This window comes from Macaca nemestrina, chromosome 2, assembly GCF_043159975.1.
Source record: "Macaca nemestrina isolate mMacNem1 chromosome 2, mMacNem.hap1, whole genome shotgun sequence".
Classification (NCBI taxonomy): Eukaryota; Metazoa; Chordata; class Mammalia; order Primates; family Cercopithecidae; genus Macaca; species Macaca nemestrina.
In genome coordinates, this window is record NC_092126.1 from 180394409 (window position 1) to 180466497 (window position 72089).

Consider the following 72089-nt stretch of genomic DNA (forward strand, 5'->3'; position numbering starts at 1 on the left):
TCTGCACAGCCAGAAAACAATCAACAGAATTAAGAAACAACCTAAAGAATGGTGGACAGTGTTTACAAACCATGCACCTCAAGGGTTAAATATAAAATATATAAGAAACTCAAACAACTCAATAGCAAGGAACCAGATAGCCCAGTTTAAAAATTGGCCAATGACCTGAATAGACATTTCTCAAGAGAAAACATACAAATGGCCAAAATGTACATTTAAAAATTACTCAACATCACCAACCATCTGAGGAATGCAAATTAAAACCACAATGAGATTACCACCTCATCCTTATTAGAATGACCATTACCAGAAAGATTAAGAGTAAGTGTTGGCCAGAATGTGGGAAAAAATGAATTCCTGCACATTGTTGGTGGGAATGTATAATAATACAGCCATTAGAGAAAACAGTATGGAGGAGATTCCTCAAAAATCCAAAAATAGAACTACCATATGATCCAGCAATTCCACTGCCAGTTATATTCAAAGAAAATGAAATTAGTATGTCAAAGAGATATCTGCACTCCCATGTTTATTGTAACATAATTCACAATAGCCAAGGTATGTAATCAACCTAGGTGTTCATCAGCACATGATGGATATATACATACAATATATGATGTGTATACATATACATCATGTGGTATACACATACAATAAAATATTATTCAGCTTTAAAAACAAAGGAAATCTTGTTATTTATGACGACATGAATAAAGCTGAAGGATATTATGGTAAGTGAAACAAGCCAGGCACAGAGAGTTGAATACTGCATGATTTCATTTGTATGTGGAATCTAAAAAAGTTGAACTCATACAAGTAGAGGGTAAAATGGTGGTCACCAGGGGCTGGGGGTGGGATCAAGTGGGTGAGATGGTGGTCAAAGAATACAAAATTTTAGTGAGGAAGAAGAGGGATAAGTTTTAAAATTTTCTTGTACAACATTGTGACTATAATTAGTAACCATGTGTTGTATTTTTTAAAATGCAGAGTAGGTTTTGTGTTCTCACCACAAAAAAAAATGATATATCAGTTAATTCACATGTCAATTAGCTCAACTTAGCTATTCCATAAATGTATACCTATTTTGAAAACATCATGTTATACACTATAAATACAAGGAATTTTTATTTGACAAATAAATAAATAAATACAATGTCGAAGAGTGATTTCCAGGCTCTGAGGGGAGGGTTAAGAGGGCAGTTCCTACTTAATGCTTATATTGCTTCAGCCATGCAAGGTAACATATCTATAGAAATCTGCTGTAAGACAATCTACATATAGTTAACAGTATTTTACCACATTCATACAATTGGTTAAAAAGGTGGATTTCATATTATAATTTCTTTATGATAATAAAAAAGAAATGATAACATGTGAGGGAAAAAGGAATTCAGTAGAGAATAAGAAACACGTGGCATCAGGAGCACATGAGAGATGGTTTACGTTCTAAAAAAATGGAAAAGAGCATCTTAATCACAGCTGGAAGAAAAATCAGTACACAGAGATTCTGAGCTATAGTTAAAATACACATATTGAGACTCATTTTCACAGCATTACAGGCAGAGTTAACATGTAACCCCTGCACTAAATACACATAGAAATTACCCATAAATGAAATAATTTTTAAAATTTCAAGTATGATTACAAAAAAAAAATTACATTCAAAGATCTCAGAAATCAAAAACATACTAGAAAATTAGGAAATAGAGTTATTGTGGTTTGGGTGGTATGTGGATAAAGAAAGTCTATTTGTCCCCACATAGGTCTTAGAGTAAATCTTTGCTTTTTAATAACACATAAAAAGACAGGAAGTTAAGCCTTTGTATCAGGACAAAATAAAATTCAGAAAAATATATGGAATCCATACCTTCAAGGGATGCATATTCGGGGAAATAGAGGGGGTACATCTACTGCCTCTTGAAAAGAAAAAGAATAAGGCCGGTGTGTGTGTGTGTGTGTGTGTGTGTGTGTGTGTGTGCGTGTGTGTGTTTGGGTTTTTTTTTGGTTGTTTTTTGTTTTTGTTTTGTGAGCTGAGTTGGGAAAAAAGGGCTTCTTCTAATACATACACACACACACACACCCCAAGCACGATTTATAAAAATCTGTTTTAATACTATACATATGTTGTAGGAAACAGAATCCATTGAGTTAATGTTAAAAAAAATGGTACCACCCTAATTATAACATTTCTCCCATAAATTAGGAGGCATAAGTTTCCATAGGCAAATTTATCTTTGTAAAAATGTTCTCTTGTTCCAAATAAGCTCACTACAGAAAATATAAAAAGCATAATGATACAGCAAAACAACACACTAGAGGATAACAAACCCTAAGGAATTAAAATGATAGGACAATGTGAAAAATATTGTAATTATTCTAACATAATTAAAGAACTTAACAAAGAAACCAAAAAATACATCAAGATGCTACAAAAGGTGTAAATAGGATGTGAGAAAACTACATAATACCAAAAATAAAATATATACTCATCGATACTAAGAAATCTACTAAGAGGTGGTCAGACTAGACTCAGCCAAAAAAAAATCATTAGCTATAAGGTACATATTAGAAAAGCAATCATAATGAAGCTTAAAATAATTGAATCAACATCTAAATATTGGATTATCTAATTACAAAATGTCAAAGACAGAAATAATTTTTTCATCATGAGAAAAATCTTAACTACAAATTAAAACAGGTAGGAAACAGAGCATTTCAACAGGAACTACAGGAGATATTTTCAAATTGGGTGAAAAAATAATTGTCAACATAAAACTGTACTCACCTAAAATAACATTCAGGATGTAGGGTAAAATCAGAGTACTTTAAGCAAAAAAATGAAGACTTAAAACTAAAATCACTTGCTGTAGAAAACTACTACATCATGGCACAGAAAAGAAAATTGGATCAGAATTCAATAGGTAAGGAACAAAATTGCTTTGTAATTTGGTAGACATTAAATTATATTTCCTGAGAAAGTTAATTGTAAGTATAATAAAGATTTTATCTGGAGAAGTTTCGAAAGAAGATATAATTAAAATAGTAGAAAATACGATACAAAAGTTGAAATGGAGGTCAAAATTAAGTTATTTTATGACAATTGTGTTGTTCAGAGGGTAAGTAAATACATTTATTACATTTATATATTAACTCTGTTACATAAGTTAAAATTTTATATATTTAAGTGAACCATTAAAATAGAATACATATACCATAGTAAACAGGTAGGGAAAAAATAGAGAAAAATTCATTCAATATAATAAAGACAAAATAGGAGAAACATTTTTAAAACTCTCAAAGCAGGAAAAATATAATGTAATATTATATATTTTAAAATATCAGCAGTTACTGTAAATAAAGTCATAGAAATTTTGATTAATTTCTATAATTAATTTCTTATGATTAATTTCTATAATTAATTTCTATAATAATTGATTAAGTCATAAAAATCAGATTGAAATTTTTAAAGTTTAACAACTATACACTTTTTATCGAAGACACCCCTAAAACATAACGACACAGAACTTTTGAAAGAAAAGCGATAAACATATATTCCTTGCAACTGCTGAGGGAGGAAACTGAGGCCCAAGTGCTACTATAAAGGACCGCTTGGGAATTTGCGGGATTTTTTGTAGAAATTGTCAGAAATGTGGAGGATTAAAATCAAACTATCAGAGGAAAGGCAAAAGAGGTTAAGTACAAGATGTTCCCTTGTTAAGCGACATCTCAAAACTCCATCACACCACATTATCAAAGATTTCCCAGTGTGGTATTAAGGCTCCAAAACTGATTCAAGGAGTTTTCCAAAGTTAATCACCTTGATAGTAGCTGAATCCAAACTACTAAAGGTTACTAAATACAAAATCTGCTCCAAAACTCTATTATTTGCTTGCTAAAAATCATATTTTTGAGAACTATGATGTCAAAGCAGAATATTCCTTGGAATATCACTATTTCCACAAGCAGGAGAAGCAGTGTATTAGAACTACCTTATCTTAGCTAATGGACAGTATCAAAGAGGTCTGCGTCTGCTTTCTAGAAAAATACATATTTAGTGATGCCAAGGGAAAAAGAAGGTGTTATTTCAAATCCTACTTACTCTTTTTAATTTTAAGAATAAAATGTTGATAAAAGCACCAAGCCTATTGGATTTATTAATTTTTATGCAGTTTATTTTGCCTGATCTAGATCTCTTATACTTACAGATTTTGTTCTTGAATTTATGGCTTCATGCCTCTAAGTTTTGAATTTAGTATGCTGTGCCATTGATCTGAATTCCTTAATTAAAAATAACTGACCACTTTAAAGAGTCTGTTTTCCCCAAAAATCTAGTTTTTATGTTCAAATTCATTATCTACAACTTTTTTTAGCTTCAACATTTGTTGAAATTTATTTTTTTGTTTCTAATCTAAAGTCATGCAATATGAAACAAAAAACACTTATGATCTTTTAAACTGTATTAACACTTCTGTGTTATTCATTACTATAACCATACATAAAGCTTGCTGTTACAAAGTTTAAGACATCTGGCTGGGCCCAGTGGTGCACACCTGTAGTCCTAGCACTTTGTGAGGCCAAGGCGGGCAGATAGTTTGAGCCCAGGAGTTGGAGACCAGCCTTGGCAACATGGCAAAATCCTGTCTCTACAAAAATTAGCCTGGCAAGGTGGCTATGCCTGTAGTCGCACCTACTTAGGAGACTGAGATGGGAGATTGGCTTGAGCCTGGGATGTGCAGATTGCAGTGAGCTGAGATCATGTCACCCCAGCCTCAGTGACAGAGGCAGACCCCATCTCTCTCTAAAACAGAAAACACGTTGTTTATTACACAAGGATATGTTTATACTTCTATAAATGTAAAATTTATTTTCAGAAGTATTATTTTACTTTGAATTTTATTCAACATAAATCTAAGTAGTCAAAATGATTAAAAACAGAGACATCAGAGTTCTGTTTGCGGTACAGGAAAGGAAGTTCCTAACAGCTCAAAATTCATAGATAATGGATAAATGGAAATTTAAAAAATACAAAGTAAAGAAATAATATTTTTAAAACTACTTAGAAGAAAAGGTAAGCAGATTTTTTAGGGAATTCAAATCTTGTCAAAACATACCACAGATAAGTTAAAATTTAAAGAAAGGGAGCAGCAGATCTATACTTTGTGCTTTTGCTGGAGAACAGTACTCAGTAGTGGCATGACATAGAATAGTTAATAACTTCAACAAAAAACTCACTATCTTCATGGCCTAGGAAACTGGAGAAATAAACTTATTGCAGGTGGGGCAGAGCTTACTGTTTGAGCGTACCCAAATAAATTGCCTGCTAAAACAAGCACAGCTTTACTCTTTGAAATGAGATAATAAAATTTAGTTTCAAAAACAAAACATTCAAATATTTTAAGATAAAATTCCAATTTACTCAACATATAAAGAATCAGAAAACTATGACTCATTCTCAATATTAAAGATAATTAACAGAGAAGAACCCTGAAATAATCTATACAGAGGTGTCAATACACGAGGACTTTACAACCTTCAATGATGACAAAGAAAATGCACTCATATTGAATGAAAAGATAGAGAATCTCACCAGAAAACTAAACTACACAGTATTTTGTAAAATAAAAATTTTAACTGAAAAATAGTATATAACATTTAAAAAATTGGATGAGCTTTACAGTAGAATGGATATGATAGAGGGAAACAGCCAATAAACTTTTAAGATCAGTCGTGTCCCTTTAATATTTAATACAGAGAAATAAGGTTGAAAAATATACACAGTCTTAGAGCTCTGTGATGAAATATCAAAATGTCTAACATATAGTTATGGAGTCTCAGAATAGATGAAGAGACATAATAGATCAAGACAAATATTTAAGAAAAAGTGAGTGAAATTTCTCCAAACTTAAGGAAAGCCATAAATCTGTAATTCAGGAAGCTCAGTGAACTCCAAAGAGGGTAAATTGAATAAACCACTTCTTGGCACTTCATAGTCAAATTGTTGAAAACCAAATATACAGAAAAAATCCTTAAAGCAGGGAAAAATACTAAAAAAACTATGGAACACAAGACAGTGTAAAAAATTCTTAAACTTTTCAGAAAAAATTTTTTTTTAAAACTGTCAATGTGTAATTCTTATCCAGTAAATTCTTCATCAAAAATCAATGGTGTCATAATTTCACTTACATAAGGTATATAAAACAGTTAAACTCATAGAAACAGAGAGTAGACATTGGTTGTTGTCAGGGATCTGTGGGGAGACCAGAACAGACAGGGACTTGCTGTTCAATGCTTATAAAAGGTTTCAGTTACACCGAATTAGTAAGTTTTAGAGATATGCTATGCAACGGTGTGCTTATAATTAACAATGGCACATAATCATTTGTTAGGAGGTTACATCTCATTGTAAATGTTCTTAGCACAATAAATAAATTAAAAGTGCTTGTGCAGGGCTAGGGAAGAAGGGGCCTTTGGTGGTGATGACTATAGGATGGAGGGTTTATTTTTGGGGTGATGAAAATATTGATTGTGGATGCACAACCTTGTGAATATGTAAAAAGCTACAAATTGTACACTTTAAATGGGTAAATTGTGTGTTATGTAATTTATATCCCAATATAAATGTTTTCTGAAAACTGAATGGAGACATTAAACCCATCCATGTTCAGATAAAACAAAACCAAGAAAATAAATCGCAAGCATATCTGCATAAATTAAAACTTTCATGGACTGAAAAATAATGGGACAGAATCAATATTGAAGTAAATATAAAAAGATTGCTTTTATGTTCTCTTAACTTATTTCAACATATATAGTTTAATGCAAAATATATTGTACACTGATGTCATACAGATGACAAACATAGCATAAAGGAACATAGTAGATGAAATAGATGGATATAAATGGTTGCAAGACTTCCAGTTTTTTTCAAGAATACAATATTAACTCTAACTACTAAGTGGACAGAAGAGCAGAAAAGCAGCAGAACAGCACAGGAGAGAAGAAGAAAAGAGAAGGAGCATCTGAACATTGAAAGGAGTCCTTCTGAGGATGGTCGGAGAGGAGATCGGCCACAGGATGGCCAGACTCCAAGGGGAAGATTATCTTCCCACTCCAGTTCCCCATCCATCCTACTGAGAGGCACCTCCACCACTCAATAAAACACCTACATTCACCACCTGTGATGGTTAATACTGTCAACTTGATTGGATTCAAGGATGCTAAGTATTGTTCCTGGGTGTCTCTGTGAGGGTGTTGCCAAAGGCGATTAACATTTGAGTCAGTGGGCTGGGAAAGGCAGGCTCACCTTAATCTGGTGGGCACAATCAAATCAGCTGCCAGCGAATATAAAGCAGGTGAAAACATATGAAAAGGCGAAACTAGCCTACTCTCCCAGCCTACATATTTCTCTTGTGCTGGATGCTTACTGCTCTCAAATATCAGACTCCAAGTTCTTCAGTTTTGAGACTCAGACTGGGTTTCCTTGCTCCTCAAGCTTGCAGACAGCCTATTGCGGGTCCTTGTTATCATGTAAGTTAAAACTTAATAAACTCCTTTACATATCTATCCTATTAGCTCTGCCCCTTTATGGAACCCTGACTAATACAGATTTTGGTATCAGGAGTGGTTCTAGAGGAACAGAATATTAAAGATAGAGTTATTTCATTGGTTTTGGGGTTTCTGGAGTTGGTTGCTTAACATGATTAGGCCTAAAAACGTTAAGAACTCTACTTCCAATAGTATAGAGAACACCGATAGTCCTTGGCCTGAACTGTTTAGAGAGTTATGCAAAATAAATGCGTCTGCCACTGATTCACCACTCATGAGAGGCAAGGAGTTTCATTACTCTATACATAATACCTTTGACCATACGTGGAGAACCAAGGAACATAATGAGACTGGTTGGTTGCTCCTAAGTACAGGGGACAAAGTGATGAAATAAATGGTGAACTCAGGGATTCTGTCTCCTGGCTTTGCAAGCAGATACTGAGCCTCAAATCTGCTAAGAGTGCCCTGAATGAGAGTTTTATCTCCTGTAGACAAAGAGCAGAAATTGTGGAAAAACAGACACAAGCTTTTATCATTCGAGTGACTGACCTGCAACAAAAGGTGCATGCACAGCCTTGCCAGGTGTCTACTGTTAAAGTGAGGGAATTGATTGGGAAAGAATGGGACCCTGCAATTTGGAACGGGGATGTGTGGGAGGACCCTGATGAAGCTGCGGACACAGAGTTTGTAAACTCTGATGAAACTTTTTTGCCAGAAGAACAGCTTTCCCATCCCCAGTAGTGGCAACATTCCCTCCCTGATCCATGTTGCCACCAGTCTTTTCACCTTTGCCTGAGTAGATAAACCCTATGCTGCCTGAGGCAAAGTGATGGACTCCCCTGAAGCAGTTGTCAGGCAAAATAATGTTGATTCTCCTCAGGAGCCACCCCCAAAACCTCTGTTTGCTTCTAGACCTATAACTAGACTAAAGTCCCAGTGGGCCCCTAGAAATGAGGTTGAGTGTCACCCATGAGGAGGTGTATTACATGTAAAAAGAACTGCTTGATTTCTCTAATTTATATAAAGAGAATTCTAGAGGACAGATGTGAGAATGGGTATTAAAGGTATGAGATAATGGGAGAAAGAGCATAAAGTTAGATCAGGCTGAATGTATTGAGCTGGGCACAATAAGTAGGAACTCTGCATTTAATGTTGTGACTCAGAGAGTCGGGAAAAAAAGATTTGAATAGTTTATTTGCTTGGTTAGCTGAAATATGGATTAAAAGATGGCCCAATGTGAGTGAGCAGGAAACGCCTGATCTCCCTTTGTTTAATGTAAAGGAAGGGATCCAAAGGCTTAGGGAGACTAGGATGGTGGAATGGGTTAGTCACTTTAGTCCTACTCGTCCCAGCTGGCAGAGTTCAGATGATATACCATTGACCAATGTCTTGTGAAATAGATTTGTGAGGGCAGAACCTGCATCTTTGAAGAACCCTGTGATTTCTTTTCTCTATGTGTCAGATCTAACAATAGGAACCACAGTCACTCAACTACAAAATGTAAATATAGTGGGAATAATTGGATCCTGAGTTTTCAGGGGCCAAGTGACAGCACTCCACCATCCAAGTCAAGGTGAGCATAGCTACCATAATGGACAGCAGAGGCAAAGTGACAATCAGAATCATCTGATTCATGTAATGCTCTGACATTGGCTAATTAATCATGATGCTCCTAGAAGTATGATTGATAGGAAGCCTACTGTTTTCCTACATAATTTGTATAAGGAGAAAATTTCTAGGTCAAATGGACAAAAGAATAATTTGAATTACAAAAACAGAGACTCACAGCCCTTCAATCAATTTCCAGACTCAAGTCAGTTTACAGAAACAGAACTACTTGAATGAAGGGAAGGCCAGGTCCCCTTGAGGAACGACCCCACTACATTACCAACAATCTATCCAGTGAATCTTTTTCCCATCCTTCACCAATGAGACCTCCAGCCTTTTACCAGGGTAACTGCATTGAGGAAAGAGAAATGATCAGAGATTTCAGGGACTACTGGACACTGGCTCTGAGCTGATGTTGATTTCAAGGGACTCAAAACATCATTGTGATCCTCCAGTTAAAGTAGGGGCTTATGGAGGTCAAGTAATTGACTAAGTTTTAGCTTGGGTCTGACTTATAGTGGGTCCAGTGGGTCCCAGACTCATCCTGTGGTCATTTCCCCAGTTCCAGAATGCATAATTGGCATAGATAAACTTAGCAGCTGGCAGAACAACCACACTGACTACCTGATGGTCAGGTGAGGGCTATTACTGTGGGAAAGGCCATTAGAGCTTTCTCTATCTAGAAAAATCATAAATCAAAAACAATAACAACAACAACAACAACAACTTTTCATCCTTGGAGGGATTGCGGAGATTAGTACCACCATCAAGGACTTGAAAGATGGAGAAGTAGTGATTCTGACTGTATCCCTGTTCAACTCTCCCATTTGGCCTGTGCAGAAGACAGATGGATCTTGGAGAATAACAATGGGTTATTGTTCGCATAACCAAGTGGTGAGTACAATTGCACCTGCTGTACTAGATGTGATTTCATTCCTTGAGCAAATTAACACATCGCCTGGCACCTGGTATGCAGCCATTGACTTCACAAATGCCTTTTTTTCTATTCCTGTCCATAAGGCCCACCAGAAGCAATTTGCCTTCAGCTGACAAGGCCAGCAGTATGCCCTTACTTTTCTACCTCAGGAGTGTATGAGCTCTCCAGCTTTGTGTCATAATCTTATTTGGAGAGACCTTGATCACTTTTCATTTCTGCAAGATATCACACTGGTCCATTACATTGATTACATTATGCTGATTGGATCCAGTGAACAAGAAGTAGCAAACCCACTGGACTTATCAGTGAGACATTTGCATGCCAGAGGATGGGAAATAAATCTGACTAAAATTCAGGAAGCTTCTACCTCAGTAAAATTTCTAGGGATCCAGTGGGGTGGAGCCTGTTGAGATATTCCCTCTAAGGTGAAGGATAAGTTGTTGCATTTGGGTCCTCCTATAACCAATAAAGAGGAACTATGCCTAGTGGACATATTTGGATTTTGGAGGCAACATGTTCTTCATTTGGGTATGTTACTCCAGCCCATTTATCAAATGACCTGAAAGGTTGCCAGTTTTGAGTGGGGTTCAGAACAGTAGAAGGCTCTGCAACAGCTCCAGGCTGCTGTGCAAGCTGCTCTGCCATTTGGACCATAGGGCCCAGCACATCCAATGGTGCTTGAGGTGTCAGTGGCAGATAGGGATGCTGTATGGAGTCTTTGGCAGGCCCCCATAGGTGAATCATAGAGGAGGCCTCTAGCATTTTGGAGCAAGACCTTGCCATCTTCTGCAGATAACTACTCTCCTTTTGAGAGATGGCTCTTGGCCTGTTACTGGGCTTTGGTGGAAACTGAACGTTTGACTACGGGTCATCAAGTCAACATGCAACCTGAACTGCCTATCATGAACCAGGTACTTTCTGATCCATCTAGCCATAAAGCCAGTCATGCACAGCAGCATTCTATCATCAAATGAAAGTGGTATATACATGATCAGGCTCGAGCAGGTCCTGAAGGCACAGTAATTTAAACGTGGAAGTGGCTCAAATGCCTATGATCTCCACTCCTGTACACATGACTTTTCTCCTCAAGCCTGCATAGATGACCTCATGGGGAGTTCCCAATGATCAGCTGACAAAGGAAGAGAAGACTAGGGCCTGGTTCACAGATGGTTCTGCACGATATGCAGACACCACCTGGAAGTGGACAGCTGCAGCACTACAGCCCCTTTCTAGGACATCTCTGAAGGACAACGCTGAAGGGAAATCTTCCCAGTGGGCAGAACTTTGAGCAATGCACCTGATTGTGCACTTCGCATGGAAGGAGAAATGGCCAGATGTGTGACTATATACTGATTCATGGGCTGTGGCCAATGGTTTGGCTGGATGGTCAGGGACTTGGAAAAGCATGTTTGGAAATGTGGTAACAAAGAAATTTGGGGTAGAGGTATGTGGAGGGACCTCTCTGAGCAGTCAAAAACTATGAAGATATTTGCATCCCATATGATTGCTCATTAATGGGTGATCTCAGCAGAGGAAGATTTTAATAATCAAGTGGCAAAAATACTACAGTGGATTTCAAAGTATAGTACCTGAAGCTTGTAGTCATTTATGATCCTTGTAGTAGGAAGTTTGTGAGGTGCATTCATGTGACTGCTATAAGAATCATGCCACCAGAGAATACTAAAAACACATCTACACAAATAAAATAGACAATCTAGAAGAAATGGATAAGTTCCTAGACATATACATCCTCCCAAGACTAAACCAGGAAGAGGTTGAATCCCTGAATAGACCAACAACATGTTCTGATATTGAGGCAGCAATTAATAGCTTACGAACCAGAAAAAGCCCAGAACCAGATAGATTCACAGCCAAATTCAACCAGAGGTACAGAGAGGAGCTGGTGCCATTCTGTCTGAAACTATTCCAAGCAGTTGAAAAGAAGGGACTCCTCCCTAACTCATTTAATGAGGCCAGCATCATCCTGATAGCAAAACCTGACAGAGACACAACAAAAGAAGGAAACTACAGGCCACTATGCCTGATGAACATTGATGTGAAAATCCTCAATAAAATACTGGCAAACTGAATCCAAAAGCACATCAAAAAGCTTATCCACCATGATCAAACTGGCTTCATCCCTGGGATGCAAGGCTGGTTCAAAATACGCAAATCAATAAATGCAATCCATCACTTAAACAGAACCAAAGACAAAAACCACCTGATCATCTCAATAAATGTAGAAAAGGCCTTTGAGAAAATTCAGCTTTCCTTTGTGTTAAAAAGGCTCAATGAACTAGGTACTGATGGAACATATCTCAAAATAATAAGAGTTATTTATGAAAAACCCACAGCCAATATTATACTGAATGGGCAAAAGCTGGAAGCATTCCCTTTGAAAACTGGCACAAAACAGGGATGCCCTCTCTCACCACTCCTTTTCAACACAGTATTGGAATTTCTGGTCAGGGCAATCAGGCAAGAGAAGGAATTCAAATAGGAAGAGAGGAAGTCAAATTGTCTTTGTTTGCAGATGACATAATTTTATATTTAGAAAACCCTATCATCTCAGCCCAAAAACTCCTTAAACAGATAAGCAACTTCAACAAAATCTCAGGATATAAAATTGATAGGCAAAAATCACAACCATTCCTATACACCAACAATAGACAAGCAGAGAGCCAAATCATGAATGAATTCCCATTTACAATTGCTACAAAGGGAATAAAATATCTAGGAATACAGCTAACAAGGGAAGTGAAGGAGAACCACAAACCACTGCTCAAGGAAATAACAGAGAACACAAACAAATGGACAGACATGTTATCCTCATTGATAGGAAGAATCAGTATCATGAAAATGAACATAGTACCCCAAATAATTTATAGATTCAATGCTATTCCCATTAAAATGTTATTGACATTTTTCATAGAATTAGAAAAAACAATTATTTAAATTTCACATGGAATCAAAGAACACCCTGTAGAGCCAAGACAATTCTAAGCAAAAAGAACAAAGCTGGAGGCATCATGCTACCTGACTTCAAACTGTACTACATTACTACAGTAACTGAAACTGCACAGTACTGGTACCAAAACAGATATATATGCCAATGGAACAGAAGAACAGAAACCTCAGAAATAACACTACATTTCTACAACCATCTGACCTTTGACAAACGGAACAAAATAAGCAATGGGGAAAGGATTCCCTATTTAATAAATTGTGCTGGGCAAACTGGCTAGCAATATGCAGAAAACTGAAACTGGACTCCTTCCTTACACCTGATACAAAAATTAGCTCAAGATATACTAAAAATTTAAATGTAAAACCCCAAATGATTAAAACCGTAAAAGAAAACCAAGGCAATACCATTCAGGACATATGCATGGACAAAGATTTCATTACGAAAATCCCAAAAGCAATTGCAACAAAAGCCAAAATTGACAAATGGGATCTAACTAAACTGAAGAGCTTCTGCCTTCTGCACAGCAATAGCTATCATCAGAGTGAAGAGGCAACCTACAGAATGGGAGAAAATGTTTGCAATCCACCCATCTGACAAAGGTGTAATATCCGGAATCTACAAGGAACTTAAACAAATTTACAAGAAAAAAAACAACCCCATCAAAAGTGGGCGAAAGATATGAACAGACACTCCTCAAAAGAAGACATTTATGTGACCAACAGGCATGTGAAAAAAAACTCAACATCACTGATCGTTAGAGAAATGCAAATCAAAACTACAATGAAATTTCATCTCATGCCAGTCAGAATGGCGATTATTAAAAAAGTCAGGAAACAGTAGATGTTGGCAAGGCTTTGGAGAAATAGGAACGCTTTTACACTGTTGGTAGGAATGTAAATTAGTTCAACCACTGTGGAAGACAGTGTGGGGATTCCTCAAGGATCTAGAACCACAAATACCATTTGACCCAGCAATCCCATTATGGTTATATACCCAAATGAGTATAAATCATTCTGCTATAAAGACAAATGCATACATTTGTTTACTGCAGCACTATTTACAATAGCAAAGACATGGAACCAACCTAAATGCCCATCAATGATAGACTGGATAAAGAAAATGTGCCACATATACACCGTGGAATACTATGCAGCCATATAAAAGAATGAGATCATGTCCTTTCCAGGGACAAGGATGAAGCTGGAAGCCATCATCCTCAGCAAACAAACACAGGAATAGAAAAAACAAACAGCACATGTTCTCACTCATAAGTAGGAGTTGAACAATGAGAACACATGAACACAGGGAGGGGAACAAAACACACCAGGCCGTGTCAGGGGGTGGGGGGCAAAGGGAGGGAGAGCATTAGTACAAATACCTAATGCATGCCAGGTTTACAATCTAAATGATGGGTTGATGGGTGCAGCAAACCATCTTGACACGTGTATACATATGTAACAAACCTGCACGTTCTGCACATGTATTCTGGAACTTAAAGTAAAATTTTAAAAAAATATATGCATTACTAGCAGAATAGAATTAAGGATTGGAACTCCAAATTGGTTTAAAATATGCAAAGTAACTAATGTGCTTCATGTTGTTAACGAAATAAAGTAGATTTAATCTTTAGAAAGTAATCGTTGCAAATAAAGATATTAATGGAAACAAATACAGTATTTTAAAAGATTAACACTCATTTATAATAAAAATTCTCAGCAAACTAATAATAAAAGCAACTTTTTCAATCAAATAAAAAGCATTTAACAAAAACCTAAGTGTAACATCGTATTTAATGGTGAAATACTGATTTTTTAGTTGTTATGTTTGAAAACAAGGCAAGAATTTTTACTCAAATCATATGTATTTGATATTATACCAAAAGACACCGTGAAGCCCCAATATATAGGGCATGGAAAATATACAGAAAACATGAAGCTCTGAACAGAAAAAGCTCCTGCTCTTCTATTTACAAATAGCTTATTTATTTAATATAGAAAATCCTTAGGAATCTACAGGCAAGCAAGAACTAATAAATGAATCAAGAAGGTAATATAAAAAGGATAATTTTGAAAAAAATCAATCGTATTTTTAATATATTAGCAAAAATGTTAGCACATCTTTGAAATCCTTTTACAATAACCTAAAATACATATAGAGAAATAAATTTAACAACAGCCATGAAAGTTTCTAGACTACAAACTCTAAAGTGTTTACAGGAAATAAAGAACTACATAGGTGGAGAGTAAGGCCATGTTCATGAGTTGAAAGTCTCTTGATTGTTAGATTTTATTCTACCTAAATCTGTGTACATTCAAATGATCCCATTGAACATTCCTGCAATTTTTAAAGAAGTTAACAAATTGTTTATAAAATATTTATTTAAATGCAAAGGATCTAGAAGATCCAAAGAGATTTTTAAAAATGAAACACAAATTGGAAGATTTATTCTACCTGACTTTAAAACTTACAGCTACTACAGTAGCTATAAAGCTATTATAATCAAAGGAGTATGGTATTATCAAAAAATAGCAATACAGATTAATAAAACACAAGAGAGAGCCTATAAAAATCATTTTATAGAAAAAATCATTCTATCAGCAACTTAATATCCATATTGTAACCAAGTGGCTTAGCTTTACAATGCATTTCAAAATTTTATTTCTTCTCTCTGGTCTTAGTCTTGTAATACATTTTAACTCTGTTTCCCTTCCTTCCCACCAGGCACTCCCTTGCACTGTGCTCACTTATCTAAATATGCACTTGCTTGTAAATTCCAGGGGCTAATTTTGAAGTAAACTAGGCAGGAAGACCCAGCTGTAGAATTCTCTGCATCTAGCAATTATCAAGGCGGTTAATCTACAACTTGGCCATTGTTGAGATGGCACCAGCCTATGCTTCAGGTGGGCAGAAGTTCAAGTTAGCTATCAGAACAAGACACGCAGTTCCTGCACCCTGCCCCACTCTCACATGCTTCCCATGCCAACCTTTCCTTCTAAAACCTACCTATTTCCTTAAAATTTTGAAATTGTTTTTGGAGGTATGAGCCTAGCCATTCTCAACTGCCAGCATTTGAGTAAAATTGCTCTCCTTTCACTGCACCTCTTTTATCATATTAATATTTTGGCTTTCAAAGAGTGAGCAGCTGGACTTGAGTTTAGTTTCAATATGGAAAACAATTCTCCATTGAAATTATGCTTGAAATAAATTATAATCTTAAATATAAAAGATGAAAGATGAAAGTTAATCACAGCAAACCAAATATATAAAATTTGATGTCCAACTATTGGAAGTCCTTCTTTATTTTTAAACGCAAGCAAAAAAAAACAAAAAAAAAAAAAACAAAAAAAAAAACCACTTATTATAATTGGTAACAAAGAGAATTACAGCAAACTTGAGAGTCAATACCCTACAAATGTTTTCTGCTCTTACTGGAATTAAATGAAAGATTAACAAGTTTAAAATTGCAAAAAATATATACATGCATACATAAATTTTTTAAATTTGAAATTAACTTCTAATTGCTAAAATACTTATAAGAGACGAAAACAAAAATTCTACAAGTCAAAATGTCTAGGATATAGCTACTGCAGTGTTTAAAAGACATTTAAAATGTTAGTCTTATATTAGAAAAGAAAAAAGAAATAAATATTAATCCCTTATACAGTTTAAGAAATTAAAAAAAGAAAAATAGGCTATACCCCAAAAATTTAGAGTAAAAAAATATAATAACAATGTAAGAAGAGGTTCGGTGCAGTGGCTCATGCCTGTAATCCCAGCATTTTGAGAGGCCAAGATGGGCGAACACTGAAGCCTGGGAGTTTGAGACCAGCCTGGGCAACATGGAGGAACCTGTCTCTACTAAAAATACAAGAATTATTTTGGTGTAGTGGTACAGGCCTGTAGTGCTAGCTATTTAGCAGGCTGAGGTGGGAAGATCACTTGAACCTGGGAGATGGAGGTTGCAGTGAGCAGAGATTGCAACACTGTACTTCAGCCTGGGTGACAGAGACCATGTCTCAAAAAAATAAATAAAATAAGATAAAATAAAATAAAATAAATATAAATATAAATACACACACACACACACACACACACACGAAGATAAGAAGAATATACTCTATATGGTTTGGCTGTGTCCCCCACCCAAATATCATCTTGAATTATAGCTCTCATAATTTCCACATGTTGTGGGAGGGACCAGGGGGAGATAATTGAATCAGGGGTTTTCCCCATACTGTTCTTGTGGTAGTGATAAGTCTCACAAGATCTGATGGCTTAAAAGGGGAAACCCCTTTCACTTGGCTCTCTTCTCTCTTGTCTGCCACCACGTAAGACATACCTTTCACCTTCCATCATGATTTGAGGCCTCCCCAGTCATGCAGAATGGTGAGTCCATCAAAACTCTTTTTCTTTATGAATTACTCAGTCTCGGGTATGTATTTATAGCAATGTGAAAACAGACTAATGCAGTGTGTTAGTACTGGTAGATTGGGGCACAGCTGTAACCATACCCAAAAATGGGGAAGAGACTCTGGAACTGGGTAATAGGCAGAGGTTGGAAGAGTTTGGAGGGCTTAGAAGGCAGAAAAATGTGAGAAAGTTTGGAACTTCCTGGAGACTTGTTGAATGACTTTGACCAAAATGCTCATAATTATATGGACATGAAATCAAGACTGAGGTAGTGTTTGATGGATATGAAGAACTTGTTGGGAACTGAAGTATAGGTGACTCTTGCTATGTTTTAGCAAAAAGACTGGTAGTATTTTAACCCACCCTAGAGAACTGTGGAACTTTTGAACTTAAGAAGATAATTTAGAGTATCTGTTGGAATAAATTTCTAAGCAGCAAAGCATTCAAGAGTTGACTTAGGTACTTTTAAAAGCATTCAATTTTAAAAGGAAAACACAGCATAAAAGTTCAGAAACTTTGCAGCCTGATGATGAGATAGAAAAGGAAAACTCATTTTCTAAGGAGAAATTTGGGCCAGCTGCAGAAATTTGCAAAAATAATGAGGAGCCAAATGTTCATCATGAAAACAATGGGGAAAATGTCTCCAGGGCATGTCAGAGATATTTGCAACAGCCCCTCCCATCACAGACCCAGAGGGCTAGGAGGAAAAAATTATTTCATGGCCCAGGTCCAGGGCCTCTCTACTGTGTGCAGCCTAGGGACTTGGTGCTCTGTGTCCCTGCCACTCTAGCCATGGTTAAAAGGGGCCAAGGTGCAACTCAGGTTGTTGCTTCAGAGGGTGCAGGCACAAGCCTTGGCAGCTTCTTAAGTCGTGTTGAGTCTGTGGGTGCACAGAAGTCAAGAATTGAGGTTTGGGAACCTCCACCTAGATTTCAGAGGATGTGTGGAAACACCTCAACGTCCAGGCAAAAGTTTGCTGCAGGGGAAGGCCCTTGTGGAGAACCCCTTGTAGGGCAGTGCAGAAGGGAAATGTGGGGTTGAAGTCCACAGTTCCCACTGGAATGCTGCCTACTGGAGCCATAAGAAGAGGGTGACAGTCCTCCAGATCCCAGAATGGTAGACCTATCAGCAACTTGTACCATGTGCCTGGAAAAGCCACAGACCCTCAAAGCCAGCCCACAAAAGCAGCCAGGAGGGAGGCTGTGCCCTGCAAAGCCACAGGATTGGAGTTGCCCAACACCATGGAAACCCACTTGTTGTGCTGGCATGACGTGGATGTGAGACATGGAGTCAAAGGAGATCATTTCGGAGTTTTAAGATTTGACTGTTCCACTGGATTTCAGACTTACATAGGGCCTTTACACCTTTTACTTTGGCCCATTTTTCCCATTTGGAATAGGTATATTTATCCAATGCCTGTACCCCCAGAGTATCTAGAAATTAACTAACTTGCTTTTGATTTTATAGGCTAACAGGCAGAAGAGATTTACTTTGTCTGTGATGAGACTTGGACTGTGGACTTTTGAGTTAATGCTGAAATGAGTTAAGATTTGGGGACTGTTGGGAAGGCATGATTGATTCTGAAATGTGAGGACATTTGATTTGGGAGGGGCCAGGGGCAGAGTGATATGGTTTGGCTCTGTCCCCACCCAAATTTCATTTTGAATTTTACCTCGGATAATTCTCACATGTTGTGGGAGGGACCTGGTGTGAGGTAATTGAATCATGGGAGCGGTTCCCCCATACTGTTCTCATGATAGTGAATAAGTCTCACGAGATCTGATGGCTTTGCAAGGGGTAACCCCTTTTGCTTGGCTCTCTTCTCTCTTGTCTGCCGCCATGCAAGACATACCTTTTGCCTTCCACCATGATTGTGAGGCTTCTCCAGCCACATGTGACTGTGAGTTCATTAAACCTCTTATTCTTTACAAATTACCCTGTCTCAGTTTTGTCTTTATCAGCAGCATGAAAATGCACCAATACAATATTCATGGGAATATTTGTAGAATAACAATTTTAGCAGCATTTTTAGTACTGAAAAAAACATCTTTGCCTGTGGGAGGTAGAATGGATAAGTAAAATGAACTATAGTCCTTCCAGGGAACATTTTTGAGCAATGAAAATATCCAAGAATGATTATGTGTGTCAAGAGGCATGAGTTTCACAGCTAAGGCTGAATTAAAACAAAAAAAATCCGGAAAGATGTATATACAAAATTAACCATTTTACGTAAAACTGAAAAACATGCAAAACTAAATAATATGTGATTTGAAGGTATACCATTGTGTAATTCAGCAACTTACAAAAAGCAAGCTAGTTATGAAAATAAAAATTCAATTCATTTTTAACTCAGGTGGAAAAAGAAAGAAATTCAATATTTTACAAGATGTAGAATACATACAACCCATACAACTGTTTATCCCTTTAAATTATTCTTTAAACAGTGGGCATAATAGGTTTCATAAAACTCAATAAAACTATTTATTGTAAAGCTACTGGATTGTATTGGAATGGCATTATCTTTTCTCTACAAAATAGTTTTTATATCATTTCTAATGATATAAAAATTGCATGCTGATTGTAAAATAATTGTAACTATGTGAAAGTATAAAAAGAAAGTAAATGCAAATGATCTCAACATCCAGAGAAAATAGCTATAAGGATTGTGGGGATCGTACTTCAATGTCTCTCTACGTGCACATGTGCACATTCCTTGTTACAATGAGATAATCCTTTCAATTATGCTTTGCTTGGTGGACACTTGTTGAGGGCCAGGCACTTGGAAATGCAGCTTCAGTTCCTGCACTTCTTTCACTTAACTTGTCGCTGAGAAAGTCTCTTAGTTTTAACATCTGTAATATTGAATAAATACTTATTTAATGCATATCTCTTTTGAAACAAACACAAGTCTTCTGTTTAAAGGAACAAAAACAGATTTACATATTGGCCTGAAGGTTTAAACACGGGTTCTCTGAAAACACAAGCACCAGGAAATTCTAATACTGGGGACATTGCATGGAAAATACCCTGCCCCTGGGAACATACATTGAAATTCATGAACCATCAACAGGAGCTTATCTTCATTGCCCTATGGGAAGAAAAGGAAGGAAAAGTAATGGAAGGGTAATGAACAAAGCAGAGCTTTTAACAGTAGAAAAAAGATGCACTACATTTTCCTTCCCTCTACTCAATTAAGGGTATATGTATGGGATGTGTGTGTATGCGTGTGTGTCTGAGTAAGAGTAGGATCAATCTAATTTTTTTAAATGAAAACAAATATTTAAACACCTATAATAATAATAATCCCTCGGCAGGAGATAGCCAGAGGTCCCCAGAGAAACCCTACCTTCAAGCATAAAACTGGGAGAAGCTGAAAGACCGGACTGCTGATCCCAGATGAAACGCGCGACCCAGAGGGCAAACTGCCCCTGTTTGCCTGCCCTTTCCTGACTGATTGTTTCTAAATAATGTCCCCATGCACACTGGAGAAATGGGGTGGAGCCACAGGAATTTGCACCTTCTGCAGTGGGGAGGAGCCTGGCTTCTTCAGCTCGTGCGTGGTAGTGTGGTGTTCAATCTGAGCCTGTTAGTAGGACGTCTTTTACAGCTGAGAGTTTTCTTTTAGTAAATTCTGCTCTCCTCACCTTTCAATGAGTATGCATGCCCAATCTTTCCTGATTGTGTGACAAGGAGCTGGTTTTAGCTGAACTAAGGAGCAAAAACTACTGCATCATTAATAGTAACAACATTTGCATTTACACACTGCTTTATAGATTTTAAGTTACTGAAATTTTGCTTTCTCATTTAATCCACACATCAACCACCTGAGATGGCAGAGAATATATCATTCATTCAAAGAATTAAAAATCTGAAGCAAAGAAAGTGTTTTTTGAAAACTTATTCAAGGTTACAAAGCTGCTTTATGTTAAAACAAGAACTAACACCATTACATCAAGTTGACTGATACGTATGTAGTTTATGGTTCACTCCTACTGAGAAACATAGATATTTTCTTTAAAGTAAATCTGCAGGGAAAGCAATATGTTATCTAATGAAATACATTTAAATGCAGGACCATTTAAATTTTACTGATGTGCTTAAAATTAGTTATAAGCTGAATTGAATAGGTATTTCGTTTTAAATATTTGTAAACAGCATATATAAACACATGTGTATGCTTTGCAAATACAGCTTTTGAACGATGACAAGACCTTTAGAGATGCCAATCTAATTACTTTTAAAAGGAGAAATAAAATTTTAGAGAATGTAAGGTATCCAAGTTCATGTCAATTTTCTAGGATATAATGTAACCAACGTGTAATGCAATATAGATTATAAAATAAAATATGTGTATGTTTGTATAAGTTATAAAATATATTGATGAGTTATATTGTAATAAGCTTGATTTAAATTATATATATAATGACTATTTCATAGATAATTATTTTAATTGGTGAATTGCATAGTTGTGGTACATTTTCTCTAGCTTCATTAAAATGTGATCAAAGAATAAAAATTGTATATATGTATGGTGCAAAATGTGAAGTTTTGATATACGTATGCATTGTGAAATCATTACCACAATCTAGCTAAATAACATATCCATCACCTCACATTTATTATTTATTTGCAGTGAGAACATTTAAAATCTACCTCCCTGGCAATTTTCAAGGATACAATGTACTGTCATTAACTATAGTCACCATGGTGTACAATAGATCTGCAGACCTTTTTGTATACTTGAAGCTTTGTAGATTTTGACCAACATTTACCCATTACCCATTCCCACCACATTCCCTGACAACCAACATTCTATTCTCTGCTTCTCTGAGTTTGATGTTCTTAGATTCAGTATATAAGTGAAACTATGATGTATTGTCTTTCTATGCCTGACTTCTTTCACTTAATCTAATGTCCTCCAGCTTTATCCATGTTGTTACAAATGGCAAGACTTTTGTCCTTTTAAGGCTGAATAATATTCTTCTGTGTGTGTGTGTAACTTTTCTTTTTTAATTTTTTTTTTTTTTTTAGACAGGTTCTCACTCTCTGGCCCAGGATGAAGTGCACTGCTGCAAACATGGCTTACTGCAACCTTGATTTCCTGAACTGATTTCCTGAACTCCCTCCTCAGTGCTCCTGAATGGCTAGGACCACAGGTACCTACCTCCATGCCTTTTTAATTTTTTGACTTTTGGAAGAGATGGCGCCTTACTTTGTTGCCAAGGCTCATCTCGAACTCCTGGGCTCAGGCCATCTTCTCACCTTAGCCTCCCAAAGTGCTGGGATTACAAGAATGAATCACCATGTCTGACCACATTTTCTTTGTTCATTCATCTGTAGATAGATACAGGGTGAATTCCATATCTTGGGTATTGTGAATAGTGCTGCAATAAACATGGGGCTTTTATATGTAAACTGTTTTTGTCGTAGTATAACTTATATTCAGAAATGTGTTCATCAGATAAGTGTAAACTTTATACATTTTCTCAAATAGACTGCATTGTATAATAAAATCGCACTTAAAATAAAAGTCAGAAGATTATCAGAACACCAGAAATTCCTTCCTGCTTCTTTAGTGAAGCAACTCCATTCTGAATTCTAACGATACAGAAGGGTTTTACCTCTTTTTGAACATTATATATATATATATATATATGAAATATACATAAACACTTTTTGACTGGACTTTTTCTGCTCGGCATGGGTTTCTGACATTCATCCATGCAGTTGCATGGAGTTACATGTAGTTGAAACATAATTATTTAAAACCATTTTACTGTTGATGAATATTTAGGTTGTTTCTAATTTTTGGCAATTATCAATAATGCTGTAAAAAATCGTACACCTGGCTTGTGATGAACACAGGTACACATTTCTATTTTGTCTAACTCTAGGAATAAGATGGCCTGACCATTGCCCTTGTTTTAGGTCACCTTTAATAGATATTGACAAACGGATATCCACAGTACTATGTGACAGAATCCATTGATCTAAATCCTCGAAAAATGTGATATTTGGTATCATACTGAATCAATAGGCAACCTTGAAAAAGTATCTTTTAAAAAATATTGAGTCTTCCTAATCACAAGCCCTGCATATGCTTTCATTTTTTTGTCTTTGAAATTTTCTCGTATTCCATAACTTTCACTGTAACTGATTTACACAGGTTTTATATGACTTTTTAAAGCCTTAAGTGTATTTTATATTATAAATAGCATAATTTATGAATTTACATTTCTATTTGTTTGTTGTTGATACATAGCAAATACAACTGCCATTATTATGTGAACTTTTTGAAGATAATTATAGATTCAGCTGCATTTGTAAGAATGCAGACAGATTAATGCATTCTTTACTCAGTTTCTCCCAAAGAAAACTCCTTGCAAAACTCTAATACAATATCACAACCAATACATTAGCATTTTTCCAGTAGAGGCATATGAAAGTTACAGTACCACAACAATGCTTCATGTTGCCGTTTAATAGCCACGTGCACGTCCCTTTCTATCTCCATCCCTTACTCTTAACAACAAATAATAATCTGTTCTACATTCGTATAACTTTGTCATTTTAAGAATGTCATATAAATAAAATAATAAAGTATGTAGTCTTTCATTATCGAGTGTTTTATTTAGCTTAGTTTCCTGCTCATTGCACATATTTGCATCCAACTCATTGCACATATTAATAGTTTTTTTGTTTTTCCATTTTATTACTTGAATAGTATTACATAGTAGGGATATACCCCACAGTTTATTTAACTAGTAACCCATAGAAAGGCATTTGAATTATTTCCAGTTTGGCAACACTACAAATAAAACTGCTGGGAACACTGATAGGCAGGATTGTTACACATCTGATTTTTTATTTCTCTGGGATAAATATTCAAGAGTCCAATTGGTAGGTCATATGGTATTTGTATACTTAGTTGTACAAAACTTGTCAAACTATTTCACTTAGTGGCTGTACAATTTTACATTCCCATCAGCAATGTAAGAGCAATCCAGGTTTCCCTGCATCATTGCCATTGTTTGGTTTTGTCACTATTCTTATTTTAACTGTTCTGATACATGCAGAGCGATATCTCATTATGATTTTAATTTGCATTTCTGTAATGGCTAATGATGTTGAACATCTCTTCTTGAATCTATTTGCCATCTCTATAAACTCTTCAGTGAAAATTTAGTTTATGTTTTGCCCATTTTTGAATTGCATTTAATTTCATTTTCAAGTTCTGAGAGTTCTTTACATAATCAAGATACTAGTCATTTATTAAATTTGTGATTTACAAACATTACCAAGTAGTATTTAGCTTTTCTTTTTATCTTATAAACAGGGCCTTTTCCACAGCCCATATTTTTGTCTTGTTTTTATTTTATTTGGAGTGATGGAGAATGGTATTATGATTTTAATTTTGTTTTCCACGTGTTCTTAATTTAGTACATAGAAATGTGATTGATTCTTATATGTGATCTTGTATCCTGTGAAGTTACTAGACTCCCTTATTAGTTCTAGGAGTGGTTTCATTTCTTTATTTGATATTTTTGTATTTTTGGACATTGTTTACATGGAAAATCATATCATCGTCAAATAGGGAGAGTTTTATTTATTTGTATTTTTAATATTCAAATATCTTCTGTTTCTTTTTCTTTCCTTATTGCAATGGCTAGAACTTCTGACATTATGTCAGAAAAAAGTGGTAAGACAATATATCTAGACCATTTTCCTGATGGTAGACATTCTTGATGTACTTGAGAAAGTTTCCCTCTATTCCTAGTTTACTGAACATTTATAATTATGAATGGCTTGAATTTTGGCAAATATTTTTATGCATCAATTAATAGTATTATTTTTTAATTTAAGTATGTTGATATAGTAGATTACATTAATTACCTTTGAATGCTGATAAGACTTCATATCTGGATTAAATCCCATTTCATTTTAGTGTATAATTATTTTCATAAATAATTTAATTTTATTTAATATTTATTGAAGATTTTTGTTTTGTTCTATTTTCGTTAGAGCCTATGGTTTTCTTTTCTTTTATTTTTTGCATTTTGTGGTACAGACTGTGTTTCGGTTTGGTATCAGGGTAATACCAGCTTCATTAACTGAGTTAAGAAGTCCTCTCTCCTGTTCTATAAAATAATTGGTAAGATTGATGTTAATTCATCTTTAAATGTCTAATAGACTTCACTGAAATATTGTGCCTGGAATTTTTTGAGGCAATTTTTAACTATTCCATTTTGATATACAATTTCTTAATGTTTATAGGAATATTCAGATAGCAATTTTTTTTGGTTGAGTTTCGGTAATTAGTATTTTTCAAAGAATTGGTCCAGATTCTAATCAGGAAAATTTATGAACATAAAGTTGTTAATATATATCCTCATTTTATTTTTAATGGCTGCAGGATCTGTAGTAGTATTTCCTGTATCATCCTTGAGGTTGGTGATAATGTCTTTTTTCTTTATGTACTTGTCAGAATTGTTAGAGTTTTGTTAATTTCATTAATTTTCCATAGAATCAGTGTTTTTACTAATTATTTTTAATTTTTTTCTTTCTACTTAATTAACTTCTTTTATCTTTGTTATTTATTTTTTTTTTCTTTTTCCTATCTCTGGGTTTCTTTTACTCTTCTTCCAGTTTCTTAGAGACTTAAATTACTGATTTGAAAGCTTTCCTTTTCCAAAATAAGTATCTAACACTATTCATTTCCCTTGTAGTACCTTTTTAGATGCAGCCCATCACTCTTTATAGGTCGTGTTTTCATTTTCACTTAGTTCTATGAATTTTTAATATTATCTTTGAGATTATTCACTGACACATGCATTATTTCAATATGTGTTATTTAATTTCCAAAAGTTTGTAGATTTCTCCTTTGAATCCATTCTTGTCAGAATACATACTCTGTAATACAGCAATTCTTCTAACTATGTCAAGGTTTGTTTTAAGGTACATGATATTGTTTATTGTTGTATATGTTCTATGGATACTTGAAAAGAATGTGATTCTATGTTGTTGGGCAGAGTAATTTAGTTTGTATTGGTGGATGGCATTGAGTTCTATATTTTTGCTAATTTCTCTTTAGGTGTTCTATCAGTTGTCGATAGGTAGGTGTTAAAGTCTCCAACTCCAATTTTGGATTTATCTATTTCTCTTTTCAGTCCTATCAAGTTTGCTTCTAGTATTTTGAGGCTCTGTTATTTTGTGTGTACACATTCAGGATTGTTATTTCTTCTTGGTGGATTGCTCCTTTTATCTTTATGTAATGGTCCTCTTTATCTCTAGTAATTTTCTTTTCTTTGAAGTGTTATGTAGCCACTCCTGCTTCCTTTCTTTGATTAATGTTTGCATGGTATATATTTTTCCATTCTCTTACCATCAAACTAACTAGTTCAGTGTATTTAAAGTGGGTTTCTTGCAGACAGATTATTGCTGGATATATTCGTTTATCCACTCTGCCAATCTCTGTAAATTGATGCATTTAGACCATTTAAATATAAGATATTTATTGCTATGCTAGTGCTTAAGTCGCCATTTTATTATTTGTTTTATTTATCTTCCTCATCCTCCATCTCTCTCATTTTCCTGTCAGCTTTTCTTAATTCCTGTAGGTTACTTGGACATTTTTAAGGACTCTATCTTGATTTTTTGTATAAAGTTCTTAAATATATTGCCATATGAATTTCCTAGTAGGTCTCTACATATCGATATACACATGTGTAAATTACTACAATCTGTTTTTATCTATGTGTTACTACTTCAACTGAAGTGTAAATATTTTATTTTCTTTTAGGTTCCTTACCTTAATTTCAGTTATTATATTTTTCAGTTCTATAATTTTCACTTACCTTTTTTAATAACATCTATTTATTTGCTGGTATATTTTCTTTTTAGAACATTGTTTTAAGATAATTTTTGATTGCTTGTTAGAGTATTTTTATAATGGTTGTTTTAAAACTCTGGATAATCCCAATATCTGATTTAATTTGATGTTAGCATTTGTTGTCTCTTCTCATTCATGGTGTGATTTTCCTGGTTCTTGCTATGAGGACTGATTTTAAACTGCATCCTGTAATCCTGAATACTACAATTCTGAATCTTATTTAATCATCTATTTTAGGCAGGTAGTTCTGCTGAGGTGCGTTTACAGCTGGCCAAATATGAATGTTCAGTTCCTTTCAAGCCCCAGGTATACCAGAAAGTGGGGAAACAGAAGACTGACTCCTATTGCTGCACTGCGGCAGGTTAGAGACAGTAGCTCAGCTCCCTATTAGTCCGTATGAACACCAAGGGACTGAGGGGTGGAAGCAGAGTACCATGAGCTCTATTTTTCACCACCTGTTTTGCCTCATTGTTTCTGAGTTGGGGTGAAGTCTCAGCTCAACACTAGATCCTTGCTAACACTGCCCAGGCAGGCAAATCTGAGCATGCCTGCTTTGGGCAAGAAATGGAAGATCAGCGCCCTGCTCAGTCTTGCATACTCCACTTTGTTAGGGGTAATAAGAATACCTGCTGCTTCTTCTGGGTGGAAGATAGATGGCAAACTCCCTACACAGTCTGCCAATACTATTTATCCTACCAGGAGAATCAGGGAACAATCTAATCCTGCCAGCATTGGATGGACATCACCTGCCACCTCAGTACTGCCAACACTAACCCAGCAGTTGATTTCTACTGACCAGAATATAGAAGGTTAGCTCTTTGCTTGTCACTAAGGACAAGTCAGGTGGTAGAACCTGAATGCTGCATGCTTTTGCCAACAGAGGAACAGAAGATTAGTTCCTTTTTTCATCCTGCCAAAGCCATTCAGTGGAAGGAGGGTGTGGAGTAAAAGAAACAGTTCTAGCTTCCAGCAGAAGGGGGGAGGAGGTTGAAAGATCAACTCCCTACTCAGTCCCACTGAAGCCATAGGAGGAAGGCGTGTATTTCCCTTTGATGTTAGGCTGGAGGAGGGTGAGTGTTCCCCAAAAGGTCTTCTGCTGTTAGATCATTCCTTTCCCAGTGTTTTGGCTGGGAGGAAACAAGGTTCCTTGAGATTTCTCTCACACTCCACCATGCCTGTTGGCAGATCCAGGTTTGAGGCTTCTGCAGTGTCCTGTTTGGGATATATGGAAGGCAGTAAGAAAACCCAGGGAGCTCATGTCTCAATCATTCTTAGAGTCCAGGATCCCTAGGCTCCTGGGCTTCTTCATTGCATGTTGGTCTGTTGTGTTAATATCAAGGTATTGTTGTTTTTGTATGTTTTTCGAAGTTGTGAGAGGGAGGAGCTAAGAAAAATAAGATTGCTGTATTGGTAGAAATGGGGAATCTGCAATTGATTTTCATATATTAGCTTTCTATACATAGACTTTCATAAACTTATTTACTCAAATCATTTATACATTGTTTTGGGTTTCCTATGTATTTATCCATTACATCTGCAAACAATGACAGGGTTTTTTTTTTCTTCTTCTTACTTAATCCATATTCTTTCTTTTACTTAATTTTTTGGTGTCCATTGCAATAAAAATGACTAAAGGTGTTAGTTATGTTTATCTTTGTTCTCAATATGATAATCTGTGACAGTATTTCACCATCGAATATGATGTTTGCTGTAGTATTTTTAAAGTTTTAAATTTTAATTATTATGGATACATATTAGTTATACAATATGGTTATATTTATCGCATCTATGTGATATCTTGTTACACACTTACAATGTACGATGATCAAATCTAGTGTAAATGGGATATCCATCACTTCAAGCATTGATCAATTCTTTGTGTTAGGAACATTTCAATTCCACTCTTTTAGTTATTTTGAAATATAATAAATTATTACTTACTATAGTTGCCCTATTTTGTCACTCTTATTTTGTGGTTGCTGCAAATCTCTTCCATTACTAATTGGTAAGTGGATAAAGTAATGCTATTTTTTTATATAGTTTTTGTGTTAATGGGGTGAAATACGTTGATTTTCCTTTTAGTTTTTGTCCTTTTAATTTTAAAGTATTATTTATATACAATAAAGTTTACAATTTTATAGGTGAAGTTTGTTGAATTTTGGTGATTATGTATAACTGAGTAATCATCACCACAACCATAGAGCAGTTCCTACACAATAAAATGGTTTTATTCTTCCTTTGAAATGAATCTCTTCCTCAAAGACCCTACCTCAAGCAATCCTGATCTGTTTGTCAGTATAGTTTTGTTGCAGAATTTCACTTTTGGTACCTAGTCTTTTTGTTGGACTTTTTCATTTTGAATGATGTTTTCAATTTACATCCACATGGTTGATTGTATTGTTTTGTTTGTTGCTGAATAAAATCCAGTGGTATGGATATACCACAATGTGGTTACCTACTTACCATTCCATAGACATTTTGGGTTTCTTCTCTTGGGAGCTATAGTAAACATTCTATTATGAATATTAACACAGGAACTTTTTGAATGACAAATGTTTTCATTTTTCTTAGGTAAAGACCTGGAAGTAGAATGGTTGTGTTGTATACTAATGTATTCCACACTCTTTTGTAAGGTGACCGTACCTCAAATCCATGAATCCTTCTTAATAAAATTGATATGGTTTGGATCTGTGTCCCACCAGATCTCATGGTTAAATTGTTATCTCCAATGTTGGAGGTGGAGCCTAGTGGGAGGTGACTGGATTGGGGGGGTATATTCTTCATGGATGGTTTAGCACGGTCCACTTGCTGCTGTTCTCCTGATAGAGTTGTCACAAGATGCCGTTGATTAAAAGCATGTAGCGCTTCCTCACTCTATCTTGCTTCTGCTCCCACCATGGGAGACATCTTGCTACCCCTTCACCTTCTGCCGGAATTTTAAGTTTCTTGAGGCCTCCCCGGAAGCTGAGCAAATGCCAGCATTACACTTCCTGTACGGCCTGAGGAACTGTGAGCCAATTAAATCTATTTTCTTTATGAATCACCGAATTTCAGGTATTTTTTATTGCAATGCAAGAATGAACTAATATGAAAGTATAAGACAGATGTAGTAACTCAATATCTCACCAACACCAGATTGTGTCAGTCTTTTTTTTTTTTACCTTAGCTATCTATTCATGTGTGTGTGTGTATGTGTGTGTGCGCGCACGTGTGTGGAGAGTTTTCATTATACTTTCAATTTGTGTTTCTATGATAACTGCTGATACTGAGAATCCCTCAGCTTATTTACCATTAATTTATCTTCTTTTTTGAGATATTTGTTTAAATATTTTGCTAATTTTTATTGAGTTATATATCTTCTTATTATTAAAGTCCTTTGTATGTTCTAAATATAAGATTTTGGTGTATACATGTTTTACAAAAAATATTCTCTCTGTAACAGCATTATCTTATATTAACTGTCTTATAAATATCAAAGGTTTTTAATTTTGATGAAGCCTGTTTTATCAATTATCTTCAGGTATAGTTTGTGCTTCTAATATCATTCTTGAGAAAATTCATGTTACAAAGAATTTCTTCTTTTTTTTCTAAAAACATAATAGCTTTTTATATTGAGAACCATTGTCAGTTTTAAATTAGTTTATGTGTATGTGTAAAGAGCAGGTTGAGGTTTTTTCTTTTATTCTATATAGAAATCTACTTGTTCCAGCAACATTTATTGAAAAGACTATCTTCTCTCTATTTAATTGCTTTGGCACATCCATGAAAAATCAATTAACCATACATGTGTAGGTCTATTTGAGGACTCTCTATTCTGTTCCACTTGAGTTGCATTTCAATCATTATGCCACTATTACACTGTTGGGATTCATGTAGTTTTAGTTCTTGAGATCAGGCAAGGTAGGAATTCTTTATCAAAATTAATTTAGCTAATCTGAGTCTTTTGTCTTTCTCCATTGATATTAAAATCAATTTATTAATTCATTTAGAAAAGAAAAATAGATAAAAATTAGTAAAGGCAAAGAAGATTCAAACAAAACTCTAAGTCAATCTGCTATTTATAAATCAATACTTCCAAAAACTGCAATTCAAGTTCATATATAATAGTTGTAATATAGGTCATATACTGGTTCATAAAACATGTAATTACTTGAAAACATTTAGATAGTACACAAATTTTAAATATTGAATGTCAATGACAAAGTAATATTTACTAAATCACCAAACATTTGGAAATTAAGCAACATATCATTTCAAAATAACCCATAGGTCAAAAAAAGACATTACAAAGAAAAAGGTGAAGTATTTAAAACTGAATGATAATAAAGAGACAACATTTCAAACTTTGTGGAATACAGTTAAAATTGTGCTAAAAGGGAATTTCCTAGGTTTAAAGTTTACATGAGAGAAAAAAGGGTTTTAAAACAGTTACCAATAATTAAAAATTTAAAAGTTAAAAATTAAAAAAAAAAACTAAAATAAAAATATGCAAGTAGAAAATAACATGGAAATAATAATACAAATGTTAAAAATGGCTACTAATTAACAAGAGAGATTATCAACAATCAAAGTTTGCTTTTTGATAAGGGAACAAATTGGTAATGATTGATAAACCCTAGGAAATTGATCAAGTTTAATCAAGAGAGAAAACACAAATTATCAACATTATAATTAAAGGAGAAAACATCTAACATATATAAAAATGAAAATAAAGAATTTAAAAAGTGAATAACTTTGTGTCAATAAGTCAAAATTCATTTAAAAAACTTACCATAACTTATACAATGTAAATAGCCCTATTTTTGTTAAAGAAATAAAATTTGTAATTAAAATCATATTCACAAAGACAATTTCTGATTCATATGCTACACAGGTTAATTCCATCAAACATTTCAACAAAATTAAACTATTTCAGAAAGTAACAGAACAAGACACACTTCCCAGGCATAGTTTTTTGAGTCCAAAATAACTCTGACCCCCAAAACTCACAAGGACATAAAAAGAAAATAAATTCAAGACCAGTATTTTTCACAAACATAGATAAACAGCAACATTAGCAAAATAGTACAAATCAAATCTAATGACATATATAAAAAAGGCAACATCATCACTAAGTGAAGTTTATCCCAAGTGATAAAGTATTAGTTAGAAATATTTAAAATCACATTTAAAAATGTTTCAAATCTTAACCAGATTAAGAGAATTAAGAAGAAACGTTAATCATCTCAATAGATGTAAGAAAAACATTTGCCCCAAATGCAGCATAATTCATGATAAACTCATAATAATATATATACACAGAGTATTTTAAAATCTGATAAAAATCACCTATAAAGTTCAGCTAATTCAATAGTTAATATCATACTTAATAGTGAAGTAATGAACAGTTTTTTCATAAAAATCCGAGACAAGGCAAAAATGTACACTTTTGCCATATCTACTAAACAGTTCTGTATTTCTTAACTAGTTTATTAAGACAAGGAGGGAAAAATCTAAAATTTGCAAGAAAGAAATTAAAAACTATTGCTATGGTATGAATGTTTCTGTCTCCTCCTACAAATTCATATGTTGAAATCTTAACTTCAAAGATGATGGGATTATGAGTTAGGGATTTATGGGAGGTGGTTATGTCACGAGGGTGGAGCCCTCATGATTAAGGTTATTGACCTTAAAAAAGAGACCCCAGGGAGATAGCTAGCCTCTTCCATTATGTGAGGACACAAATAGAAGGCTTCATCTATGAGAAAGAGGACCCTCACCAGACATTGAATTTGACAGCCCTTTGATTTCGAACTTTCTAGCCTCTAGATCTGAGAGCAATACATTTCTGTTGTTTACAAATTACCTCATCTAAAGTATTTTGTTATAGCAGTCTGAATGGACAAAGACAGCATCTTTATCCACAGATGACATGGTTGAATATGCTGAAAATTACCAAGAATCAACAAATAAATAATTTAGCAAGGTCACTAGATGTAAGTTAATAAATAACAATGAATTGTATTTTACGTTTTCTGCAATAAACAATTGAAAAAAATTTTTAAAATAACATTTACATTTGAATAAAATATATAAAATATTTGGGGATATATTTAATGACATATATGGAAGATCTCTACACTGAAAATTATAAAATCCTTTTTAGAGAATGTCAAATCTATAAAAAATAAAGTACACTAGGCTTATGAATTGGAGGATTTAATTTTGTTGATATCAGTTATTCACAAATTCATTTATAGACTCAATAAAATTTTCATAAGATTTTTTTGGAAGAACTGAAAATCAATTAGAAAATTTGTATAGAAATGTAAAGAACATGAAACAACCAAAATAATTTATAGAAACAAAATACAAGTTACAGCACTTACTATTTAATTTCAAATCTTATATCAAGTTACATGTATTGAGACCATATTGAATTGAGCTAAACATAGACCAATTAAGTAATGGAACAAATCAGTTATTTCAGAAATCAGATCACATATATACAGTCAACTTATTGTTAGTGAAAGAGCTAAGTCAATAATAAGGACCAATATTATTTTCAATAAAGTGTGCTGGGACTAGTGGATGAACATTTAAACATATGAAAATACAAAATTGATTCTTACTTTACATTACAGACAAAAGGTAATCCCTTAAAGTTGGGCCATAATTCTAAAATGTAAACGCTAAAATTATAAATTTTATAGAAAAAAACACAAGGAAAATATCCATGTGAAGTTGGTGTAGGCAAAGATTTTTAGGCAAGATAAAAGTAATAATTCATAAAAGAAAAAAATAAACGACCAAAATTAAAAGCTTCTGTTTATCAAAATATAAGGTAAGAAAGTAATAAGGCAAGCCACACATTGGAAGAAAATATTTACATTATAATAAAACAGAGTACATTGAGAACACTTACAAATCAAAACATAAAATATGAGTTAAGCTTTCCCTCATATCCACACAAAATGGTACAAAATACTTGAACAAGCATGCATTCACAAAAGAAGATATGTGAATTGCCAATAAGAATATGCAGTAATGTTTAACATCGTTAATAATCTAAGAAACGCTAATGTAATTTTAGGGAATTACATACCACTATAGATAGAATGGCTTAATTTTTTAAAAAAACAACAATATCAAATATTAATGACAATTTAGATTAACAGAAATTCATATGTTTCATCCAAGAATATGAAATAATATCACTTTTGAAATTTGCTTGGAAGTTTTCAATAAAACTAAATATATGCCTATTATATGACACAACAATTCTACTCTTAGAAACTCATTCAAGATAAATGAAAACTTATATTCACCAAAAACTTTACAAGGATGTTCTTAACAGTCTTATTCATAATAACCAAAATCTACAAACCACACAAAGATCTATCAACAGCAAAATAGTTAAACAAATTGTGGTATATTCATAAATGGAAAAATAAGCAACAATAAAAGAAATAGACTAATGACATGTACAAAAACAAAGGTAAATCTAAAGAACAATATTTTGAGTAAAAGCCCTCAGATACAAAGACCACATGCCATGTGACCCCTATTTTCATAAAATTCAAGAACAGGTAGAATTTAATCTGTAGGGACAAAAATTTTAACAGTTCTAGTCTCTGTGAAGTAAGGAGACATTGGCTAGCTAGATGCTTAGAGAACTTACTGAGTTGGTGGTAATGTTTATTATTTGATTTGTGTGATGATTACACGGTGATTACATTTGTCAACCATCTTAAAATGATTTGTATGTTTTGCTGTATTTTAATTAGGCCTTAAAAAACAAACATTAAAAGACAATGGGGATACTTCGTGAACAAAAGAAGACTTGGAGTTCCTATCATTTTATTTTATTATCCATCATAGGCTTAGGCTACTTTGGATAATATATAATCGATGATATTATGGGGAAATCATGGGTTAATAAAAGTTAAGTCACTGTTACCTGGCAAACCAGATTTGCTAGAATTTGTATTACCAGGTTGGCACTCTTGCTCTTGTCTAAGGCTGAGAACTTATATTTGCTGGAATCCTTTTTCCTATACGGTTCTAGGTTAGAGTTAGCTGATTAGAAGAACTCATACATGATTTTAAGTCATCTGGGAGGCAGACATCGTTTTCCTCAAATGGTTTTGATGGTCATACATGGCGATGAACAAAGTAGTGTTCCCACGTGAGCCTTACCTTGTTCCTGCTCTCCCTCTGCCTCACGTCCAGCTTGACTTTCTGGCTACTGGCCCTGCTGGCCAACAGCAGTCCCAAACTTACACCAGGTGCTTGACTGAGAGCCTACACAGGCAGTGGTTCCCATGGGTCGTAGTGGCCACGGAGGCAGCAATTTTCATTTAGTAGAATTCACGTAGGTGGTAGTTTCCACAACTCTCTACAAGCTCCACTTTTGCGGCACCACTTGAATATCTAGACTGGAATCGTTTTTCGAGTTTTTCTTCCAGGTGTATTTTATCTGAGCATACTCATATGACGTAGATAATGATTATTTTTCTGATTTGTTGATTCCCACCGCTAGGTATTGACTGTCTCATCTTCTCCCACGTTCAAGTAATTTGTAATTCACATATTAAAGCTCTGTTTTCTTTTAAACTTGTATGACTATTCTTCTGACTGATACTTAGGAGAGAGAGGAGTACATAATACTAACATTATATTCTATGTTTTATGAAAAAACAATAATTGAGGTTTTTGCATTGTTGGAATTTGCCACTTGATAGTGGAATACATTCTTAAATGTGGTTATATTATACATCATTTTAATGGGCATTTCTTGCTTTACGTTTTTTTGTTAATGACTTATTACTTACTGTTTATGTTCATTTTAGACTATGGAAATAATGTTACACAAAAGCATATTCAAGCAATTTTCTCTGTTCAAGTTCAAAATGGTTGATTAAACAGCAGAGTCTGCTTGCAACGTCAACACAGTTGGCCCAGGGACTGCTAACGAACGTACAGTGCGGTGGTGGTTCAAGAAGTTTTGCCTCAGAAGTGATCCAAAAAAAAAGAGGTTTTGCAGAGGAGACGAGATCCTTGAAGATGAGGAGTGTAGTGACCAGCCTGGAAGTTGACAGCAACCAATTGAAAGCAATCATCGAAGCTGGTCCTCTTACAACTACACGAGAAGTTGCGGAATAACTCAACATTTACCATTTTGTGGTCATTCAGCATTTGAAGCAAATTGGAAAAATGAAGAAGCTCACTAAGTGGATGCCTCACGAGGTGAGCAAAAAAAAAAAAAATGTTGTTTTGGCTGGGTATGGTGACTCATTCCTGTAACCCTAGCACTTTGGGAGGCCCAGGAGGGTGGATCCTTTGAGGTCAGGAGTTCCGGATCAGCCTGGCCAACCTGGTGAAACACTATCTCTACTAAAAATACAAGAAAAGTATCTGGGTTTGGTGGTGTAGGCCTGTAATCCTAGCTAGTAGGGGAGGCTCAGGTAGGAGAATTACTTGAAGCTAAGTCATAATAAGGAACAATATTATTTTTAATAAACCAGGAGACAGAGGTTGGAGTGAGCCGAGATTATGCCACTGCACTTCCGCTTGGGCAACAAAGCCAGACTCTGTCTCAAAAAACCAAAAAACAAAACAACAGCAACAAAAAATTGTTGTTTTTAAATGTTGTCTTCTCTTATTCTACCCAACAACAATAAACCATTTCTTGATCAAATTGTGACGTACAATGAAAATTACATTTTGTACAACAACCAGCAATGGCCAGCTCAGTGGTTGGACTGAGAAGAAGCTTCAAAGCACTTCCCAAAGTCAAACTTACACTAAAGAAATGATCATTTTCACTGTTTTGTGGTCTGCTACAGGTCTGATCAACTCCAGCTTCCTAAATCCTGCCAAAACCATTATATCTGAGAAGTATACTCAGCAAACCCATGAGATACACCAAAAACTGCAATGCCTGCAGCTGGCATTGTCCACAGAAAGGTCCCAGCTCTTCTCCATGACAATGCCCAACCACATGATGCACAACCAACACTTCAAATGTTGAACGAATTGGGCTACAAATTTTGCCTCATCTGCCATATTCACCTGACCTCTCACCAATTGACTACGACTTCTTCAACCATCTCAACAACTTTTTGGAGGGAAAACGCTTCCACAGCCAGCAGGATGCAGAAAATGCTTTCCAAGAGTTCGTCAAATCCCGAAGCATGGATTTTTTTGCTACAGGAATAAACAAACTTATTTCATGTTGGCAAAAATGTGTTGTTTATAATCGTTCCCATTTTGACTAATAAGGATGTGTTTGAGCCTAGTTATAATTATTTAAAATTCACAGTCTAAAACTGCAATTACTTTTGCTCCAACCTAATATTATTAGCAAGATGGCTATTTCAATGTAAGTATAAGCTGATAGTAAGGATAATGAGTCATTTTACACATCTCTGAAATAGCTAAGGGGCATTTTAATTAAGTTAACATTAGGTTAACATATCTGTGAATTGTGACACTAGGCAGTCAGTTAATTTTTGTATTTAGACAAATGCCAATATTTGTGTTTCAGATTGATAGTGGGATGGGGTGGAGGCAGCCTATACTCCTGACTATTATTCAAGGATATAGGCTTACACAGGATTTTACACCTTCACTACATGAATCCCAGTTTGTAGTTGACATTGACATATACCTTCAATATTAAAGAAGAAAGAGAATGGAGAAATCTGTAATCTTCTTAACCACATTGGCTTAGAAATTAAACCCATCACTTTTGCTCCCATGTAATTGGTGACAACAATAAGCTCACATACTTTCAATGGTCAGTGATTAGGATGGAGAAGGCTGGAAATATAGCTGACTGCAATAGGTTTCCAGAAAGAATTGTAGTCCATAAAAAGAGGCATACATTTGTTGATAATGGCTATGCATCTATGCCAAATCTGGTTACCAAATACCCGCGGAAAATCTTCCTCCCCTCAGATCAGAATCCCAGCAACACACAGGGAAGATAACGCAAAGTCACACCTGCCTAATGTATTCAGTTCAATGTTCGTATTCTCAATGTAAGGTTTCTGTACTGAATCTGGAAGAGATTCCTTCTATTCCTGTGATCTATGAAAACAGAAAGAAGTACTCCTCCCCTTATAGAGAGTTATGTACTTGGGATTTAAAAAAAAAAAAATTCTATTATGTTCCCTGGGAAAAACTCACTTGTCCATTGTCTTCCCAGAACCCTGGTCCAACTCCAAGAACTTCATCTATATCCTCAATGACTACATCTAACATGGGTGTTTTGAGAATTTGTAGCTTTAACAGCCTGCATCCTACTCTTTCAATTTTGTAAGCCAGAGTACTATTTTAAGGCTCAATCATTCAAATAATTTTTAGATCAACTTTTGGAATTTTTTGACAATGCCAATCCTTCAGAATCACAGTAGGCTTCTGATTAACTTCCTTCCAGAGAAGCCTCTGTGCCATAAACACAGTTCAAATTATTTCCTTGGCATAGTTCTTAAATCTGTTTGATTTCTTTATTTTTTTTGACACTATGTTTTCTTCTCAGAACTCACATTAGGTTCACAGCTGCCCCTGGAAACAGGATGCTGCCATTATCCCTGATTCTCTGCAGCACTGAGTTCTAAATAAGAGCATTACTTAGCCCAAGTCATGTGACCACAGAGTAGCTGCAGAGGAAGATAAGAGAATATCTACCATTTTCAACTTCAGTCATGGCAGTTTTTGCCCTTCACTAAAGCTCCCAAGGTAGGGAATTTCCTAAAGAAAGGGTGCATGTATGCTAAGAAGCCTCAAAAGTGAAGAGTTCCCCTACATTAGTGTATGACATGATTTGAAATTTATGCTTAATAATATTCAATCATAGCCACTCTTTCCACTATCATCTGAGTATCTATTTGAAGTTGATAATTATTTCTCTTTAGCTATTCTACATATGCTTTAATATTTATCCCGGCTCTGGTTTAATTTACAGAGGCACAAACAGCCACATATTTTTCAGGAAGAAATGCAGGCAGAATAAGTTCAAAGACAGTACTTTTATAAAAATCATTGTAATCCATTTTCCATGGGAAATCGTTTGTCCCACTGATGTTTTGATGTGTTCCTACTTAAAGCATTTTCTTTCCTAGCTCCTTTGGAGAGTAAAATACAGAAATTTTAAAATGTCGAATACCTTTTCAGTTTTCATGCCTCTTAGTTGTTTTTCTAAAACCAGTCAATATGCATTTAAAAATAAAACTTGACACAAAGAATTCTGTGGTGGTAATAAGAAAGCTATATATAGGCCAATTAGGTTTGCTTGGTCATCTTTTCTTTGATTTAAGCATCCCAAGGGCAGGTTTATAAACACTTAGAGTATCTTGTTAGTCTTTCTGTAATTGTAACCTGTCTAGTTTTACCTCTAGCCTGTCTATTGCAATATTTGTTGTATTTTTTCAAAGAGGCACATAACTGTTGCCCATGCCAGTTGTTATTGAATATTTAATAACATGCATTTTATCCTCATGTATCTCTTCTTTCCTTTTCTAAGAGAATTCTCCTCAGGACCAGAAATTTATGTCAGTGATATATTTTATTTATAGCACAAAAAATAATTTGGTGTATTTTGACAAATATTAGGTTCATTGATTGTCCCAATTTAAGCTTTGAATATGGTATAAAATAACGGAGCCAAAAAAATTCATGTAGAATGAGATTATGCATATTATCAAAGTATGCTCTCCTTAATAAATGTTTCCACAAATTTGTTATTTATAAGCACAATTTCATGTCTACTTATCTGGTCAAACAGAACAAGAAGATCTGGACTATATAGCTATTAACACCTGAATTAATCATCAGTAATAAGTAACTGCTGTGAGAAAGACTCATTATAGGAAGCAAACAGGTTTTACTTCTTTTAGAAGCAGTACCCCCCAAATCTTTAACTGCACACGGCATCCAAGTATTTACTGAATATCCCATATATAGAAGCCCTGAAAAAGTCATCTGAGCTCTGATGGTAAGGGTCTGTGATCTTATCAAGGACAAAAGTGAAATGGAAAAAAAACCAAAAGGATTTACAGAAAACATTTGCATATTTTCAGAACATTCATTTATACTTCGAAAACTTCAGATATTCAAATTGGAAACATTGAGATACAAAGTGAAGACTCTTGTTAGTTTATCTTGTTTTTCATATAAACAGGTACTTTCCTGTTCACTGCAGAAACAACCTCAACGTTACAAACTCTGTTCTTCCTTCTTTAGCTCTAAAAACATGTTAATATATATGAGAAGTGCGATCCTGGAATGCCTGCAAGACAATGGCATTGAATTTTAAGAACGCCTTACAGAAATATTTCATTACATGACATTGGTGACAGTGTCTGACAACCAAAGTACCGTAAAATGGAATTCAATACTGGCAATTGTAATTTGAGCATTGTAAGAAGAAGTCTGACTTTTCCAGTGTACTTTATCTCCTACTCTTTCGCCTCTTATTCCCACTCTCCAATTCACATCATACAATACATTGTTATTAAGTTAATTCTAATACATTTGATGTATTAATACAATGATCATATAAAAAATTAGAATTACTTCTACATAGTCTACCACTGAAAGACTTTATTTGCTGAGAATTCCACCAATAAAAGTTTTGAAAACACTATAGAATGCATCTAAGAAATTATGTTGTTATGCAAACTGCTTTTAGTTTGTACAAAGAAGGTTTGCATACTTTATAAGGCTGAAAAAATACCAGAAGTTGAAAACAATTTTATATTTCTTAGACATCTAGTATATGATTTTTAAATTAATATTTAAAATTGTATACAAGGAAGTAATTTTCTCAATTGTTTATGAAAGTAAATATACTTCACTTTCTAGTCAGGACAATAGACAGTATTCTTTAAATAGATGGAAATGACTTATAGAAGAAATATTACTGTTAATTGTAGCAGTTAGTATTTTAAAGCTTTTATTTTAGAGAGAAATTTCAACTGTCTGATCTCATCTGTCAATGTTTGATGGTGTCTCTTTAAGAGAGAGCATCCTTTTTACCTGAGCTTTCAAGAAATTAAAATATAAGGAATAAGACTGACGGAAACAATCATCTTTCTTACTAATAAAATGGATACGGGAAAAAGTGGCTACCTCTGACCTAGTAGGCTTACTGATACTGAACAACGCTCCAGCTCAGTCACTAGTGGCAATGGGCCATTCCAGGCCCTCCACTCTGGAGCGACACCACAAAACCGAGAGCACTTGGGAGCACATACCCCATGCAGGCAGGTAACTTCCCAGAAAACGAGGAAAGAGAAAAAACCATGGCGAGGTATGTTCAGTTCCTCATCCCAGTCAAACCAGTAAGATAGGTAACTCCTCCTTCCTGTATGCAAATAATTGATGGAGTTGAATGAAAATAGAACTTTTACATGAGGGGATTTCTATTCATCATGAGAAAACATGAGGAATTGAACTAAAGCATTCCTCAGTATCACCCTACATTAATATTTTACTATAATGTAATAAACATTTTAAATTATTTTTGCAAATAGAATTTTATTAATGCCTAGTAACATCTCTGTGAAAGGTGATTAAAAATTCACTTAACAGTAAGGGAGTAGGAGTCACTCCACACCTGCCTCTTTGGGGTAGTGAAAGAATAGATGGAGCTATTAATCTTATTATTGACTGAAACAATGCCAGTGGAATCTTGTTGCTATTGAGCATTTGAATCATGGCTAATACAGTTAAGGGACTAAACTTTTATTTAACTTAATTTTAATTAATTTAAATTTAACCAAGAGAGTCACATGTAGCTAGTGGCTACCTTATTGCACAATGCAATTCCATATTTTCAAGAATAGCAGAAATTCTTAGCCAGAAAATATGAAGACTAATGCAAAGAGTGATGTAATTAAGATTCATGATCAGAATCTGAAAAGAGGAGGGCTCTGAAACACTTCCCTGACCAACATGTTGTGTTGACCAGGCTTAGAGTCTGGCTGATGAGGCTTGGTTGACAGGTTCTGAGATGCTTTCTTGTACATATTATTAAGAATAGGTTGAGAGAGTTTGAAACATTTAAGAAGAAACGTTTCACAAAAAGTGACTGTATATACGTCAATGTTAGAGAGAAAAATATGGATATTTTAAAGGAAGTGACTGCGAAAGGGAATAAAGCCAGATAAAGAGTTAATTCTGGGACAAGTTTGGAGAAGATAAACTCTTATATGTATTGATAAAACCCACCTGTGAGTACCCACTTGGGCACCTGCGAGTACTCTGAGGCATCCTATTTGGCACGCTCCAGGGTCATATGTTAGAAAAGCCGAGTCTGACTTATAATCGTGTTTTTCACATCCCCTGTACCTGTCCTACCCACATGTAAATAAAAATAACAGATAATGTTGGTCTTCAAGGAAAAGAATGAAAGAGGGAGCCTCAGCAGGGTTTTAGTCTCTGAGATGGGCCATTTGTGAGGCCCTACTTTGGTTTTAAGAAATAGATGTATAGGTATAGGTATAGATATAAATAATACAGATATAGATAACTTCTTAAGACACTTATCTTTTTATTTAACATATCTCTATGAGTTTCTTGCTGGCAGAAAAACATTGCATTGATGAAATAAATTATTACTCTATTATTAATTATTTCTGTTTATAATGTCTATCTTGTAATTCCCCAGATAGTGGAATTCAATTTATCTTGTAAGAGTTAGCTTTGTACATTACTTCTTTTGAAGATTCCCCTAAGCCACAAGACTGCTCTTGTACCCACTTGTTTGTCTAGTTTATAATAGCCCTTAGTATCTACCAGTGATGTATTCCTTTAAACATCTCCCAGTCCACAGATTTGCTGAACATCTACTATAAGCCAGACACTGTGCTAAGCATAGAAGGTATACACAGTGTATATAATGTGATAAGAGCTAGTAGAGATTTGTACTTGCTACTGTGCCACCTTAGAAAAGCAAGTAATTGATCTCATCTAGGAAAATCAGAAAGCTCCGTTGCAAAATTTTACATTTGAGTTAACTAAATACAGAGTAAGAAGGTATCCAAGCAGATGAGGTAACTGGCTGGTCCTTATGTATAACAAGAATTGAAAATAAAGAAATGGAATGGAATAATAAAAGAAATGGAAATGGGAATTGAAAAGAAATAAAGGACTAAATATTCTCCACATCCCATTTTGAGAATTTGGTAATGTGGGCCTGTACGCAAGGTGGAGGTGTGAGAAATAAAGAGGGAAAAGGAAGTCACATAGGTTAGGAAAACATGTGGGAGCCAGTTATGAAAATCTTTAAATGCCTCTTGTCAGACTCTGATTTGTTAATTAAATATACTGTCTCCTCAACAAGACTCTGTTTTCATATTTTCCCAACTCAACAGGTTTTTAAAGCTTATAGTTGAATTCTTTCTAAATGGACCATAGTGTTGGGAGAAAAAAACACAGAATTGATACAATGGGAGCTTCCAGCTTTGCAAGGAATCAAAGGATTTTCTGTAGCACTAGTAACAGCATATATCACTTGAGACTTCTCTTCAAAATTGTCTGTCTAGAGTTAAAAAAGGAGTTTATTATTTGTTTGATTTAAACATTGATCCTTTTTCCAAAGTCAAGCAAAATTTCAAGCATCTGTGAAGTTAGATAAGAAATACATAAGATGAATTAATTTATTTAGATTGGATGCAGAGAATATTAGGCACCAGGACAAAGGGTATTAGGAAGCATTGCAAGATAAATAAAAGGTATTCAGGACAAGACAAAATTGTTATGTACATCAATTTCCTCTAAAAGCTTGCATAAGGGAACTTAAGCTACTGGGAATGAATAAAGTGGGATCCAGAGGGGCATTAATATTTCATGAGTTTTTAGCAATTATTTTCTAGGAAATTGAAAAAAAAAGTTTGGTGGCAAGAGTAGGAAAATGAGAAGTTAGTCTATTCAGAAAAACATAAAAGGATGATATTGCAGGGAACCTTAAATTTGACAGTAAAAATATTTAATTAAAAATAACCTAATACGGTATTCCAATCTATTTCTAATTTCGTTTTCTTACATGGAACATTATTGTGTCTATACAGAGAAAGCATATTTTTAATATATGCACACACACATAAATGTATATGTACATACACACATACATAACTGATACACATATATATTTGTATATGTATGTATATGCAAGTATACATATTAATAGTAAAGACAAAGTTTCATTGCTTATGCCTCTATATTTTGTTCTATCAGAATCAACAGTATTAAAGTTTGCTGTAGGAAAATGTTTGACAATTCAATGTTCACTTCTCTCCTTTCCTCTTCATAAGAGAACTCCAAATGTGCTTAGGGATTCCCTTCATGTAAGGTAACACCAGTTCGAAATTCTAGCCAATCATAAAATTCCATTTTTCTTCATTGGGATTGTTTTGGATATATGAAACCCTGGGGAACATCTGCCAGATGGTAGCTGAGAATGAGTCCCTGACTCTTATAAAATAGACACTAGAGGTGAAAATTCCTTTCCTTTGTCTAATATTGTGCAGGAAACATTTAATTCAGCATTCCTCAATTAATCAAATACTGTACATTTCCAAAAAGGGCCTGTTCTCAAGACTGGCCTTGGTTGTCTTCTGATTACGGAGCTCTGAGTCCTTGGAATGTTCTCCCTGATAAGAGTTTTTTGTATGCCTGAGGCCTTGCGCTGTTCTGTACCAACTTGACAGGATGGTTAGTTAACAGTGAGATTTATGGTGAATACCTGTTTCTGTTCAGGAGGTCTGGAGTCTAGTGTCAGTCATGTTGGTGTGCATGGCCTACAAACATGACCCCCAATAAGATTTCTTGACACAAAGCCACATTGGCAACACTTAGAGTGTATTGTTACTTATTTGAACTGAGAAAATTAAACATATTATGCAGCCCCAAAGAGAGAAAACACCTAGAAGCTTGTACCTGATGTCTGCCAGATTGTGCCCCATGAGCATTTTTCCTTTGCTGGTTTCAATACCATCTTTCCAATGTAATAAACTCCAAGAGTATGACAGCTTTTGAGCTCTCTGAGTCCTTCAAGTGAATTATTGAACCTGTGGGTGGTCTTAGGGATCCCTAACACAGATATGATGTCTGACACAATTGCAGTCCTCTTGAGGGCACCAGATAAATCAGCCTTAAGATAAAACCAGTGCTAACACAAATAACAGTTTAACCAGTTATCACTTTAAAACGTTTGTTTTCCTAAGCCTAGATTGTGAAGACCTGAACACAGATGGAATTGATTTTTTAAGTTCTTTTACATGTACTTGATTTCTCCCTTTTTGTTAAGAGATCCTAGAAGATTAGAACCAATCACAGGTAGTTCAACTGTAAATTTCACAAGAGAATTTTCTGCAAATACCTTTGATTATAATATTATACTTACTCGCTATATTTGATAGTAGTATTTAATCATTAATTCAGTACTATCACAAACATTTCCCCACAACCCCGGAGGGCTTGTTACATAATTAATACCCAGAAGGATTAATTTCCCCATTATTAACATTCAGGGTTGATAGTGAAAATCATTACAAGTACTTCCAAAATATTATATAAGAGCCAAGAAAATAAAAGAACGGTGGCTACCTGTTTAATGCCAGGAGAAAAATAAAATTTCTGAATGTAAGATGAAGTTTGTCTATAATATGTGAATGTAATTATCTTTTTGGGATAACGAGCCATACAGTCTTTAGCAAACATTGGCTGGATCCTCCATTTTAATATTTCAACTTAAAATGATTTCTTTTAATAGGTCAGTAATTCAATTAAATTGATTCAAATAAATCCATAACAAATGGGCCAGATTTTATTTCCACTACCATTCCCAGGAGCAAATTTGCAAGGTTATAGGCATAAAGGTGCATGTTTTACATTTTAGGTATCTAACATTGTTCTATGATAGTAAGGATGTTTAGTTCAATGAAATGATTAATTTTTGCTTTAGAATATCCTCTCCCTTTGTTTCCACTGTCAAGTGGATAATTTTTATTCCAAAACGTATATGAGAAAAACTGATAATTTAGATTTTCTTCACAAGATCAAAGCTGTGCATAAGAAGCCAACTGTAGAAGCATTATGTTCTCTACATTCTCAGAAATAAGCCTGATCTCTCTTCAGAATGGGGCAGTTAATTTAGTAGCTCATTAGTAAATGAAAGTATTTTATGGCACCTCTTTTATTTTCAAGTTTCAGTTATTTATTAATCAGTGTAATATCCAGTAGATTATATCAAAATGATTTCATGCATTTAGAGGAGAAATATTTCCTGGTTAAGTGGAAAACTGTGCAGATGGTTTCTGGAAGACCTTCATTCTAAGGCAGCTTTAGAGTGAAATATTTCGTTTAGAAACCTGGACCTTCTTTCTTCAGTTTGCTGTAATCCACATTCACTGAGTAGAACTTGTATTGATCACTGGGACCCAGTTCATTTCAGGGCTCTGGGTTTTTCTTACTGTCCCAACTAACATCTGGATTGAACAATGCCAGACACAAGAGATACAGTGCTGCACCAGTACCTCTAGCTCCAATAAATACAAAGAGGGACACCAAGCTTGGATGCTTCTTGACCTGACTGATGATCTAGCGGGGTATGTTTGTGACAGAGGCCTCTGATTGGAAAGGACAGAACCAGCTTAACCACCAGGCCCTGGGCTAAGCAGTATGTGCATATGTTTTTAAGTGCCACTTCTCATGAGTAGCAAAGGGCAGAAACTGACAACTCACAAACTAACCCTAGAGTGGCTTTAAAAAAATGGGTGTTTACATAATTCTGAATCTTCTCTTGAAATTATTGGAAAATCTGTCAATATGTCACATTCTTAAAATTGACTGAATCTGAGTAACAGAGGCTTTCCTCCTCTCCCAACAAAGGGCCTGGACTTTCCATCTTGCAAAAGTCCATTTTTTCCTTAGTGTCCCTCTGACACTGACTTGTAGAATCAAATTCCTTTGCACTAACTCACCTCAGTGGCTTATTAAAATTGTCTGAGTCTAATGACTATTCTAATTGACAATCTCTAATTAAAATCAATATACTTTAAACATATTGTAGGAAAATACTTGTTTGATAATGTGAATTAAATTTTAACCTCCATAGAATGAAAGTGAGTTGAGTGTTAATGGCAAGAGATATTGTATGGGATGTCCAGGTAGACTATAGACTTTGTCATTATTTTTAAATCAAATTCAGGGTTGTTACTCAAACTCATTAACCCAAAGCCATCCTTCACCTACCTAGTGTGAGAAAGGAATAACCAGCACCATATAGATAAATAAAATAATTAAATAAATCTGTAAAATGATGATCATGATTACATTATGTGCACATTCCGATTTGTTGACTATTAAGAGAGATATCATGTGATGCTTATGTTGACATTAGAGAAGAAACTTGTTTTTCACAAGTCCTCCATCATCTTGTCATTGAAGCAGAAATGCTCAATGATGATGTGATTCTACTGTATTGTTCGTTAGATACAAACTTTTCTGAGAAAATCTACTTGGGCTCAGATCTTGTTCTAGCCATTGTACATCTGAATGCATTAAAGTGAATTTCTCCAACAGTAACTTTCACTATGCTTGCCACATTAGTAATGTATGACTAAAAAGAGGGACAAAGAGCTAGTAGAAAAGATTTCTCCAGAAAACTTGAACAGAGATTTTATCCTGATGTGCATTTTCATCTTTTTTTAAAATTAGCCTGGAAAGGTAAACACAAAGCTACATCTTAATTTTATTAAGGCATTAGCACCTCCCAACTCAAAAACTAGATCTAACAAGATACTCGGCATCAAATCAAAAACAGCAAACTTAATATCAATTAGAGATGATACTGAGTGCAAAATCAAATAACCCAAAATGTCATGCAATCATTGAGAATTTCATCACTAAAGGCTTTGCCGGCAGACTGATGGCCACGTGTGCAAGTTAATTATATGAAATGCCAAAAGACAAAGCTGTTGGGAAAAACAAGTTTTTGGAAAAATTGAAAAATAAGCTTTCAATATTTTGAAATACACCCACGTCTTGATAAGCAAACTAACCAACTCCACGTTGGGAGATAATTTTCCACCGGTAATTTCTCCATTGTCTTTCTGTGCGATGTTATGTACAGAGTCACTTTTGTTTGGGACTATTTTTTCAGGAATGTCTATATTACAAATGTCCTTGGAAAATGGAGACACTGTGTCCCTGCAGGAAGCAAATATTGGCAGGTCTGCTTACAGCCCAATATAGAAGATTAGCATTAACTATCCTTGGAGTTGCTCAGGTGTGATGCAAACTCACTGAGTGAACAGCTTCCACCTAAAATGCTCCGTCTTGTCTCTATAGAATTTGAGGAGTAAGAAAAACGGATCTGAATGTAAAGCTTAGGCTGCTTGCTGTGCCACAACGAAAAAGTCCTTTTCTCTAAACCAGGCTTTTAATGTCTTCTGCTTTCATCAATGAGATTTGGGACAGCCTTCACTGTTAGTGTTCGATATGGTAATATCTCAGATCCCTCATAATTTTTGACAATGCAGTAGAGCCTAAGGTAATATTTTTATGTTGGTAATTGGATCTAAGTTTCCAAACTTTGTAATTTCTGACTTATAAATGGAAGTTTATTTTAACAGTCACCGAAAGATACAATTCTAGAACCAGTTATTCAATCTTTGTTTTCTGGTAATAAATTCATCTCATGGCCCAGTTCATTGATTAAGCGGTATAACTAAAACTTACAAATATTAATTACAACCCCCCATTGCAGACCCTCTGCACCTCTCTGCTTATAATATAAAATTAGTCAACAAAATAGACATTAACTAAAATAAGAATATTGGGTGTGATTTCTGCTAAGTCAATAAATTTGTGACTTCTGTCATAATCTAGAATACAACACTGATAGTGATTTTTCATTAATGCACATAACAACTTCATGACTGACTTTTAAATTTCCAAAGATGAAATCACCTGTCTGAATTGACCTAGCTGACTCTGTTTCCTGTGCTTTCTTTTCCATGCTTTCTATGCTCCTCTTTTTTTGGGTATTCCAAACCATCTTTAAAATTGTGCTGTTAGGGATAGGGCTGTTTCTATGATACATTCACACCATTACAGTTTATGATACCTATCCACAGACTCCACTGTTTTATTCCTGCTCTTAGTTTTTGATTAAGAATAGCCCAAGTTTTAATTTCTTCTGTATTCTCTACAATTGTGTCAAAATAGCATTGGAAGATAATATCCATGTGAAACAAGTTTCTGAAAATTAATGATATGTAAAGCTCAAAATAACTGTGTGGTGCTGTTTTTCACATAAATACAATTTTTTAAAATATATAACTCTTCTGACATATTCCCTTATAAAACCATGTTAATAGTGAAAATGACCCCAGATCTGTTTGTTCCTCATTCATTAAGAGCAGTGAAATAGCTGACTGAAAGGTGTTATATGATATTTATCTTTTTCTGTTAGGTTATAAGGAAAATAGTTTATATGGCACAAAGACCCACCCAAACTTTATTCATGAGTTTCCCATCCTAACACTAGTAACAGAAGAGTTACCACCTTTCCTGTAAGACTCCTGACAAGCAGTTCATGAAATATAAGATTTCAGAGAGCACCCAAGTCTCTGAAATTATCTATATGAAGACTTAGACATGAAGATGTGAATGAATTTGTCCTTGGTCATAAAGTCTAGCAAAGGGAAGACTGGAATTTGAACTAAAACATCTTGATACAGATGTTCATGTTCATGTACATGGTTCATTGCTCCTCTAATCTACCACCGTTATAAAAATTTTCCACTTTTTCTTGTAAATTTATTGCTAATTTTAAATAAACAATAGAGTTGTAGACTGCCCAGTGTACAGAAAATAGAAAAAAAAATAGTCTAGACATGAGATAAATTCCTGTATTATCAGCTCAAGCATCATCCTGTCTAGGAATGCATCCTCAACAGTATTTAAGTGCTAGGCTGCCCCATCCCTAGCCAATCTCTCTTGGATACGTCCTTTCTGTTCCCTGTAGTTCCCTAGGTTTTTCTCAATCAAAACAGGAATAAATCAGCAATAAGTGTAACTTTCTATTTTAGACCGATAACTCCTTTTGTCTAGTGATTATATTGTATCATTGTATCCTCATTATGGAGAACATTCTGTGCCACACAATTGTATTGATACAGTTGTATTGTATCAATTGCCACACATGTATTGATAATGATATGAATAAGAATTTTCCACATCGTCGGCACAATAATAAATATACTTGGAAAACTGAGGAGTGGTAGATTGGAGGAGGGAGGAGGGACACCAAAACCCCAGAATCTTGGGCAAATTCAGGCATAAAGAAGGAAGGGAGCAGGGCCTATTTCTGTAAGGACAAGCAGTCATCAGATAACCAATGGAAGGTTTTAGAACAGAGAAACAGAAAAAAATCCCGTTAATTTTCAGTTTTGGGACTTGAGATCAAAATCAGCTTGTCACAAAGAGACCCCAGAGCTGGGGAGAGGAGAAAAATAGGCCATAGGTATTAGTCAGAATCTGGCACGTGGAAGGCAAAATGCACGCATGAGAGAACTCTCCCAGAGCTTCTACACGACAACTCTTCATTTACCTGAAGAATATAAAAGCTAGAATAGGAAATCAGCCAAATTTGTGTCCATATATACAGTATCCTTTTTATTTATGTAGTTAGTTTTTTTCTTTTGTGAATTAGATCCACTCAGGCACTTTTTTCTTTCACACATTCTCCTATAGTTTAACTGGCCCCAAATGTTAAACATCTGAAATGTGACTGAATTGGAAGATTGGTTATTTACTAACTCATGTCTAAACTACAGTGAACAAAATTTCTGATAGTTCACGACTAATTGGAATATGTGCCAGCTTTTGCTGTGGCTAAATTTCATCTTTGAACAAGAGACATTATACTGAATTAGAGAAAGTGAATTTAATTGAAAGTGAAAAATTATCTGATTCTTGCTACCTTTGTGTTGTAAACAATGCATTGGCACTTGGAACATACAGGAATTAGGAAAATGTCTCAGTATCTTTGGTCTTACCTACATCGTTGGTATACTAAATTAAAATTAAATGCCTTCAATGATAATCTTGATTAATTTTTCTCCATGTAGATAATGACAGCCAACATGATTAATTCATTATTTTAGTAATGCAAGGAGAGACAAAACTGATAAACATTCATCTAATCTGAATCTTTAGAACTCAAAGCTAGTCTCATGAGTAGGAAGAGGATGCAACTATTTTCTGAGATTATTTTAACATCAATAAGAGATCCATTCACACAGTAGTGTGAATAATTGATAATATTTGTTTTTCAAATTTTAAGCTGTAAAGAGCTATGACTAAACTGAATGTAATAAAATCTTAAGACAATCATAACTGAAAAGACTAATGGAATAAAAATAAACTTGACCAAACACAATTTCAAGTAAGGCTAGACCTGAACATATTGCAGAAAGAGTAACTTAAAGATCTAATCTTTACAGGATATATCGAAACTCTGTTATTTTACACTTTCTGTCTCCAACATAGACAACAGTACCTTCATATATTCTCTCCATAAAGAAAATTCTTCTAACCTTGTTCTAGTCTGCAGGGAAAAATTTGAATTTGGCATGACTGATGAATAGAGTTACCTGGGCAAAATCTTGGGCACACAAATTATGACCCTTGTGACTGATTTAACTGAGTTGGTGTCTCAGTTCTAAAATCTGAATTTCTTCCTTGTTCCCAGAATAAATTTTGCTCTTTAACCTTCTGTTGAATTTCTCCCCCTCAAGGCTTAATGGACTTCTCTGCAGCCTTTTAAAACTATTTTGGAAATGTAAGCCTGTTATACTGCAACATATCACATTCTTACCAAGAAGTGTTGAACAAAATAATAACATTTAAATCTCTATGTTTGAGGGACACCATTAGACATGAGGCAGTAGATGTTGAGATCAGTGTCATATTTAATCTTTGTAGTAATGATGTGACAAAAACAAAGATTATTTTGTTTAACAATTGACCTACTTGACTTTATATACTATTGCAAGTAATTTATATTTTAGTTGCATTCCCTTCTCTATTACCACATTCAATATTCAGGCAATAAATGTAATATACATTATGATGCTGAGGAACAAAATATGAAATTGTGGTGAGGGTCATGTTTCTTTATCCTGCTCCTTTTCATATTGCTCTACTTTTCTTTGGATTATTTTTTATTCTCACTGGAGTCAGTGTGCTTTTGCTGATTACTTATTGGTCTGTGGCATATTGTTATATTTTTATAGCTCCTACAAGTCTCCAATGCACCCCTCCAAGAATGTTTTAATAAATATGATTCTTGCGGTAGTAACAAAAATCAAGTATCCTGAAGACCTGGCAACAGGTTAAAATTACTTTGGAATAAGTCTTTCAGGGCACAGGGTCATATATGCAAATTAGGTCACATGAAGTGCCCTGAGTATTCCATCGTTCCCCAAGGTAGATTTGCAAACTAAACTCTAATAGATACTGACCCTGGGTTAATTACATAAAACATGTAATCTATTTATATTTTGTCAGTGTATCTAGCTGCCTGAAACTTGAATTTAAAAAACAAGACCTTACCTAGAGTAAAACAGAAGTTCACATTTCCAAATATCTCCCTTATTGTTGCATTTGATCCAGCAAACATCATATATAAGAAATGTATATAATCAGTTATCAAGTACTTTTTTATCCTAAAATTTTATATATATGTTAGACAAGAATACACAAAAATAACAGTAAAACTTACTGATAATTCTGTAACTCCAGGGCAATGGATTTTAATATCTTGGCATAATGTCTTCCTAAATTATATATCAATGCAAATAATTAAAATTGAATGTATAATAATATACTTTTGTCTCATTTAAACAACCGGGTGATACATATTTTAATATCAGTTTATGACGTCGATATAGTAAGTTGTTATGATCATGAATCTTGGAGCCAGATTGCCTGGGATTTAATCTCTGCTTTGTTATTTACAAAAATATGTGACCTCAGACAAGTTATTTAACTTTTCTATAACTAAAGCTTATAAAAAATAAAACTGAAATAATAATAGCATATTTTTTGTAGGAGTCTTGTAAGTTTTTAATGAGTTAACACAAATAAAGTGCTTAGATTAACACCTGGAATATTAGTAACCGTATAAAAAAGTTAGCCACAATTATTTAATGTCTGTATATTATTACACAGTATATTATGTATAGCAATCAAACTGTCCTATTGTTTTCTAATGTTGACACTTTTTCCCATATTTTATAAATAAAAATGTTGAGAAACCTTTCTATAAAAACATATAATGACTATTAGAATGATTTTCTTTAAAAATAGTCAACATGTGAAGTTATTTAGCCAAATACAGAATTCAAAGATGGTTCATACATTTTGACAGATTCTTCCCACCCCAGGAAGATAGCACAGTTTACAAAAGTGATTTATCATCATTGAATAATATACATGCTTATTTATTTTAATGGTATCACAATGTTCATTTTAATTTGAAATTTTTTCATTATCTGCTAAATGGAGTTCATATTTATGTGTTTACAATCTTCTACAGATTGAATTTTCTTTCTCCCAAATTCATAAGGTAAAGTTCTAACCGTAAGTTTCTTAGAATGTGACCTTATGGAAAAATGGTGTTATTGTCTATGTACTTAGTTAGGTCAAGATGAGGTCATACTGAAGTAGGGCGGCTCCCTAATCCAATATGACTGGTATTCTTATACAAAAGCAAAATTTGGATACACACCCCCCAACCACCACACACACACACACACAGAACGTTGTGTGAATATAAAGGCAAAAATCAAAGTGATGCAACAGAAGTCAAAGAAAATTGGCTTCTAGGACTAAGAAATAATGAATTTCTCTTGTTCTAAACCAACCAGTTAGTCTATGTTGCGAATCATATACTACATATGGATATTTTTTCCTTCATAAATACAGTGTATGAGTTATTTGCCTATCAAGATTCCTATGCTTTTCTTTTGTATTTAGTTTGCTTTCTTACATAGCGGTGAGTCATATCCCTTGTTAATGTGTTAAAAGGCACTATATCTAGAATGGTTTTTGGACCAACTCTTTTGCTTCTTCTTTTCAATTTTCTACTCTAGTTTCAATTAAGCTAAGCTTCCATTACTGTACTTTTAAAAAGTAGAATATATTACTTGGGATAACTAGATTTTTCATTTTTTTCTCTCTTTTCAGAATTTTCATACTATTCTTATATAATTCTATTCCCTTAATTTTCTTGTTATTTCTTTTTTAATTAGAAATTGTGTTTCAAACTTGATTAAGTATTTAGCCTGGGGTGTTTATACAGTAAGAGAAAACCAGACAATCCCTTTCCTGAAAGGGAGTAGGGTCAGAAACAAAAGAGGAAACTGTTTTATTACATTCACTTTCACACAAACGTAAAATCAATTTCATGATCATATTACAGTTTGACAGTAGTGACAACTACACCTGAATTTAAAGTGAAATTATAATATAATTTTGAGAGAAAATCTCAGTGGCTTAAAATGAATCGTTAAAAAGGAGATCACCTATCTATTTACATTTTCAAAACGCACGGAAACTCAAATTAGTTGCAAATGGACGCAATTTTTCTTTATCTTAAACTATTTAAAAACTACATACCAGCCAATTCCCTATTCCCTGTATCTTTCACCTATGTGCCTGACATGAGATTTAAAATATCTCACTCTATGTAGTGACTTAGTTGTTATTCCTTCTCGTTAAGAGCATTTTTTGTTTGACTTCAGTTAGAAGGAATGAATGACAATCTGTGGTTTGCTTAAGGGATAAATCAGTCTTAATCCATTTTTGTATAATCCCCTAGGCCTTGGAAAAGTAATCTTGCTTCCTGTTGAAGTTAACTACAAGGGGTTTGATTTAGAGTGGGCTTATTATGATGGGTAGATGTGTTACAAAATTTGACTCTCCTTTATCGTTTCAAGTGATTAATTAATTGAAATGTGAAACTTAAACTACAACTTATTTGAGAAATGTACCTAAAACTGAGTTTGGATTGTCAAGAAATTTTTTCTAATAAAAATCATTTTCAAATAGTGAAGTCAATTTACAAAAGAGCAACCATTCAAACAATTGATATACAACATGTAATGGTTTTCAATAAAAGCCCAGATCAAAGACCTATCAATCTATAACTTACAAAAGTGAGGATTTTACCAGAAGTTTCATACTATGATACTTACTTATTAAATACATGTCCTGCTGAAAATACTGAAAGTCAACGTTTCAACAGAATATTTCTTTTCCGTGGCATGGGTACCCAATTTCTTTCTAAAGCTTATAGTTTTTCAGCTTGATATGATCTAATGAAACCTGGCTTTTTCCCCTCTCTCTCTAATAAAAACTATATCCATTCTATATACAGTGATATATTATGTTCAATATAAGACCCGAAAGGACAAAATGTACACCATCAAAAAGTCAATGAACCAAATTGGTTTATGTAGCTGTTCCAAACCAATATTACTAGAAAACTGCAGACTACAGTGTACAGTGATTTGGTTTTTTTTTTTTTTTGGTCTGGTGTGTGTTTTCTATCCTTTGGTTTTATTACATTTTCCATTTTTACTTCTCTTTTAATACCCTTCAAAAAGATATTTATGGAATCTTATGATTAACAATAGATATGATGGACAGTGTTTGAATTTATTTTTCTTTAATTTTGAAAGGAAATTGTCTAGTGACCCACTGTATTATCATATAACTTGTTACAGTCTATAGGCCCCTTCATCATTTTAACTGAAATATAGATAAGATATTTATATTACTCCAATGGTCAATTTATTGGTTTCATGCCACAATCATCTGGATTGCTGTAAGTAGAGGGATATCTGATATTAACTAAAGTACCTGGGGTTTCTTCCATTAATACTAACACACGGTATAAACCAAGGGGAACACTGCTGCAGTTACTGGTGGTTTAGGGATCTGCTTGCTATAGTAACAGGACTAATACCTCCCTATATAATAGTATAATAGTATAACAGTGTATTGTGCTATCATACATCATGAGGGATGGAAATATTATGGATATGGCCAGAGAAATATTCTCAACCTATTCTTATCCAAGGATAGAATGACTTAATTTCTGGCCACTTTGTCCTCATTTCTAGTTACCTGTCTCCAAAATATCTTCTTTGTTATTGAACTTCATCAGTTTTGGCAATCTGAATCTATGAAAGCTAGTGGAGGCTATTCATATGGGAAATGAGATTTTGTTTCTTTTATATATGTCAGACAACTGAATTTACAAAATTGTTCCATTCAACAAGGCAATCATTAAGATGACAATGGTCATATCAACCAGCTTAACTACTTACCAAAGCCAAAGAATGAGGCTGAGTAGTTTGTTTTCTCTTGTAACTCTAGAGGCCCCAAAAGTATTGTACATATGGATTTTTATGATGCTGTCTGAATAGAGACTCCATTACTCCTCACTGATAGCGTTTTCACTAGAGCCAGATCTTGAACGAGTTTCACCTGTTTTAATCTATAGAAATGACAGTGCAGGAGACTTGTAATCACATGTGTGTGGAAAGTCAGGTTACCTAATGTAAGGTCAATTTTCAAGATGCCACATGGTTTCTTGGCATCTAAAATAATATACTCATTTCAAAATCTACCATGTTGGCAAAATTGATCAGTTATAGTTCTGTATTTGAAAGCATTCGGCGATTATCTTCACTCTATTACGGCATCTCTATTACTGAATTGTTTTTTTTTAAATTTATTTACTTCATTACATTTTTCGGCAGTTTCCCACAAGGAAATGCTGAGTGCTCTGTTCCCTGGATTTTCAAAATACATACATGTCTTTCAGATTATACTTTAAGGACAATTTTACTTGGAATATAATTTGTAAATCCCTCACTCCCACTTCCCTGAAACTTTGGTAGAGAGTATTTTATTCTCTTATGTATTGATGTGGAAATGGCTGAGGTCGTCTTGAGTTTTTCTCTTTTTTTACATGCCCTATTTTCTCTGCTACAGACCATTTAACATTTTATTCATTACAAAAATACAGTAATTTTGTCCATATATATGCTTGAGTCGATCATTCTGCAGGATTTTTTATATTATACTTCTGTGCCCTTTCTGTACACAAATTCACTTTTCTTTCTTTTAGAAAAAGTTTCACTATATTATAATTTGGAGCGTTTTTAGAAAATTCATGTGTTTACTTTTTCAGGATCACCACAGTAAGCTAAATTGGTCTGTCTTCCATAAACATTTTTATATTTATAATTATTTTATAATCACTGTGATTTCCCATTGTATTCTCTCTCTGTGATGTGTTCAAGTCTATCCTGGTGTCATTTGCTGTGTTTTCACTCTTTTTTCTACTTCTGTTTCTTTAATGTTTGTTTATTATTATATTTTTATCTTCTATTTTTTAAAAAAAATATGCTAGTTTTCTTCTCGGATTTTTTTTTGTCTTAGAATATCTTTCATGAAACTTAGAAAGCTTGTTGCTCTCTCTCTCTTAGAAAGGGCTTGTGGCTTGTGAATTGAGACTAAGTGATATGTTTCTCTAATATCTTCCTCCATTTCTTGAGTCATTTCTCTGATGATTCAGCCATTGCTTGTGTTGCTTTATCTCCTTATGTGGTAATGGGTAGACAGAGTTTCTTTTTTATCCCTAGTCATATGGAATAAGAAAAGTTTGAAAGTGGAGAAAAGGAGCGAGTTGATGTCATCTGCAGACACAATTCTGGCTTTACTTTTAACTTTTAGAAAATCTTTTCCGTTTCCTCTGACTGCTTCTCCTCTCCATCTTTGGTATTCCAAAGGTTTGCTTTGGCTCACAGCAAACACTTTTGTCATAGTTTGCTCTATTGTTATTTAGCTGTTGCAGGATGACATACAACACGGCTTGCTCTTCTGGGTGCAATGATTACATAGTAAACTAATAAAAAAAAAACACTTATATATGTCTACTTTTACTTTTTACATATATTCAATCTACATAATAATAAATTGCGTTTTCTACTGTTTAATTACTGTTTCATACTTCCTGTCTCCACAGGTCCAAGTGTCCTGCGGTCATGAAGCCCATATGGTATATGAGGATTCTTTGTGGAAGTCTCATAACAACATTGTGAAGTCAGAGTCATTCTTGTAGCTATGAGGCCCTCCAAGCTCTCTCCCCTGTGTCCCTTTTCATCTTGCTTTCTACTCCTCTAGCTTTTGCTCATTCTGTTTCAGCCACACCGGGCCTTCTTCCTGTTTTCACACACCCACAGAATGCCTCTGACTGAGGCATTTTCTGTTCTCTTTTCTCGACTGTTCACAGGGCTCACTCCCCCACTCTTTCAGATCTTTATTTAAATGGGACTTTCTCAATGAGGTCTTCCCTGGCCCCCCTATTTAAAGCTGCTATTTACCACATCCCTTTCTAACCAACAGCACCACACAAACTTTCATTTATCTATATCCTGGTCTTATTCTTCTTTATAGTAGTGAAGTCCTTCTAACATAGTATCTGTTTTATTTTTTTAGGTATCCGATTCCACTCAATTGAATTTATGATGTTTGGTTCATTGCTATGGTCTAAATGTGTTTCTTGAACCTAATAGACACTCAATAAATATTTTTGAATGAAAGAATAAAGAAAGAACAATCAATAAAATAAATTTATTTATTGGTGATTAAATACAGTGCTAATACTGTAAAGATGAACACACAGAGTTGACTTTTTTTCTTTACTTCAAGGATAAGCTCTTTATTTGCCTTTTTACAGGGTAACATCAATCACAATCTGATGAAATGCAGCTACCTAAAATTATTAAGATTACTAATTGAAATAGAATTTATACATTGTATGTTGAACAGAATATTATGTCCTATCCTGTCTCTTCAGGTTGCATTGTAGAAGTCCACATATAAAGTGGAGATAAGGACTTGTAAATCTGATTATTGTATAAAACCTTAATTCGAATACTAACAGTATAATAATAATAATTGCATTTATTATATAGGAATAAGGTACTGAGATATGACATGTATCCCTATAATATATGTGTAACTATTATAAAGCTGAAGAAATTGAAACTAAAAGAAGTGAAATCACTTGTTCAAGTTCATATACCTAGCAAATAGCAAAGCCAAAATAAAAACTCTGGGAATCCTGATTACAATGTCCGTACGTCTAAACACTTCAAAAATTATCTTAAAACATAATACCAGTAAAAACAAAATATTTCCATAGTAACTAAAATACTTATAAATTCATGAAACAAAGCCAACCAATAAATTATTAACAAGATGATTTTCTAATGGCAAACACATTCTTCTAACAGTTAAGTATATCTAAAAGAAGTTGACATTATTTTACTAGTATTTTATATATCTAATAAAGGTAAAGAAAATGTAACTTCAATGTTTTTCACTTTGTCAATTGATAACAAACACATTTTGTAATAAATCTTTTAGTCAAGTGTTACTAGATTAGTTGCAAAAAATATTTTATCAGTCACTGTAAGCACCTATGTAAATATGAAAATATATTTCTGAATTCTTGTTAAATAAGTATCCAATTACTGCTAATATCTTCTCAGAATAATGTATTAGTTTGCTGTTTCTCCTTTTAATATCTTGATTTGAGCTAAATGTCCATAATTAGACATCACTATTCTGCCAAATGCCAGATTTTTAAAGTGTATTTTAAAGTAAAACAAGAAAGCTTCTCATGATTTTCCATGTCATCAAATTATAATTCACAAGGACTGTCTACATATATTCTCTTCCACACTCATCTCTTAGAGCTTCCCATTCATTTGTATATCAAGTAATACTGAATGACTTTACTTCACCTGATATGCCATACTGTTACATGTCTGTGCAATTTTACATTTCTTCTCTAAACAATACATTTACAACCCAGTTCTAATAGGCAAACTGCTCTTCATGTTTTCTGTAGAAAGTTTACTCTTATGACAGAGTCAAAGTTGACCACATTTTAGTGACTTGGAAAGCTAAATATCCTTCTATCGGTAGAGTCACTCCATTATTAAACTTTTTGAGAACAGGAGCAATGTTTGACTAGGTTTGCATCCCGAGAGCCTAACATAATACTTGGGTTGTACTGGACACTCAATACTACTTATTAAATTAAAATTTAGTTCCCGTAGCTTTATATGTTTATATTAAAATTTTCTTCTTTTGGGGCATTTATACTTCAGGACTACTTTATCACTAGAGTTGGACAAGTTGTTACTGATGAATTAATATGTGTCTTCACCACAGTTTAACTTCCTGTAATTGGATTTTGGAAATAACAAATACAAGCAAAGCAGAAAAATAATTTTATTTTTAATATTGCTTTTCATGCCTCTGTGGGCAAAACAATAAGAAGATCAAGTCACAATTTTCAATAATGTTTTTGTTAGGAAAATAACAATTTTGTTGGGATGTATAGTTATCTGTAGTAATGTAACTGAATGAGATTTATTATAATTCATTGTCACGTCTCTCTAACAATAATTTATGTTAATTTTGAAAGCCAAAATGCAATTTTGGTGAAATAAAATACTTGCATGATATATTAACTTATCTTAATTTATATAAAAGATTTAATGGCACAATAAAATTATGAGGATGCCAAGACCAGCTCAGTTGGGGAGACCCTAACCTAGTGGCACTAGAGGAATTAAAGACACACACATACAGAAATATAGAGTGTGGAGTGGTAAATCAGGGGTCTCACAGCCTTCAGAGCTGAGAGCCCTGAACAGAAATTTACCCACCTATTTATTGACAGCAAGTCAATGATAAACATTGTTTCTGTAGATTATAGATTAACTAAAAAGTATTCCTTATGGGAAACAAAGGGATGGTCCGAAATAAAGGGATGGGTCTGGCTAGTTAACTGCAGCAGGAACATGTCCTTAAGGCACAGATCACTCATGCTATTGTTTGTGGTTCAGGAACGCCTTTAAGTGGTTTTCCACCTGGGGTGGGCCACATGTTCCTTGCCCTCATTCTGGTAAACCCACAACCTTCAGCGTGGGTGTCATGGCCATCACAAACATGTCACAGTGCTGCAGAGATTTTGTTTGTGGCCAGTTTTGGGGCCAGTTTATAGCCAGATTTGGGGTCTGTTCCCAACATGTCCCCCTTATTTGTTTTGCTAAGCAATAAAAGCAAAGGCAGCTTTGTCACGGTGAGCTACTTCTTGCAGGAGTCAGGATTCACATCTTCAGACCATACAAAGACAAACAACACAGATTAATAACACAATCATCATTGAAATCATAGAGCTTCCAAGTGTTTGTCTCCATTTTCATGGGTTACTAGCTGCTAATCCGTCTGTGGCTCCTTCAAGCACTCCAGTTCCTGGAGTGTACATGTATGTGTTTAATATTCCATATAGAGAAACACAGTAATGTGTTTAATATTCCATATAAAAATGTAGCTAGAGTTTGGTTATTATAGACTAGGGCATTATCTGTTTTAATAGAAGCTGGCATTAAGGTCAAGTGTGTCTGGGATGCTTTAAATATTTCTTCTTTTAATTTTGCAATATCCAAAGACAAGTTTGTAGAGTGTCCTTCTAGATGCTTGTTTATTCTTTCCCAAATTTTGATCTTATTAAGAGCCATTAATGGTTTCCACAAATCCTTACATTAGCTCCTGGAGCAGGCCATATCATTTGAGGTTGAGGTGCCACTATACTGCCGTGGTTCCAGATAACAGGAACTCTTGCCATATTTCTTATCATTTCTACCATCTAACCATTTTGTTCAGACCAGCTGAACATAGTGTGGCCATGGCATGCAGACTGAGAGTGCAATTCAAGCTAAATGTCCCCTTAGGGGAGCAATCAATAATGATTCCATAGGAATCATTGTGCAGCACCTCTGCCTGTTCTGCAATGCAATCTTCCTAAACAAGTATGTTCATTTTTTTTCTGGCCATGTTCAATTTTGTTTACAAATAGGTTTTTGAGGACAGTATGCCTTAATTATAGGAGCAGATTTATTATGGTAAATATTGAGATCAGAAAGCACGTGTAACTGTGTCATAGAGTGATTACATCCAGGCATTATTGCCAGCCAAAATTGCTAAATATGCCCAATAAGTATAATTGTTCTCTTGTCAGCCCTTGTTGAAGGAATACTTATGGCAATGGTGATCACTGCTATCATAGCTAACATTAAATTACTCATTGTGACTCATTGTCCCACTTTCCTCAGGTTTTCTTCTGCCATCTGTGACAGCTTCTTGATCTGTCCCCAGGTGGGTGGCTGTGTTCGACGAGTGTTGCTTGTGACAGTTGGGGTCCTCCTCAGCACCAGTCTTGACATGGCTGCAACTTGGGGGGGGTCTTGGGGATCCTCACGGAATCTCTTCCTTGGCATCTGGCTCATGATAAGGTTTCAGGTGTATTGATGGTATCCAAATTGGCTACTTGTTCAGTCCTGGAGAAACACAAGCATAACCTCTACCCCAAGTTGTTATTTTACCTATTTCCCAACTTTCTGTTATTGGATCTCTCCACCAAACCAGCTGTTCTGCTTCTGTCTTTGCAGCTGGTTTCTGTAGATGCTGTTCAGCTGCTAATAGCATCTGGCCTTTAGGCAGCCTCAAAAAATTTAAAGTTAATAATGCTAGATTCAATTGCATGTAGGGTGTTCCATAGTCCCTGTTTTCTCCCATCTGCTTTTGCAACTGCTGTTTCAGGGAGAGATTCATTCTTTCCGCTATGGCTTGTCCTTGAAAATTATATGGGATACCAGTAATGTGTTTAATATTCCATATAGAGAAAAATGTAGCTAGAGCTTGGTTATTTTAGACTAGGATATTATCTATTTTAATAGAAGCTGGAATGTGCATCATTGCAAAACACTGCAAAAGGTGACATTCAACACAGGCAGAAGACTCTCCTGATTGTCATGTAGCCCCCAAAAAGTGAGAAAGGTGTCCACACATACATGTACACAAGCTAGTCTCCCAAACGGGAGAACATGTGTGACATCCATTTGCCAAAGATAATTAGGTTCCAATCCTCAAGGATTAACTCCTCCTGTGAAAGATGAGGAACGTACCATTTCTCAAGTTGTGCATCACTGGATAATAGCTTTAGCTTCTTTCCAGGTAATGCTGTATCTGTGTTTGAGACCAGAGGCATTAACATGGGTTAAATTGTGAAATTGTCTAGCATTAGATATTGCAGTAGCAACTAGGCAATCAGTCATTTGATTCCCTGCAGTCAAAGGTCCTGGAAGAGGTGTATGAGCCCTAATGTGAGTCATGGGAAACGGATACCTTCTACTCCTAACTGCTGTTTGCAATTGGGTAAATAAAGTCATCAGTTGTTTGTCTGTATGAAATCATAACTGAGCATTTTCAATTAACTGTGTGGAATGAACCACATATGAAGAATCAGAAATAGGCATTAATAGGCATATTAAAAGCAGTTAATACCCGAGCTCCACTTTTTGAGCTGAAGTATAGGGCGTCTGTAAAACTTTACCTTTTGATCCAGAATAAGAAGCTTTACCATTACTAGACCTATCTGTAACAACATTCTCAGAACCTTCAATTGGTTTAAATTTAGTTATTCTAGGGAGGATCCAATTACTTAATTTCAAAAATTGAAACAGTTTTGTTTTAGGAAAATGATTATCACCAGTACCCACAAAGTCAGCTAAATCGGTTTGCCAAGTAAGACTATTTATAAAAGCTTGTTGTATTCGTGCCTTCATGAGAGGGACAATAATTTTTCCAGGATCATATTTATGTAAATTAACAATCCAAGTTCTCCCATTTCCTATCATAGTAGCTATTTGATCCAAATAAGGAGTTAGAGTCTGTGGATTAGTATGTGGAAGAAAAAGCCACTCTACAAGATCTTGCTCTTGAACAATTACACCAGTAGGTGAATGCTGAGTTGGAAAAGTTAGCAAATCTAGAGTCTTCTCTGGATCTATTCTATTTATTTGAGCGTTATGGTCTTGCTTTTTCAATTAGCTGCAGCTCTGCCTCAGTTTCTTTTGTTTATTGCCAAGGGCTAGTGAGAATCTCCTCTAAGAATAGATAATAGATTACTTAAGGCATAGGTAAGAATGCCTAGAGCAGGTGGTATCCAATAATGGATCCCCTGGTAATTTTTGAAAGTCATTTAATGTTTTCAATTGATCCCTACATATGGTTTCTTTCTGTGGCACAATGGTAGTATCATTTATTAAGGTCCCCTAGTAGCAGTAAGGAGTAGTAGTCTGAAATTTGTCAGCAGCTATAATTAAACCAGTGTGAGAAATCAAATTTTGCAAGTGATCATAACATTGGAGTAATATTTCTCGAGTGGGAGCAGCACAAAGTATATCATTCATATAATAAATAATGTAACACTGTGAAAATTTTTATAAGTAGGTTCGATTGCTTGCCCTACATATGTCTGGCAAATTGTTGGGCTGTTTAACATGCCTTGTGGCAACATTTTCCAGTGAAAATGATTAGCAGGCTGCAGGTTGTTTACTGCAGGAATTGTAAATGCAAACCGTTCAGTCTTGCGCAGCTAAGGGGATAGTAAAGAAACAGTCTTTTAAATCTACGTTGATTAAAGGTCAATTTTTTGGAATCATAGCAGGAGAAGGCAAACCTGGCTGTAATGTCCCCATAGGTTGTATAACCGAATTAATGGCTCTAAGATATGTCAGCATTCTCCATTTACCTGATTTGAGAATTCCAAGGGGAAAATGTTGGAGCTATGTGGCTTTTTTTTTTTTTTTTTCCGAATTGCTCAGCAAAAAAGTCCTCTAAAGCCTCCAGTTTCTCTTTACTCAGCAGCCATTGTTCTATCCAAATTGGCTTGTCTGTTAACTATTTTTAAAGGTATAGATTCTGGAGGCTTAACAATGGCTGCCATCAAAAATGATATCCTAAACCTTGGTGGGAACTTTGTCTTTCTGCTTGAAGTGGCTCTTTCGAAACTTGCAAATTTTTTCCTAGTCCCATACCAGGGACATACCCCACTTCATGCATCATATGTTGACTTTGAGGACTATATATTTGCCCTGGAATTACAACTTGTGCTCCCCATTGTTGTAATAAATCTTTCTCCCATAAATGTATAGGTACAGAAGTTATAATGGTTGAATAGTCCCAGGTTGTCCATCGGGCCCTTCACAATGCAAAATATAACTATTTTTGATATACTTCAGGGGCTTTACCAACTCCAACTATGTTAAATTGAGCGGGTTGAATTGGCCATGCGGATGGCCAGTGCTGTAGAGAAATGATTGAAATGTCCACTCCTGTATCTACCCAACCTTTAAATTTCTTTCCCTGAATAGTTATTTCACAGGTAGGACATTTATCAGTAATTTGATTCACGCAATAAGCTGCTTTGCCTTGTTTATTTGTGCTTCCAAATCCTCCTGTTGGTTTAATTTCACTTTTCCCCATTTCCACATATGGCATAATCAGGAGGTGTGCTATATGCTCTCCTGACTCTGCTTTCCAGGGAACAGAAGTAGATATAACAGTCTGAATTTCCCCACTGTAACCTGAATCAATGACTCCTGTGTGTATTTGTACTCCATTTAAATTTAAACTAGACCTTCCTAGAAGTAATCCTATCATCCCTGCTGGCAAGGGTCCACAGACCCCTGTTGGAACTTTTTGCGGGGGTTCCCCAGGCAGAAGGCTCACAGCTTTTGTGCAGCATAAATCTACTGCAGCACTCCCAGCTGTGGTGGGGGACAGGCATTGTACAGGGGTGACAGAGTGGCCTGAGCCGGAAATGTCCTGATTTGGAACGGGGCCCAGGAAACCCTCATGGCTTTTCCCAAAATGGGGTTCCCATCTTTATCAAACTTACACTGATGAGCCCAGTGTTTTCCTTTTTTACATTTTGGACATATTGCAGGATCAGCAGTTTTCTTTTTTCCCCTATCTGGCAGCCTGACTCACTGATTTTTTTCTACATTCTTTTTTAGTATGACCATGCTTCCCATAGTTAAAACAAGCTCCAGGAAATGGAGCATTTCCTTTACCCACTCTCAGTCCTGCTATTGCCTGGGCTAGCAGAGTAGCCTTATGCAGATTACATCTGATATCATCTCAGGCCTCCATATAATCAGCTAAATGTGCTTTCCCTCTAATAGGTCACAGAGCAGCCTGGCACTCGAGATTAGCATTGTTGAAAGTTAATAACCACAACACTGTATCCTAAGCAGCCGAATCCGCAGTCACCTTTTTAAGAGACTCCTGTAACCAAGCTACAAAATCTGCATACGGTTCTTTCAGTCCCTGCTTTACAGCACTAAAGGAAGGGTATTGTTCTCCTCCCGAAGTGATTTTTTCCCAAGCTCTAATGCACACTCCTCTAAGCAGCTCTATGGCATCATCCTGCATGACCACTTGTGCATCTAAACCAGCCCAGCTGCCGACCCCCAAAAGTTGGTCTGCAGTTATATTAATTCGAGATTGAGCCTGGGCACTGCGAGCAGCCTGAATGGAAGCTTCTTCTGCTCACCAAGTTTTAAATTGTAAGCACTGAACAGGAGTTAGACAAACTCAAGTAAGAGCATCCCAGTCAGTAGGAATCATCGGACTGGAAACAGCAACATTCTTTAACAGCCTCATTACAAAAGGAGAACCTGATCCATATTTATTAATAGCTTGTTTAAATTCTTTGAGTAATTTAAAAGGAAAAGGCTCAAATGTAGCTATAACATTGAACTCCCCATTGATCTGGGAGGGGAGTGTATTCTAACAGGGAGCTTGCAAGCCTGTATATCACCCTCTCGTCTAGCTTGTGAATTCCTGCCTGGATAGAACCCAGAGCAGTCACTTAAGGTGCTTTTTTGCCCAGTGTCCTCTGGAAAAGAAAGATCTGAAGGGCCAGGCCACTCTTTTTCTCCAAAATAAAGAGAGGGTGCAGAAGGGAAGGGATGAACCTCTCCCTCCTTTTCCACTTTAGCTTTAGCTGGCAAACAAACCTGTTTTGTTACTTCTTCTGTTACTTGGTTATACTTTCCTTCCTCCTCATCATTAGTGTGAAAAGGTTCCAAGGCGGAGCGAACCAGAGCCCACACTTGCCCCATTGTTACCCTCAGACTTCCGAGCTCACCTTCTTACTCACCATGGGGATTGCTTAAGAGTACTCGGGTGTCCTCCAGCTTAGTTCCGCATTCCCCAACCATTGCTCTGGCAACCCTTCAACCCGGGTTTGAGCCCCAGGTATGGGCACCACTCGACAAGAACAGCTTGGTCATGGAAACCCTAACCCAGCAGCGCTAGAGGAATTAAAGACACACACACAGAAATATAGAGTGTGGAGTGGGAAATCAGAGGTCTCACAGCCTTCAGAACTGAGAGCCCTGAACAGAGATTTACCTACATATTTATTGACAGCAAGCCAGTGATAAACATTGTTTCTATGGATTATAGATTAACTAAAAGCATTTCTTACAGGAAATAAAGGGATGGGCGGAAACAAAGGGATGGGTTGGGCTAGTTACCTGCAGCAGGAACATGTCCTTAAGGGACAGATCGTTCATGCTATTGTGTGTGGTCCAGGAAGGCCTTTAAGCGGTTTTCTCCCCTGGGTGGGCCAGGTGTTCTTTGCCCTAATTCAAGTAAACCCACAACCTTCAGCATGGGCATCATAGCCATCACAAACATGTCACAGTGCTTCAGAGATTTTGTTTATGGCCAGTTTATGGCCAGATTTGGTGGCCTGTTCCCAACATAAGAAGTATTAGTGTCAACTTACACATACAAAGCTAAAAGCATTAATATTTTTCCCATGTGAGTGATGACTACAGAAATATTAGTTCTGATATGGTGGTAATAACAAAAATCCAATTAATTTCATAATAAACAATTGCTCAATAATTGTACACCCCATAGCTTTTATTATTTTGACCAACTTAATTTATTTTAACATTGAGTTTTATTTCCTTCCAAGTAATTTACTGGACATCATACAGAGCTCTATATAAGTAAGGCATTTTTAGCTCTCAAAGTGTTTATAATCTAAGAGTACAAAAAAATTAAAATGCAAATATCAGTAGATGCTATAAAAACAATTCAAAACCAAAACCTTTTTAAAAAATTGAATAACATAATTATTAAATTTAATTACTATAAGTGTTTGAAGTTAAATGATAGAAAAATATATTTATCATCCAGTAAACTATTAAAATTAAAACACACTATGCATTTTAACTACATTTTTTCAAATAAGCATCATAAATATTGATAACTATATTTATCTAATTTTTGAAGACTATAGGTGATAATTTTTTTTTTATGATTCCAGTTTTCTAATGTGTGTAATGGAAGTTTTATTCTCATAATATATGAACTTAGGTAGTAAAACAGACAAAATTAATCAAAACAGTTACATATCTAATTTAGTGCTTAAGTAGGAAATTGTAAGTAGCTTCTCAAATCTATGATTTACCAGATATTACAGATATTACTGCTAAACTCTGTTATGCCCAGACCGTTTGTTCCCCAAAGAAGACCACCAGAGTCCAGAGTCAAAGCCAAGTGGCAAGGATCTTTTACTGCAAGTTCGAACTTGGTCCCTCCATTCCACAGCATACAAGAGGGCCCCGAACAATGCGAGTGCTTGCCTTTTATAGCCCGAGGTAAATAGGATAGTAAAGTTACAGAGGAACAAGGGAATTCTTTTGGTTACAGCATTACAATTGGTTTACATTTTAAGTTATACATTTACTAGTTTTTCTATTGGTTCCCGCGCTTTCAGTAAAACTACAAACGGCTGTGTCCTTATCGGGGATTTTCCAGGTGATGTTTGTACTGGGCTCAGGAAATTGAGAGATATATGGTGGGATGTGTTTGTACTGGGCTCAGGAAGTTGAGAGATATATGGTGTTTGTACTGGGCTCAGGAAATTGAGAGATATATGGTGGAATGTGTTTGTACTGGGCCTGTTTGTGTTGAGCCCAGGGCTGAGGAATGTGCCTGATTTCTTTCACCTCCAGGGTAAATAATCCATTTGACTTTTTGTTTTCACTTTTGATCTATTTTTATTTGATTGTCTTATATTTTAGTGTGTTGATTTAAAAAAATATGAAATAAATAACACTAAAGGTCACATATGCTTACACCACAAATCCTGAAAGTAGTAGACTAATGGCTAAAATATGGCCTTAATTTTCTTTATTAAAAAATTCCTAATACCTTAGGTTACAGGTAACTTCAAATATCCTCATTTTGTTAGCTTCTTCAGAAAGGAACAATTAGAGAATTCCAGTTTTAGGCAAGATGGTGAACTATGGGAAATATTTTATCCCGGGTACCTAGACTTACTGCATAACATATAACAACAACAATAAAAGCAGCCACAAAATACATTATGGAGCTCACCAATCATAAGAAAGGTAATCTCTATGCTCAGTAAACAAAAAAGAAAGTAAAAAAACAGAATGATTTGTGTTTAAACGACTAAATACATGTTCTAGTAATGTGTTGGCCACAATAGCCCACAATTTTGGGGTTTTATGGCTACTTGAAAGCCAAAGACCAAGGTGGACATCTGAATGAAGGCAGAAGTCGCAAAGATAAATGCATTTAGTGTAAGTGTGATTACAAAGTGTTGCCCAACAGGCTATGGAGACAGCAAGCAAGCTTTGGCTGCATAATACACAATCCCCAGGGAAAGAAAATCCTGACCTATGTCCCTTATATGTCTGATGATCACATTTACTCTTCCTAATTTGTTTAAGAAACCATAAGCCAAGAATGTAACATAAAATTTATTCATGAACTATAAACATCACTGAAGATCTTGCAGACTCAACTTGAGTGGAGAATGTAAGGATACATCTGGCCTTGTTATATAAAACCTACCAAACAGAATAGTGCCACTAAAAATGAGCCCACATATGAATGCACACAATCATATGGAGAACATTTACCATTAATAAGAATCATTAGTAAAAATAAGCTAACAGATAAGTGTCACAACCAATTAAGACAATAAAATAGCAAAATAAAAGGCAACATTGTGTTTAAGTGATTAACAATAAAGATGAAAACAACCAGATAATTTTTAAACAACACCAAAAATTACCAAGGATAATTAAGTGGAAAATTGGGAAATAAAGCCAGAGAAAATAAACAAATATATAAAAATACAGCAAAATATAAATAAGTATTGGCGGTATAAAGCAACAGCAATAACAATAAATTTGGAGGGACAGCATAATAATTAAAAGACAAGAAAAAAATTACAATGTTATGATATGAGGGAATATTCAGACAAAGCATTCTAAAGATTTGTTGTTATTAAGGAATAGGACGGAAATATTGATCATCTTTGAAATATATTTTGGTTTCTTTTTAGGCATGTTCAATATTTCAGAGTAATCCCTAAAGAAAGAAACATGGAATATAAAATTTTCAACTCCATAGAGATAAGAAAAGATAAGTAGAAACCTTGATCAATAAAATATAAAACAGAAAAGAAGAAAAATACACTCAAAGTAAATGGATAATAAACAAGACACACAAAATAAGATTGTATAAATGAATCAAATATGTCAACAATCACACACAAACAAATAAATGAAAAAATGTAAGTCACCACTTAGAAGATAAATATTTTCAGAAAAATAAAAACAGGTATATGCAATTTAAAGGAGTTACACCTAAAGCAGAATATACGACAGAAAGGTAGAAAGTAAAGAAATTGAGAAACATGATGTTAAAAACTAAGGGGTAAAATACAGTTAGCTGTATTAATAATGCACAAAGGAAACATTAAGCAAAAATTTTTTTTCAGCATAAAAGCTATTTAGATAACAATAAAAGAATCATAGTGTCTTATTATTTATCTGGCAATATGACATGAATTTTATACCCTAAAATACATTAAGCAAAAACATAGAATTACAATAAGAATGTGCAAATCCCCTTCCACTAAAAGCTGATATTTATAAATCAGCGATAGCTCAAACAGGCTGGAAGAATAATCAAAGTATAGAAAATATGAACGTCAATCTTCCTCTAAAGATACAATAGAACAGTGCACCTGATACTGAAAGAACATACATTCTTTTCATGCATGCACAGAACATTTACAAAAATTGCCAATGTACTGAACTGTAGTAGGAGGCTCAAAAAATGTCAGTCAATACCACAGAGATTACATTCTCTGATTCCAATGGAATAGCAAAAAGATCACATCAAAATCCTTTTTATTTGGAAATATCAACACATGTTTCTAAATAAGTAATTGACAGTGGGAATCACAATTGAAATATTAGATTGGTGAAAAAGTAATTGCAGTTTTTGCCATTAAAACTAGTGGCAAAAAAGCACAATTACTTTTCCACCAACCTAATAAAATAAATAATTAGAATGAAGAAAAATTAAAGCACTGTACATTCATACAGACACTAAGTGAAAACCAACTTGAGGGAAAGCCACAGCATTACATTTATAAATTACAAAATAAAATACAAAGAACGGTTTAAGCATTTAGCTCATATAGTCAGAAAAAGAACAAAAAAGCAACATTTTAAAAATAGAATGATGGATATAAGAATATAAGGGTTAGAACCAATAAAATAAAAGCAATTACAATAGGAGAGAATTCTTAAGACCACTATCTATATATTTAAACAGGATAATAAAATAACCTATAATTCTGGCTAAGAATGGGAGAAAGCATAGGT

At 34.8% G+C, this 72089-nt stretch overlaps 1 long non-coding RNA gene across 1 annotated transcript; it reads left to right on the forward strand.

The window, feature by feature from the left end:
- The first annotated feature begins 28291 nt into the window (after positions 1–28291).
- LOC139361803 (uncharacterized) lies at positions 28292–39653 on the forward strand. Its single transcript, XR_011619448.1, has 3 exons — positions 28292–28427; positions 36189–36585; positions 37185–39653. It is a non-coding gene; the product is annotated as an uncharacterized lncRNA (long non-coding RNA).
- Positions 39654–72089: the final 32436 nt, after the last annotated feature.